Raw genomic sequence first — 71,679 nt, forward strand, 5'->3', positions numbered from 1 at the left:
TTATCACAGGAGAGAGACATCGTCATTTCACAGACATGGAAACACGACTGCTAACTGCCCTTCAAGACGATGCTTTAACACTTATTAGAGGACGTTTTGCAAACTTGAAAGTGCAGAAAACTGACGCTCAACCCCAGTGTTCAGAAATGATGTCACCAAAAACTGAGATGATCTAATATTACCTGAAACACAGTGCAGTCATTCATTTATTAATTAATTAATTCGTCTTCTGACAGATAACCATTCAAACTCACATGGCCAGAACATGCAAACTCCACACAGAAAGAAAGGCCCCAGCAGTGCAGCCAGATAAAGAGAATACTTTTGTGATCATTCAAATTAACAAATGTCAACCTCCATAACAAAACTGGTCTGGCCCAGTGATGGGTCACACAACCCACTTGCCATTGGCTCACATGCATGAATGAATTGCGGTCCTTTAGCGGCCCAAATCTGGCATCTAACATGTGGGCCACATAAGGCCCATAGTTCAGCCAAACTGTACAACCAGAGCTGGCCCTAATCTGGCCCTATGTTGGACCAAACCATCTTCAGAAGTGGTTCCTGATATCAGATCTGATATCAGGAATATATGGACCAAATACTACACTCAACAAGTGGCCCACATCTTGTCTGCCAGAGTCAAGACAGTGCCGTACCTTTGCCACATCTGGGCCATGTTCAGTTATGCCAGTGCCGACTGAACGCCACCTGTGCCAGATTCAAGCCAGATCTGGGCCACATGTCACTGCTATGAGAGGACTTAATTCAACCTTAACTCAGCCACTTAATTTATGTGCCATATTTGATCACTGCAAAATCAACAAGTACAGTATTATAGGCAAATGTTTCTTTATTTTTAAGTCAGCACACACAGTACACACAGTACACAGTCAAAACAACTGCTTCTCCGTATAACACACATTATAAAGTGTCGAAACACAAAATTCTTCCTATTTATTAATTTATTAATTTATTACTAAACTCTTATTTAATTAAAGTACACTCAAGTGCCTGTTTGTTGTGTAATTGCGGCATTAATCAAATTTAATTTTGAAGACTTACACCGGAAGTGCTACTTGTTATTGAGTCTACTCTGACATTGACTCCGCCTGCGGTACCCAAACAAGACTTTCAGTCATATCACAGTGTCCACCGGTGTTCACTTCTGTCGCTATAATATCAAAAGGCCAGGACTTGGCTGATTTGGTGAGTGTTGCGTGGCTGTGCACAAACGAAAGAAACGTCGTGTTCGTCATTTAGCTGACGAGGAGCAAAAACAATCCACACGAGCTAGCGCTTCGTTAGCCTAAGCTACGCTGTGTGGCTACCATTGCCACCAACCAGCTTTAACCCAGTCAGCACAAACGCTGAGAAATATCAGGAAACTTTAATGCAATTTTGAAAATTTACAGAGAAGCCACCCTCTTTGCCTGTGAGTTAAAGGCCGTGGTGTTTTGTGGACGTAACGGCGTACAGTAAGCTAAAGCTAGCTATGTTGCTAAGGGTGTAAACATAGTGTAACTGCTGTTATGCTTAAGAGCTAAGAGTAGTCTGCAAGTGTGGTCTTGAGGGGCAGTTACAGTATAACCTCAATGGCTTCTCTAAGGCCTTGTCTGCTTGAAAAAGTGTTGAACTTGTTTTTAATGTCACCCTGGGTTAGTCGAGACAAATACTTGCTGAATAGCCTTCGCAGTCTTGAAAAGATCTGCGACTACAGTAGGAAAAAAAGCAATGCCTCTCTGTGTAACCTTGTATAAACTTAATGACATTTGCAGTGTTGACAGTTTAACCTACCAATAACCTTTAATTCTGAAATACGTGATCAGTATGTGAGTTTTTTGTGGGTATATGTTCGCAGAAAGCACAGCCATGTGCAGCTGTGTGCGGAGCTCCAGGGCTCTGTCCCCTGTCCTGCTCCCCAGGCTGCTGCTTCCCCAGACCGGCTACAGGTTGGCCGTTAGGGGCCTCCGGACGTCCCCCCAGTGTATGGCTGTTAGCGGAGACTCCCAGCCGCCCCCACTGCCCAGCCAAGCCCGGGTTGTGATCTGTGGAGGGGGTATTGTGGGAACATCGGTGGCCTACCACCTGGCCAAACTGGGCTGGACTGATATTGTGCTCCTGGAGCAGGGCAGGTGAGATAAACATCTTTCATTTGTGGGGAATGTTGGCCTTTCAACTTAATAAACAACATTTAAGACCAAGTGCCTGAGAAAGCTCCCTCTAGTTCTCTCTTTCCTGCTGTTATCAATACAAACACTTGACATTCCTGTTGGGGGAATAGAGACAGTTTGAGCATTAAGAAGTGATAGTGAATCTGCTGCTGTTTTATTTGCTTATTCTTACCAGACTTGGTGCAGGAACAACCAGACTGTGTGCTGGCATTGTCAGTGTGGCCAAGCCTATTTCCATTGAGTGTCAAATGGCCAACTATTCCAGTAGTCTTTACCAGCAACTGGAAGAGGAGACGGGGATCAAAACAGGTCAGACACATTTTGCGTTTACTCGTATGTAATCCTGCCTGGTGTTAAAGAAAAGGACTACAGTATCATAATTAAATCTTATTATTTTTACTGCCATTATATTAACACAAATACTCCCCAGTTGCATGTGACCACAAGTTCTTTATTTTATTTATAATCTATGTTACAAAATGAGTGTAAAGCAAACATTTACAACATGTGCATGGCGCTATGAGCATATTTCAGTGCAGTAATCTTTATTGTATTGCAGCTGTAACTTTTGCATGTGGCCGACACTACCAGCCATTTTCTACTGAAGTCCAAGATATCATTTGATGTGCCTTGGGTTAAGACTGACTGTGTGGTTTTGCTAGAATGATAATGATGAATCCCCTTACTGTATTTGAGAAGGCTGAAGAAATACAATATGTGACCTGGTTTGTGTTTGGTACGTGTTGCAGGTTATGTGAAGACAGGGTCTCTGTGTCTGGCACAGAATCAAGATCGCTTTATCTCTCTTAAGCGCCTGGCATCGAGACTCAGGTAAGACAGCAAGTCAATATTTAGTAGAGATACCTACAGGCTTATGTATGTTAATTGAAGACATTTATTTATTTATTTTTTTGTGGTAGAAAATCATATCTGCACAGCTTGGGCTGAGTGTTCCTGTTGGTTGAGCAGACTGTTAAATAACCTTTCTTCCCATTTTCAGGGTTATGGGAATCACCTGTAACATAATTAAACCTAAAGAAGTGGCCAAACTTCACCCTCTTGTTAACATTCATGACCTGGTGGGGGCGCTTCACCTCCCTGCGGATGCTGTGGTGTCTCCGCCTGATGTCAACCACGCCTTAGCTGTGGCTGCTGCTGGGCAAGGTAACATGAACTCACAACTTGGCTTTGATAGATTAGATCAGTAATGGACCATTTTAGGCAAAATGTTTACCAGGGAGCCTGAACCTGTTTACCGTTGCTTATGCTCATCATCTCTGCTATCTATTTGTATTCTCCCCCTTTCCTGCTGCTCCATCTCTTTGTCTTTCTCACCGTATCCAGGGGTTCAGATCCTGGAGCGAACCAGTGTTCAGCAGGTTCTCGTGGAGAAGGGTCAGGTAGTGTCTGTGGAGACTGACCGTGGCTCCATTGAGTGTGAATACTTTGTCAACTGCGCTGGACAGGTAAATTTCCAGAGTGGGGAGAGGTATTAGATAGGGGAATTTGTGAGTGAACACCTTTGTAAACATTTAGGAATTGTCATTTTTTCTCTGTTAATTCAATATGAAACTGGGTCCGAGTGAGCAAATTGTGAGAATCTGCAGTACAGGCTATAGAGTTTCCCACAGGGAAATAGTTTTGTGTTGTTTGTCATTAGCTTAAGCAGGTGTCAGTTTAATGTTCAACATACTGAATATGTGAATTAACGCTGTCTGTGTCTGGTCTAGTGGGCTTATGAGCTGGGCCAGGCCAGCGAGATGAAGGTGTCAGTTCCTCTCCACGGCTGTGAACACTTCTACCTCCTCACCAAACCTCTTCAGGAGCCACTTTCACCCAACACACCAGGTCTCTGATATCATAACGCTTGGGAAGATTAAATTCTTTTGTACTAGGGGTTAGTGGAAAGAAAAACCTCCTTTTAATAATTGGTTTCTTGGTCATAAATAACTTATAGCACTTACTGCAAACCTCCCTCAAACTGGCTTCCAGTCTCGACCAGTCTACACCTTTTCATAGATATTAATGATATGCTGATCATGGACAATGACAGCCATATTGATATGGCCTCACTGAATGTGTGTCTTGTTTTTAGTGGTGATGGATATGGACGGCAGGATATATGCACGGCCGTGGCAGGGAGGCCTGCTGTCGGGAGGGTTCGAGAAGAACCCCAAACCCATCTTCACAGAGGGCCGCAACCAGCTGGATTTCCAGAACATGCAGGAGGACTGGGATCACTTCGGTAAAGGAGGGTGGGATGGGAAGGTGTGAGGGGAGGTTGTTAGTGAAATGTAGTTTCTGGAATTATGAACCAAACATTTGCAGTTTCATTCCTGAAGGCCAAAAAAAAAACCTTTGTTCATTTGGATAACTGCAGAAACCATGATGTAACATTATGAAGACGTGGACACAGTTAGACTGACGATCTCTATTTTTAGGCTACTCTGAAATGTTTTTGACCTTACACACCTATCTGTACACACACTCACAAACACACACAGACCCACACCTGTCTTTTAACCTTGGCCTTATGCTAGTAATGTGACATTCCTCATACAGCTTGACACACTGTCATAAACCGTAGTTTATTACCAACCAACCCTCAACTGCAGCACATGACCAAACCCCACAGTGACACCACTGTTAGTTGCAGCCCAAGCAAAGTCTCAAGTTTTTTTTATAATTTTGGATTACAAGCCATTAAATGTATTATGTTGTGCAATTTCCAAATCAGTGATTAACACGGATTGCCGTCCTCATATATCGTGTGTTATTGATACTGAGTCAGCATTTATGTTGGAATAACATGCGGGACTGTTGATGGAATAATATGGGAAAAGGGGGGCGATCCTGCCGTTCGCCAGGTGTGGTAGCTTCCAGAGTCTCTCACAGTGTTATATGATTTGTGATGGGTGGTGGTTTGGTAGTTGTTTCTGTCCTTCAGAGAGGGAAGAAGTAATAGTGAAGGGCAAGAGGACAGTCTTGTGTTCATGGCAGAAAGCCCAGGAGTTTATGGAAAATGTGCCTTTATATGTTGAGAAATATTACGGCTCACCAAATGTGTGTTAATTGCTGTATATAAAAAAAACAACAACAACAACAACAATGTACAGATGCTGTCTTTTAGAGTAGATGTTTAAAAGACTGTATACCAACCCCTTCTGTCTTCTACCTTCAGAGCCTATCCTCAGTGCCCTGCTGAGGAGGATGCCGGGTCTTGAATCTGCTGAGATCCATCAGCTGGTCAACTGTCCGGAGTCCTTCACACCTGACATGCGCTGTCTCATGGGAGAAACTCCAGGCGTCTCTGGCTACTATGTGCTGGCAGGCATGAACTCCTCTGGTCTTGCCTTTGCAGGAGGGGCTGGCAAGTAAGCAAGAGAATATGTGTGTTTACTAGACTATAGCGTACACTAGTATATGTGAGGACTAACATGAAAGAGTTCTGATAAAATTACTTAGAGAGTCGGCTGAAATATAAAAAAAATAAATAAAACAAAATCAGCCTCAAGTTATTAATTGAAGTGGTCGACACTATGATGTGCAGATGATTTGACTGTATTGCAATGAAGCACAAAGGGTCTGTGGTGTGGTTTGGTGTCCAGGTACTTGGCCGAGTGGATGACCTATGGCTACCCCACTGCCAATGTCTGGCCGCTGGACATCAAACGCTTTGGCAACCTGCAGAGCAGCCGGACCTTCCTGCGACACAGAGTGATGGAAGTCATGCGTGAGTAGCGAACTCTTTACATATTATGTGTTGTGTTTTTTAATCAGACAAATACACCCAGATAAGTAAAAGACTGCGACAAAGACGAGAATAGTTGTTGTTTGATGTATTTTAATGTTGCACCGCTATCTATTCTTCTAATGTATGTGTTCATGTGTCCAGCCCTGCTCTATGAACTGAAAGTTCCTCGGTGGGACTTCCAGACTGGACGTCAGTTGAGGACCAGTCCTCTGTATGACCGTCTGGACACGCAGGGGGCTCGGTGGATGGAGAAACACGGCTTTGAAAGGCCCAAATACTTTGTGCCTCCAGGAAAAGGTACAGATCTCTGAACATCAGCACTAAACATTTTAGCTATCTAAAGTCATCAGAGAGCCTGAAGAATCAAAATGGTTTTTAAGTACAGTAAAAGTCAGTTACTTTAGATGCAATGCTTCATGTTCTCGCAATGCTTTCTCGTGAAATTTTGTATAGTGCTGTATACCTTATATCAGTTATTTATCACCATGGCTTTAAAACAACCAACAATCAGTCTGTCTCATCTTTTTTCACCTGGTTTAATTGGTTTGTCACTTTAGATCTGCTATCTCTGGACCAGAGTAAGACTTTCTACAAGCCAGACTGGTTTGACATAGTTGGAGCGGAGGTGAAATGCTGCAAAGAGGCTGTCTGTGTCATTGACATGTCCTCCTTCACCAAGTTCGAATTGACTGTAAGTGATGATGCACTACGAACAACTCATAGTGCTGCTGAACTACCTACTAAAACTCATAAGCACGCAGCAAAAGGCTCAGGATGTGTTGTCCATCGGCCTTACTGTACCAAAAACATAGCAATGTATTGTAAATAAAATAAAATGATGCGATTTAATTATTATTTTAATCAAACTTTCTGATCTGTCCTGATGTCCCAGTCAACAGGGGACCAGGCTTTGGAGCTGCTGCAGCATCTCTGTGCCAATGACCTGGATGTTCCAGTCGGACACATCGTCCACACTGGCATGCTGAATGAGAGGGGGGGCTATGAGAACGACTGCAGTGTGGTCCGCCTCAGCAAGAACAGGTCTGAATCATCTTGTGCAGTAACGCCATAGACACTTATAAACAGAGTTTGTACTGTATATTTAAATAACTCACATTTTTGTTCGCTCTCTAGCTTCTTCATCGTCTCTCCAACAGACCAGCAGGTTCACTGTTGGTCCTGGATAAAGAAACACATGCCCAATGACCCACACCTCCACCTAGAGGACGTCAGCTGGAAGTACACAGGTAAGCACCACGGCCGAGGTTCTGATGTGATGCTGTCGTCTTGTGCACATTTAAACACATCCACGGTCCCCCTGATGTATAAATTAGACATCAGGGGGACTAAGTGGGTATATGGAGGGTGGTTAGCCAATAACGTGTTAGATTCTGTTTTTGCATGCACAGTAAAACACCAGCTGATGATTAGGAAGGTAGATGTACCTAAACAGGCTGAGCTCTATTAATCATGTTGAACCCATTGTTGATAACTCTGATCCTTTACCTTTAGCTTTAAATCTAATTGGACCTCGTGCTATGGATGTTCTGGCTGAGCTGTCATATGTTTCCATGACGCCTGACCACTTCCCCTCCATGTTCTGTAAGGTAGGAAAGGCCCCGTTATTATTAGTAGTTCCTTTTCTGTCCATCTCCTTACATTGTCAAGAGCAGTAACTGACCATGTTTGTGTGTACATGTGTGTTTACAGGAGATGAGTGTGGGCTATGCCAATGGGATCAGAGTAATGAGTATGACTCACACCGGAGAACCAGGTTTCATGCTCTACATCCCCATAGAGGTTCGACCTTCACTCACACACAGACACTAGTCACCTTCTAACAGGATGGTTATTAACGCCAGCTTTAACTACCAAATGCAATAAATAGAGTCATGAGTAACCCAGGGCTATTTTATAGGTTTATCCTTTTTTTTTTTTTTTTTACTGATAATCCACAAACTATTTGTCTTTACAATGTTTTGGAGTCACCACAACAAAAATAAATGTTTATGCAAATTTAGATGCTTCGTTAAATTACCAGTTTGACCTCATGGTGGCAGTGTTTTTGTACTTTCCTAATACCTAAACTCTGAATGATACAAAAGTGTCTCTCCCACGAATCCTAACCTGAATACTTTTATGCTATTCACGAATTAGATCATTTAAAAGCATAAATAACATGAGCCATTCATTGAATGAATGAATAATTGTCCATTTAACTTTGTTAGAGCAGCTAAGACTGATTATGGTCATAGTTTTCTCAACTGCCTCAACCTAACACAACGGGGAATATGCTGGCTGTCAGCTGCTGGAGTTATGGTTGGACAGAGGTGCTACAACTTCCCATGTCTTGTTAGTTCGGCAAGAATCAGAATCACTTCAACTGAAAGTCTCACAAAAAGAGAGCTGAGGATGATTTTGAATGCTGAATCATACTCCCAGTGGAAGGATGCCGGGTTTGTGCAATCACAAATTAACTTGCTTATCACTTTTGAGTTTGGTAGGTGAGCAGACTGCGTGCAAGGCTCCACTATAAGCATGAAATATACCAGTCTACACTGAGAGATAAAATTCTGACATCTGACATTTCGCACGAAACAAGTGTAACATCGTTGTTCCTCTGCTCCCCACAGTATGCGCTGCACGTGTACAACGAGGTGATGTCTGTGGGACAGAAGTATGGCGTTCGTAATGCAGGGTACTACGCACTCCGCAGCCTTCGCATAGAGAAGTTCTTTGCCTTCTGGGGCCAGGACCTCGACGCCTTCACCACCCCGCTGGAGTGTGGACGAGAGTTCAGGGTCAAGTTTGACAAGGTCTGTTTCCAGTTTAGCTCTGTGGTCTCATAATATCTCATCTCAGCCCTTAGAGGCTATTTATTCCTTTTCATTGTGGTGTTTCAGTCCTTTGGTGAAGGGGTGATTCAATAATGTAGTTGCATTTTATTCCACTATCTCTAGTTTAACACGATGACTTTGCCAACCTGCATCTCTTAAATCTTACACTCGACATTCTTGCTGTAAAACAGTTGAAATATGAGAGAGGAACAGAATAATTAAAGAAGTCTGCTTGGCTGAAACCTTCAGCATCTTGTGGGATCTTTAATGGGATGTGGAGGAACATTTGTCACCAGACTGCACCTGCAGGCACAACAGGTGGCTGTAAACTACCAGTTGTAAAGTTTACCATCAGTCTCATTTTGAAAACAGTGGGGCATCAGGTGTAATATGTCTCGCTCACGGCCATAATGTCAGCACAGTATTAATGAAAGAACCCCGCTGTTTAACACCGGTTTTACAGACTCTTTTCAGATGATCTTTGGGGAAAACTGTGTGAAATTAAATGGAATCGCTTTTCTGTAATTATGTCAGCAGAGCTGTGCTGTGCAGGGCCAGGCTCTGTAAGCGGTGTCCTTTTCTCAACAACCTTCTCTCTGTGACCTTCTTTAATTTCTCTCTACCCCTGACACATTATTCTCATCTCTTGTCCTCTGTCTAAACCTCCCTCCTTTCTTCCTCTCACCATCAGGACACTGATTTCCTCGGCCGCGAGGCACTGCTGCAGCAGCGTCAGGACGGCGTGTTTCGGCGGTTCGTCATGCTGGTTCTGGAGGACCACGACACAGAGCTGGACCTGTGGCCGTGGTGGGGTGAGCCCGTCTACCGTAACGGTCAGCTGGCCGGGACGACCACCAGCAGCGCCTTCAGCTACACTCTGGAGCGCCACGTCTGCCTGGGCTTTGTGTCTCCGCCTCCGGGCCCCGAGGGGCTCCCCACGCCCATCACTCCGGACTTCATCAACCGAGGGGACTACGAGGTGGACATAGCCGGCCAGCGCTACCCAGCCAAAGCCAAACTCTACCCCTTCAGCTCCCTCTTCACCCAACAGAAGCGCCGCAGGGACGACATGGAGCTCACAAACCTCCAGGGGAAGTGAATAGAAAACCTCCCTGCGTGCGAGCATCTGCGACACTCCTTCAGTTCACCAAATCCACTCCTGCTCTTACCTCGCAGTGCCAACGTTTCCTCCCTATTTTAGCTCCTAATGAGAAGGCTGTATGCACATTCACTCCTTGTCCCTTGTCCCTCTGATATTTAGATTCAGTGTTGCGTCTCCCTCCTTCAAAGTGCAATATTCAAGAGCCACCAAAAGCGTGAGCTGTATCAAATACAGAGCTCCTGTCTCATGAAATCTGCAGTTTATTTTTCCAGCCCTGCTCTGCTTCACCCTCAGACACAATCTACACAGTCTCGTGGCTGCTTTACTGAGACAGTCTGTGGTTAAGTGCCCTTTTTCAAGGCAAGACCAACACTAGTTGTTGAAGACTCTTTCACTTTGTTCACTTTAACCCATTCAGAGGGGACTTTTGGTCGACAATCTTCTCCGGCGGTTTTCCAGGTACTGTGAAGTTTCCACACTGCACAGTCTGGACGAGTGTAAAAGAAATGTTAGTGTTGATGTGTAAAGGCTTGCACAGTCAATGTAGTTGTGGACTCTTCTGTCATTTTACAAACTGTAAATTTACTGCTGTAAAGAACACGAGGGGCGTGACATAAATAGTGGTGTGGCCTAATTCAGATACTTTATATTTTCCACTACTGTCAGCCTCATTATATTATACATGACACTGAAGGAAAGTATCCTTTTCAGAGCATTAAGAAGAGCATTACGTTTTTGTTTTTAATTGAATGACAAAGCATTAGTAAACAAGTGTTTTGTGTGCCCATTACTCCTCTTCCACTCCAGTCTTCATACTTCCCAGGCCTTCCCTGAAGCTTAAAAGCAAAGCCGCTTCCCTCCCCTTAGTAATGTCTTCGTCTTCGGCTGTGAGCTGTCCTTTTGTCAGTGTTTTCTGTGGCACTGTACTTAGAGTGATATACCCCGATGTGTTATTTATGTTTTGTGGTCGTTTTTTGAGACGTTCTTGCACTTTTTCGATGCTCATCTTTAAGTTTTATTGGCGTTCTGTTGAATGTGTGGGTGAACCACAGATGAGGGAAAGTAAGGAGAGGGGAGAGGAAATCTTTTAACTGGACCTGTAATCCCAGACTTGTTGTTTGTTTTAATCCACGATATCTGGTGATTTGTCTTTTAAACCTCTGGGGTTTAGGTGTTTGTGTAAAGGAAGGACTTCACTGAGATCTAAAATAAAACGATGTATTTTTGTATAGCTAGTGTGTATAAAATCTTTATTTTCAGCACCTCCCTTTTTTTCTATAACCGTAATATCAGATACTTGGATTCTTTTTTTTTTTTAATTCTGGCAGTGTCCTTCAGACTGATCATCATTATAAATACGTGTAAATATCATCTATCAGTAATGACTGACATTTTCATACGTGTGGATTTGTAAACATCTCATAATCCTCCCTCAGAGCTCAAAGGTCAGGCAGAGCTACAGAGCAGCATGTCTGGAGCTGGTGGAGATGTAGTTTGTCACTTCAGTGTAGTGTAATGTGTTGTAAGAGGCAGTTGAAAGTTGGATTTCATCACACACGATAATGGCGTACCTGAGTGGCAGGACACTATCTGGTGGATCTGTGTGATACGATCATCTTTAATATCAGACTACATGACTACAGAGTGTATCCTTAGCTTATTTCTTTATATTTTGTCTGCAGTGTGTGTTGATGAACATTTGCTGAGTAAATCCAAGACTTATTTATTTTCCTTTTTCTGCAAATCCTTTCGAACTCAATCAGCAGCAGCACTTAAATGTATCCCCTAGAAAGACCCCTGAAAAGCACTTTCATCTTCGAGAGGTAAATGACCGCACAAAAAAACCCTCATCGAACACGTTGTAACGGGAGAGCATCTCGGCCTCGTGCGGCGCACCATGTAAGGACAGATGCGTAAAATGTTCAGCGCGCAGATGGCATTAATGAACCTTTATCAGTGGACCTTTGGGAGGAGCCAGTTTTACCAGCAGGACAATAAGCGTTCACTTCTTCTCTACATTTTACAAACAAATCCTGTGTTGTCCCACGGCGGTTATCACTCACTGAATCTCAAGCAGCAGGTTCTTGGACACTGCTAGTTAAAGGGCTAACTTTCTTTACGTGCGTCTCATGTTTGTAAAAATGTGTTTATATATCGAATGAGGCGTTCGCATGCGAGAGCCTGGATTCGGTCAGTTTGAGAGCTGTTAACTGTGGCAACTGAGCCTCACCTCTGTGCTGCAGTGCCACGTTTATGTGATGAACGTTGAAGGCCCCAAATGTAGAACAGATGCATTTTAGACATTTCTGAACGTGTGCTCGGTTTTATCATATCAGTGCTTTACCAATAAGGCCCGAATAAAACGTACAGTTCTAGTGATTCACATGTTTGGTTTAGAGAGCTACATGGCCACTAGTGGGGACAAAAGAGAAGCGGTCGCCTATGTTTGAATGAAACGGTTAACAAATATATAGTCGTTATGGAACTACATCCCCTGAAAAGGTTTAAGATGTAAATCATGACATCCTGACCGACACAAAAATGTTGGTCTGTCCGTGCAGCACTCCAGCAGAGTGACACTCCGTAAACGGGATAGTGGTCTGGTCCATGCTTGTCCTGTCTCTCGCACTAGACTTATCTGTAAGCAGCTTTCTCCTGATGTATTTACGCCGTGTTAAACAGATGTCTGCCTGTCTAAAGAGCTTCACGTAAAAAAAAAATAAATAAATAAAAGAACCAAAAAGTTGTATTTGTGTCATCTGTTCACTTCTCATATGTGATGATCAGTCCCTGCTGCCTCCAGCTCTGGATGCCTCTCTGTGTTTTGTGCAAACATCAGTCCGTTAATGAACATCAGAGTGCCTGAAGTGAGACCAACAGTTTATTTATGTGCCAACAAACAAAACACCTGTTCTCTGCTCATAAACAACCCTATCAGCAATTACTTCGGCAAAACACGTTATGCAAGGTCAGCTCAGAGCCGGGAGAGTTACACAACAAAACACTTTAATTAGCATGTTACAGCACGACAGCGTCCTCCTGTCGCGGTGACTTAGGGCACTCCGAGATCAGGTCCTTCTGGCTTTGCGTGGGCGACATCCGTTGTGTGGCACGGGGGTGTTGTCGGTGATAGACACCACCTCTAGGCCTCCCATCGTCAAGCCTTTGACTGCAGACTGCGCAAGAGAGGGAAAAACGCATTCGTTCATTAAGAGGGCTAATGCAACAGATCAAGTCAGAAATTAATTGGAGGGCTGGTTCTATACGCGGTGACAGGTTTACTGGAGCTGAACGCCCTCTCTTAGATTATTAAAAAGCAGGTCAATGGTATAACATCCCACCCCTTTAACATGCTGGCCTGTAACTGAAATATAACAAAGAACCAAGAATATGTTAAAGACGAGATGAAGACCTGAAATCATTTTCTTAATCAAAAGGTTAAGACTCAAAAAATAATTGCAGTACATCGAACAACTTTATTTGAAGGAAACACGTCGTGCAATAAAGTTGTTCCATATACTACATGTGCTGCTGGAGTCTTCAGAGCAGAGAGCGTAATCTGTTCCCAGCGGAGAGGTTCCAGACCAACTTTCCCCCTCAGATATTGTGTGTTTCTTGTAAATGGCTTCCAAGCAACTTCTTTTAATCTGTCTTTTATGCCAGTTTCCCTTAAAGGCTGAACACTACTTACCAGACGTCCAGGACCAAGACCTTTGACCATCACACGTACGAACTTAACTCCCTTCCCTGTTGCTTTCTGTTCGGAAGAGGAGACATACAGAGGATTAACGTTTACACGAACAGCCTTCGTCTGTTCAGAAAAAGCCCAATGCAGTCAAAAAAATGGATAACCATCATGGTCCTAAAAACATGAAGCCTAGCATATATGATTAGTTCAATTAAAATACAGCTAAAAAATGTTTTGATTTACAGAAGTGACGTGCAGAACAGGTCTATCTGCTGGATATTGTGTATTGTGTTTTCACTGTTTTGCTAAACACTATTAAGCTCAAAATGAACAACACAGGTACATTAGGTAAAATGAATGCATTTTAATACAACAGTCCTGCACTAAACCTGAGCTTCACGACTGTTTTAATGTCCAGTTTGTGTTAAAACAGCCTCAGAAAGGTGGTAATTCAACTGGATGATGATTTTGGAGGATGTGGTTTGCGGTGCTGTTAAACTAGATTGAATTAAACACTAAAGTGCTTTTGTTATTTAGCCTAGAATAATAATAGAAACGTGTCGATTCAACACAATACAGTTCAATAATACTACAAACCACCAAAATGAAAACACAGCTGAATCAACAGTTCTCTCAGAAAATAATCAGCAAATGAATGGAGAATGTAAAAAGCATCTGTCAAACCTATTAGTCTACAGTAGGGAAGAGGGAAATGAATTGACAAAGATGTTAACCAGAATGACTTTTGGAGGTTTTGTTCGCTTTCTACCACTAATAAGATGAGATACTCTATCTCCTTGTCTCTTGTCTTGTTAGCAGTTGAAAGGTCGTATTAAATGCCTTTACCACTTCTACATTTTCAGCAGCGAGACAAATCAGAGTCTGCTCGAGCTGTATATAGACGCCATAAACCTTCATCTCTCTCCTGTGTTCACTGCAAAGAAAAAAAGCTCTGTGACCTTAACTCTTGTAGCCGGCAGCCTGAATAAATCTCACTAATACGGGGTCTAAATGAGCTTTTTAGCACCGACTGCTCCTCTCTGTCAAAGTCCTTAGAGGAGGCTGTTATTTACAACAAACATTTAATATTCATGAATTAAGTGTTGTTGCAAAGAGTGGAGAAGCAGCAGAGGCTGTACTGATCTTACTTTAATTGCTACAACATTCTGCGGGGATAAAAGTTGTCCCAGCAGTTAGAGAGACTGTCCACCGTGACAAATCCTACGGTAAACCGTCCTTTTTTCTTGAACGCGGCACCAGCCCTGCAGTCTGAAAATAAATTACAGGCGTCAGAGTGTTGTCAGAGAACTCACGGCAGCGGCAGAGATGCCCGCAGTCTGAGCCGCGATGGGCGTCGATTTCTTGATGTTCTTGAAGCCTTCTGTGCCGCAGGACGTCCTCACCAAAGATTGTCCTCCGCTCTCTGTTACCTGAATGTGCGTACTGGAGCAGAGAAGAGCAGATAACTAGGTCGATAGCTCAAACTGATGAACATCATCAACGCTGTTACACTGACGCTCCATAGTGAGGACAAATTACATGTGATTAAGCTTCCCAGCTGACGAAAATCTGTGTCGCTCTGCATTAATTATAACAGCTTCCAACTAATCCGCTTCTCTCCAAACTTACACTCCAGCCAAATTTCTTCATTTGTAAAGAACAAAACACACCTGTCGCTTTTAGCTGCGTCTGCTTATTTTACCATGTTCAGTTTAAAGAATGATTTCCCTCATTTGTCTCAACTTGAAATCCCAGATGGAGGCTCCAATCTGCTCTCTAAACTCAAGTATGACTGATCCTTAATAAAAACCAGAACCCTGCGGCGCAAGTGTCTGAGATTAACCACAGCTGTAAAAGCAAACTGACTGGATACTGAATAAACACCGATCAGCCACAACATTAAAACTACTGACAGGAGAAGTAAATAACATTGATCATCTTGTGACAATGCAATGTTCTGCTGGGAAACCTTTGGACCTGGCATTCATGTGGATGTTACTTAGACATGTAGCACCCACCTAGACCAGACCAGGCACCCCCACCCCATAGCAATGACACTCCTTGATAGCAGCAGCCATCCCCAGCAGGATGCAGCCTGACACAGGCACACACAAAAACGGTCTAGGAACAACTCAAAAAAAAAAAACATGAAAAACAGCACAAGGTGTTGACCTGGGGGGTATTCCAGAAAGCAGGTTTAACAAACACTGAGATAAAACTTAACCTCTGGGTTGTCTGAACCTGAGGCGACTAAACCCGAGCTGTCGGTTCCAAAACACCGGTTAGCAATCAGTTCAATCAACCCCGGATTGTTTAACCCAGAGTTGTGCGCGATCACGGCGAAGTTATAAAGGCATCATCTATTGAGAGTCGAAACCATGAGTAAAAATGGCAAAGCGCAGAGCAGCCTATTTTTCTGAAGCGGAGCAGCAAGTTCTGCTCGAGGCGTACGAGGAGGAAAGAGCGATAATCACGAAAAAAAACAATACTTGCGCGTCTGCCAAGGAACGAGACCTTGCTTGGCAGAGAATTGCCGACCGCGTAAATGCGTAAGTTTAGTAGGCTATAGCACATTAATGTGTCAGAAGCACAATAATTCAGTAGATATTAGGCTACATATTAACTGCTTTGTATGAGACTTTCTTATACTATAGACTACCTTGTCATATATTGTATTATTTTTAATTAGATGTAACCCGACCGCCCTCAAGAGAACGTGGCCGCAGGTCAAAACAAAATATAAAAACATTGTCCAAGTTGGTAAGATATATCTGGGTGCATCATCTTAGACATCACTTATCCAGTATTATATTCTTGAATTGCCATATTGCAACAAGTTACATTCATTTCAAAGCCAATAGGAAGAAAGCAGAAGAGAGGAAGACCGGTTCTGGGCCAGCGGTGTCCCCCCTCACCCCTGTGGAGGAGTTGGCGATCAGTATCAATCGAGGGCGTCCGATGATGGAGGGGATTTCTGGGGGCACGTCATCGGAGCCCTCAACCTCCCAGGAGGAGCAAAATGAACAAGTGCAATGCATTTTCCCTAATAGGCCTACGCCTAAATCACTTATGTCTAATTTGTGTAGCCTTGCAAGTTCGAAAATGACCAATTTATGAACTTCTCAGTTGTAGGTGGAGGTGGAGTGGTGGAGCCCGCACGCGCGCGCAACAATTACGATGAGCGAATCCACGATGCGTAACGTTCGAAATATGGGGATGGAGAATGTTGTTTAAATATATTAAAGATTCCGCAGAAAAACAGTAGCGCTCTGGCAAAAACTCATCAGGAAAAGAAAGGATATTAAGTCGTGGTCTTATCACCCTCTCACGGTGAATAGCCCGAATGATTTGTGCTTCAATGTCAACTGGATCTTCCTCAAAAGGAAACGTCATTGTGTGACAAGTGTGGAAACAGCGGTCTGGCTGAACGTGCACTTAAATACCCGAACATAACCTGAACAAAACCTACCCCTACCAGGTTAAGTTCAGAGCCTATGTTACTATAGTTACTTACATAGCCTGATCATTTTTGAGCGTTCTGGAACCGAAATCCCAGGTTTACCGCTAACTCTGGGTTTACATACCCAGTTAAGTTCAGAGCCTATGTTTCCATAGTTACTTACATAGCCTGATCATATTTGAGCGTTCTGGAACCGAAATCCCAGGTTTACCGCTAACTCTGGGTTTACATATCCAGTTAAGCCAGTAAACCTGCTTTCTGGAATACCCCCCAGGCCTCCAAATTCACTAGATCCCAAACTGATCAAGTATCTGTGGGATGATCCACAGAGGCCCCTCCCCTCAACCCATGGGACCCAAAGGCCCCCACTAACAACAATCTGTTCCCAGACACCACAGGACACCCTCAGAAGGCCCATGTCCATTCTCTGATGAGTCACAACTGTTTTGGAGGCACAAGGGAGACCTACACAATATTAGGAAGGTGGTCATAATGTTATACCTGATCGGTGTACTATAAAAGACAGTTCCTGAGGCACGAATGTATCCAATAAACTCAAGTTTGATGAAAATAATTTAATCCCAAATGGCAAGGCTTTTGTTTTATCATCTCTAGTTTCCACTTACTTGTTGTACGTGGCTTTAATGTGAACGATGGGTAACTCTTCAAACTTCTTTCCATCCCATCTCAGTGGACTGTCCTCATCAGGCAGTGGAGGTAAATGGCTGGAGGATTAATACTAAGATTAATACCTCATCATGACACTGCAGTAAGATGTGCTTCTATGCATAGGGTCGAAGGAAATGGCACAAAAATAACATGCTGCTGTCTGACCTGAAGTCTTTCTTTGAGGTTGTCTGGGTTGCTGAGGTCTCCTGATGTCTGACAGCACTGCTACATAATGTTCTCTGCAGGCCACCGCTTCCAAATCTACACACACACATACACACAATTTCACTAGCAACATATCCATTCACTTAGCTAAACAATATTGTTTCATCTGGACATTTATTTTAGGTAGAAATACACGAAACAACAGAAAAACGTTTTCAGAACTAGCCGTTAGCTAACCAGAGAGCTAGTAAACTGTACCCTGAAACACTCACAGAGAGACTCCTTTTGTATTTAGGGAGGACGTCAGCTGTCTGCACACGGAACTTGCGGAATTAACAAATATACAGCTGAATTTATACATCTCTGAAACGTTTATAGACACATTCGCAGCGAGACGTTGAATAATTTTACACACAACAAACGTGACATTGAAGGTGCTGCCAATCCAGATCAGACCAATAACATGTTGAGGGGTGATAAGGTCATGTCAACATTATTACTACTGCGATGTATGCTATTGCGACATGGAAATTCGAGGATTTATTTTTACTTCTACTGTTATAAGATATAAATTTTCTATGTAGGGCATATAATGACAGCTGTAGTTTTATTTTGTTAAAGCCAATTAATGTAACACCCCCACACTTAAAACCAAATAGATCGTCCGCTTTTCTGCACAGCATTCTGGGTAACTGTTGGAAAACGCTGCCTTCAGGTAATACAAAAATCCTCGAAAATTAAAACCTCAGTGAACGCTCACTTGAAGTCGATAAGTAACAACCAATATTTGTCATGCTTCATATTAACGAAGACAGGACGCTTTACAAAGCACTACCCTTAACATTATTGTTTAGGATTCCATTGTCATTATTTGAATTACGTTGATCTATATCTCTCTGCCAAGCTTATTTTCTCGCCAGTGTGTAGATTTATTTATTTTTCGGCATGTACACTGAAGGTAGCAGAAGAAGATGGCTGCGCCCTGTAGAAGGATGGCAAATCGGTGTCTCTCGCAGTTTTGGTCATGTTACAGCAGGACAGTGGTCAGGAACGCGGGTTTCCGTCACTTTTCTGCCACTTCGGCTGTTTCAGCCAAAAATGTGACTGAAACAGCGAAGTCTCCGTGGACGCTGGCGGCAGCGGTGTGTCTTCAGAGGCTGCCGGTCATTTCAAGGGACTGCAATCCCATCGAGCAGCAGTTCAAAGACATGCTGCGCAAGGTACCTTGTTCTATTGTGAGATGAAAGAGGTGTAGACTGAGGTCTGATCAGTGTCCTGTTGCGTTATATTACGTGGTTAATAGCCATAATATTAGTACATAATCCAACTCACTATATAATTAAATATAGATATATAATTTATGTTTGCAGGAAAATACTGCATCGTATGAATTCTTCCTTTAGGTTTCTTGTAAATTTGTACCAAGGATAGTGTTTAATAAATTATTCATGAATGAAACATATTCAAAAATATAATATAAATGCAGATTAACCACATGAAGTCACAGAACAGTCACAGGCTACTGTGCTAAGCTAGGCAAGTTAGCCTAAACCAAGTTAGCTTAAAGATTGTATTACTTTAAGTATAGTTTATGATTGTTTTATTTATGTAATTGTAGCAACCAAGAAGACAAAACAACATTTTCAAAGGTACATGACAAAGTAAAATGTAGTAGACTAAATTGGGTTTAGCTAGTTTAGCTAGAAATTGAAGTTTACGTTTCACCACCTTTTTTGTTTACTTTTCTTTCTCTAAAACTTTAAATAATGATATGGTATAAAGGGTTATAATAAGTAATACATCTTAAAGTCAGATTCTTACATTTACTTGCAGCTCGGTTTTGTGGAGGCAATGTTGTTAGACTTATTGTGTTTGCACAGTAACCAGATGACACTCAGCAGCTGTTTCCACGGTGATATGCTGCGCTTTGAGGTATAAACCTGCTCCGAATTCATTTCAGATCGAGCTGGAGAAAAGCATGCTGTCGGACCACGAGCTCCGGCTGCTGGAGGACGCCGAGAGGATGAGACGTAAGCAGGCAGACAACTATGACTCGGACGAAGAGGGCGATGGGAGCCAGGAGATCATTTTGGCTCAGGACATGGAAGATACCTGGGAGCAGAAGCTGAAGCGCTTTCAGCCTGCCCCAAGGGTCAGAGGTCAGTTCAGGAGATAGACGAAATGTTTTTTTAAAAACTTCACTCAACAAATGTGCTTGATGAAATGGCTGTAATGTTTTGTGATATATTATAATATTCAGCTTTTTGTCTCATTCCAACCATTAGTCAAGTAAAACGGAATGAAAAAGAAAATGAGATTGTGTGGAGGAGTCTTATAGAGCTGGGTTTAAATGAAATTACCAGAGAGGGAAGAGACTTTAATGTGTTTTTTTGACTTCCAGAAAATCAATGTGCTGCAGAACTCCCAATTTGCATTTTACCTCCGGTGACATTTCAGAACTTAGTGTAAATTTCACAGACACAGACGTAGCTGACGTGCCACAGCTGATGGTCATGTTTCTCGTTTAGCTGACGTAGATGAGGACTTGACCTCAGCGGAGCGCTGCCTGGCCGACTCCTTGGTCCTTTTGGCCGAGCACCAGTTTGGTGAAGAGAAGCTGTGGCTGCTGCCTCAGACTCAGTGGCAGGAGGGAGAAACGCTGCGACAGACGGCCGAGAGAGCCCTCGCCTCCCTGCCAGGTAAGTTATTAATTCTGATACACCACTGCTGAGCACCAGATTTATTAAACGCACTAACTAACTTGGACATATTTTTAACTTCTTTCACATTTGAGGACCAGAAAAAAAAAATAATTTTGACTATCCAAAAAAGGTTCAAAAAAGGCAACTGGACTTGTAGAGTATAGTTAACTAAATAGTTGACGTTTAACTTGTACCTATATTACTTTGATGATCTAGAACAAACACAAATCAGTGCTGTCTGAAACCGGAGAATTATGAAAGCAGGAAATGCAAATAACTGTAACTACAATATGATTATTTTGTTATTAGATTAGAACACCCCTTCAGATCTATGGAGGGAATAAGTCCTCTTCCAGTCCGCCATGTTGCACCGCCATCTAGCCCAGAATGGACAAACCAGACATTAGGCCTTTTCCAGTTTTTACATATGACGTAAGATCCCCTACACATCTGGGAAGGGCATAAAAATGTTCACTCTCAGATTCAATTAAATCTTACACACTGCTCTTTTAAGGCAGACTGACTCACCATTAATGAACCGGCACGTACTCTATTCCATTAAATGAACGGATTCCAGTAAACGGTAAATCACAGTTTGTTTCCCACTTGATACTTTGTGACCTATAATGCATTATTTTTACTGCTGGTTCCTCAATAAAATTCTGACGTCACTTAGAATTAACATTAACTATAAATCTAGATAAAGATGCAATTAGTATTTGTCTCCAAAGCATTGTGAATATAAGGTAGGAGTGCTTTTTACAACCCTGGAATTCCTCCATTCCAACCATTTCTAATACCAATAATGCTTAAATGTCAGAAATGAGGGAAGCATTGTCTTTACACAGTTTCTGTCTAAAATATATTTAATGGGATATACAATATAAAGTAATCTGTCTGTATTTAGCAGTGTGTCATTTTAAGAGTGGCCTATTGGGGGCAGTGTTGTCCCTCTGTTGCAATGATTTAGCCAGACACAATGAACCAAAAGTGTGGCTGCGACAACTGGGACAAACCCATAGTCTTTGGATAGCTTTAATGTAGCTTGAGAGGCAAGGACTGGGCATAAAACAAGTATTTGAAATACTCTCCTTAACTTCTGCCATCATGGATGTTTGGCAGCTGCACAGGAGAGCGGTGTTAAAGGATAACGTGTTTCAGCTTACCTAAAAACCACTTGTTAGGGCAGGATTTAATTCATATCTTCATCATCAAGTAGTGTTAGTGTCAACACCCTCCGTTTGCTGCGTTCGTACTGTATTAATATCCTCATCGCTGTTGTTATAACATCCCACTTTTATCCTAATGATCATTAAACTTTGATGTGATCTTCTTTAAAATACCACCCTGGTACTTGGAGTACGGTGGTGTGTTATCCACAACTAGAAGGTTAAATACCCTTTCGCACCACCAACGAACGACTCATTTGCATACACGTTCATATTCCAGTAATTGGCTCTAAGCTGTCGTCTCCACTTAGACCTCCAGTGATGTCAGCTGTAGATTAGGCTCCATTTCATAGACTGGAAATAATAAGCAGATGATTGGAAGAATGTTACGGGTCACAGGTCAAAGCTGGAGATTGATTGCACAAATGTTTCCAGCGACCCACTAATGATCCCTCACGTTAAAGATATTAACTGTAAAACTGGCCGATTCTGTGCATGCAGTCGAATGAAGCGTCCCGGCTTTAAAGCGTTTAAATAAAACACCATTTACTGATGATGTTGAACCTTTTCGCAACATTGCCCATGAACTAATAATGTGCAGACTCCATAAATCACTTCCCATTAGGACTTTCCTCTTGACATTAACGTGAACCATTTGGTGAAAGGTTTTATTTTAAGTGTCCCACAGAAGCAAGAAGTGATCCATTTTTAATATAGCTGGACTCGGTGGGAACTGAATCTCTGACATGATCGTGTTTGTGACTCACTCCGCTGGGATCATGAGGATTTACATGGCATGAGATGAGATTAAAGTGCGCGTTGTTGCTGCAGAGAGTGAGAAACGGAGGATGACACTTCAGCTCGTGCAGTCAAACAGTGACGAGCTGCTTAAAAGCGACGAACGTCTGCACTTTTTGCTCACCCTTTGTCTCCCACCTGCATAAACTCACAGCCTGTCCTCTTACCTGCAGCAGCTGGTTTCAAGGCGACTTTCCTCGGCAACGCCCCCTGCGGAGTGTACAAGTACAAGCTGCCCAAAGCCATTCGGACGGAGAGCACAATCGGGACAAAAGTCTTCTTCTTCAAAGCCATTCTGGCGAACTACGCTCCGACCGCGGCCCCAGACGCTCCTCTTAAGTGGTTGAAGAAAAGCGAACTGGAGCAATACCTGAAACCAGCGTACATGATGAAGGTCGGCCGCTTCATCCCCAACCTGTGACCGCTAAACCCACACCCAGGACACTGACTTACTGAAAAATATCTATGAGGCCCAGAAATGTGTCGTCTTCTGTCATAAAACCTGAAATGTCATTCGGTGAGATATGTATGTTTCATTATGTGAATAAATCGTTTTTCCACACATACTGTGAACCAGAACTTATAGTCTGACATATCTTACATGAGCAGGTAAGAGCAAAGCAGGTGAGTGTAAAATATCTATGCTCTTTAAAGCTGTTGAATACTTTTAACGCTGACCAAGTGCAATGCCCTGCCAGGTCTCCAGACATGATACTGTATGTCACAGTAGTAATCAAACTTGATTTACCCCTGGTTATAGCTGAGACTACATTTATTTAAAGTGATTTTAACCATTTCTGCGTTCATTTCTGCGTTCATTTCCACAATCAAGGCCACAGGTGAGACTGTTTCCCCAGAGGAGACTGATTTTATTATCACGTTCACCTGTAATTATTATTCACTATCTGAATGTTAATTAAAGATACAATCACATCTCTTCTAGTATAAAATGTATTTCTGGACATCCCTAACTTTGATTATACCAGCCAAAACTACATTTGATGAATCTCCTTGAAAAGTTTAAGTGGACGTTTTAACATTTTAGAGCAAGAGTGGATGTGTGTTGCAGTTATCAGTAATTCAGTTCTTCCCAGTCACTTGACATTTGTGTGTAGCACTTAGATATATACAATTGGATTTCAGATATCCAGAATGAACCTTCTGAATGTCTGAAATGGAATTGGAGATAGGAAGAACTCTCATTTCAGTTATCTACAATTCAGTTGTTGCTGGTCATAATTTCAATCATACCCAAAATGAAAAACAATATTACAGATATCTGCAATGCAGCTGTGACAAGTGTGTTGCAGATATTTGTTGACATATATGTACTGTGTATAGAGACATATAGAATATACACCGATCAGCCAAAACATTAAAACCACAGACAGGAGAAATGACATTGACCATCTTGTAACAATTCAGTGTTCTGCTGGGAAACTTTTGGACCTGGCGTTCATGTGGATGTTACTTAGACATGTAGCACCCACCTAGACCAGACCAGGCACCCCCACCCCATAGCAATGACACTGCAGTCTGACACAGGTACACGTACAAAAACAAATTAGGAACAACTCAAAAAACATGAAGAACAGCACAAGGTGTTGACCTGGCCTCCAAATTCACTAGATCCCAAACTGATCAAGTATCTGTGGGATGATCCGCAGAGACCCCTCCCCTCAACCCATAGGACCCAAAGTCCCCCACTAACAACATTGTGTTGCCAGACACCACAGGACACCCTCAGAAGGCACATGTCCATTCTCTGATGAGTCACAACTGTTGTGGAGGTACAAGGGTGACCTACACAATATTAGGAAGGTGGTCATAATGTTATGCTTGATCATTGTATGTATATGTGTATGTGTATATAGTTTGTAAAGTGGGAAAAGAAACTATTATGAATATCCGAAGTATAACTTTAATGGTGGGTAGGGCTTTTATAGTTTTATTTTAAAATGACATCCTGTCTTTTGTCAGCAGAAATCTATAGTGACAGTTTGACTAGTTCCAACGTATTTCGGTCAGTCCAAATTACATTAGAGATATCTGGGGTTGTTTTTCATTTTGGACGTCTGACATTAAAATTAGGACTAGTAACAATTGAATTGTAGATATGAGAGTTTTTCCTATTAAGAATTCTATTACAGATCCCGGATATCAAATTGAGGATATCTGAAATTGAAAGCCCAACACACATAAAAGGAAAATGTAACGTCATTTGTCCTAGGGAGAATGATGATGTGGATGTCTGAAATGTTCATTTTGGTGAGATAGGACTGAATGACTTATATATCTACAATGCAGGTCCACTCTATAGCCATTAAATGTTAAAACGGCTTTCCATGGGCCAGGAGGCTGAAGCCGAGAGCCGCTGGAGGACAGCAGGCATCTGCTGTCTGTCGTGTGGGTGGAAAGTTGTAAACCATTGTGCCCAAGGCCTTGAGGTAAGCCCAGTCGCTCCTGGTGCATATCATATCTATGGTGCCATACTCTGAAAGCTCTAGGACACCTGCCTCTTACACTTGAAGAGCATTTCTAAAGAGTGATATCGGCTCAGACTGTGGTCTCTGTGACACTGTTACATTTTCTGTGGCGTATCTGTTGCCGTGTGGTCTCTACAGGATTCAGACGTGAGCTGTTTCATCAGTTTCCGACTTCGGAGTCAGACACATCGCCGTCTGAGCGAGGGTATCTGGGGAGACCAGATTTTTGTTCTAAAGTGTGTTGTGAAAAATCACACTTATTAAAAGTAGCCTTTAAAAATAAATAAATAAATAAGTAAACAAAAACCATAGCAAAAACTGAGCATTGACTGTTCTTGCTACAGTTTCAAGAGTACACTTGATGCTGAACAATGTGGGCCTGGCAGGAGGTTTGGAGATAAACTGTTGAGCTTCAGCAGCAGCCATGTTCTCACTGTCAACAGTAGATGGCAGTATTTGCACACCAGCTACAGCGGGGCACCGTGAGAAGCAGTATAATTAGGCCCATGTAGTGACCTCAGACTAGTGCTGCAGAGCTTTTCTGATCAGCTTGGCTTCCTCTTACACATACCAAAAATATCCATCATAGCAGAGTAATGTTCCTTTGGAATAGCGACGATAATTTGTCTTAGGTAAGAGCATTCTGATGTTCCCGACCCGTTCTCTGCCTGCAGTCAGCCTGTTCTTTCTATTTGCGTCTGCTAGGACGAGGAGTTATTAATGTTGTAGACATTGGCATTAGAGTTTTCCATCTTTCCTTTCAGGTTTTGTTGAAAGCTCAGGGCCCAGACTGTTTGTGAGACTGGCTGAGAGCAGTTCAGCCCCACTCTATCAGCCGCGTCGGTCAGAGCGAGCTAAAAATGGCCATTTCTAACTGACGGCACACAAACCAGAGCTTACTATTCTAAAGGGCTAACAACAGTCTACTGCTGCCCTCAGTCCAGCTGTGGTAGCTGGTGTCAGATCAAGGTAATCACAGGTACAAAGAGAGTAGCGGTGGCCACTTTCATCCCTAAAAGGAGTCTGATGAAAGGGCCTTTACTCGGCGTGTAGTAAAAGGCCCGGAGAGGTTAAAGAAACTGGTTTGGGAAACCTTCATGGAGTTGTTAGTGGCCAAATGAGTCTGTACCCTCCCTTGAAAAGACAATCTCAAGGTGTCCTTGAGAAAGGTGCTGAAACTCCACTTTCTCACGTGGAGCTGCTCTTATTATAACAGAATCCAAAATAACCACGGATTAAAGGGCCACTCCACAGATTTCACTTGAAAAAGTTAGGTTACTAGCCACTCAAGATGCTACAAAGGTTTTGGAAACAGTTGTCATATGTTTATGACAAATCTCAGAAAACAACCTGTAACTGTAAGAAGTAACTGTAAGATGTTAGTGAGTTGCATCATGGGAAGTGTAGGACTAAAAGTCGGAATCTCTTTCTCTGCAGCTTCAATTTTGACCTTTCTTTCTAAATTCCATCTCCAACTTTATTGAAGTATAAATCTCACGAGGTATTCCTGAGAATTTTAAAAAGTATTCTTTGCCCAATTAACATATTGTTTCGCGGGTAGTTAAACTTGTACTCTATCAATACGGTTTTGCACTTTGATCAAGCTGAGAAACAAAGGAGTAGAGGTTTTTAGTCTCTTCTATGGGTAAAGCTCTAGAAACACTATATCTACGTATATATCCCACTATATCTCATAATGCAACCCAATACACTTTTCCCTTTCTTTAGATACTTTCAAATCACTTCATATTGACTTTCTCTGCGTGGTATTTTTTCAAACTCGGTGCCACAGTTTGAAATACAGGCTCTTTGTTCTCATTTGTAATCTCAAAGCACAATCGGATAACCCCGAGGACATTACCAGGTTCCCTTTAGAAAATTCCCTCTGGACACACAGAAGACAACTGTAGTTTCCACTTCATAAGATAACAGACATGAATGGGCTGTCATATCAGATACTGCAGGTATAGACGCCAAAATCCTATCACCTGTACAGGTAGAGGCAGCCACAGACCATGACTTCATTCTGTAACAAGTTGCTATAAAATAACTGCCCAGTTTCTGTAGAAAACGTTGCATTCTGGGTAATAATTACAGTTTCCTACAAAATACTGTATTACACTGCAAATTGCATTGCATTGTGGGAGTGAAATCAGAATCAACAGAGAAAAGCCCTTACAAATGCAGAATTCTACTCCATGAGGAGACATGTGGAACAACACTGGAAGGGCACAACCTGACTTTCTATCAGCAATCATCCATTAAGATCCGACAATTTACGAGAAAATTAGATGGTAAGTTTTGACACATATTTCTTTGGTGACATCTGTTTCTTATTATCATATTTTTTACTGTGTCTGTTCAGTAGTAAATAGCTAGATTACGGTGTTTTCAGAGTAGCTACTGAGGTAAAAACGCTTGTTATTTTCTAAAACCAGCTCTGATTATTTCACATTGACTACTCTTTTTTTTTTTGCTTGTTTAGTGAAGTTGCTGCTGGAAGTTTTACTGAGGTAACCTATTTAGTGGTTTGTCTTCTCCTACCCTTTGTGCATTATTACCTGTATGATTAAAAAGAAGTTGCGACTGATTCAGTTAAATATTGAAGGTGTATTCAAAGGTATGGGTTGTGTTGTTGTCATCAACAATCATGACGTGAAGGCCGCATCACAAAGTAACAGACTGTATTCATGTCTGTCCTCTATGTTGTGCTTTTCAGGTGCTTCTTGGGGATCGATCCAAAGACCCTAACCCGGGCAGGATTATCCCAAAAAGACAAGAAAAGTTGTTCAGAAGAAGTCCTGCACTGTCAATTCCCACATCTCCTCATTTCTGAGGGAACTTACTGACGTTAAATGGCATTTCATAGGTCAGTGAGATCATCTCTACAACCACATTCATCATTTTTGTGTTAAAACTTTGTCCTATCATCATATCGTTATATTCCATTTGAATATGAGACATTTCCTGTACAATGCTGCAGAAAAACTACATTATGTAAGCAAAAATGAACTGTAAACAAAAAATGCTTTATCTTAAATAAATGTTGGTATTTGCAAGTATCTTTTCTGTCTGTTGTAGTAATCATTTAATGTAAATGTTGAAGAATGTCATCGTAAATGTGCTAAAGTAATAGTAAAAGGCACCAGTATGTAAGTAATTTTATGCAAAATATAGACCTACAGTGCGTATTTGAATATGGTTATAAAACGGTAATATACTGTAAAATAGTTTTACAGCAAACTAAAAAACTGTCATTTACTGGCAACTCTGCTGCCAGCAGCATACTGTAAAATCAGAAATTCACAGGAATTTACGGTAATTCATTGCAGGGTTTTATTACAGTATAATACTGTAAAGTTGATTACAGTAGGCGTACAGTAAATTTACAGTAAAATGCTGGCAACCCTGCCCTGCTGCCAGTAGTTTACTGTAAATTTACGGGACAGTCTGTTACAGTGAAGCTCACCTCCTCTCGATGCTAGACGCAAGCTCACAGTCCGTTTATATTTTATAATAGAAGCAGGAAAAAGATGATTAATTCCATTTGTTCATCTTGGACGTGGCTGATGGCTGCTTTTCAACCGCTACTATGGCTTTTGAAACACTTGGATGGATGTCGCTACTGCCACTACACTGTAACATTCAGACCGGCCTCGTTCTCACTGGCGATTTCAAACTGATTTTAAAGCTGCCACTGAATTTTTAACCTTATTCTTGTGAAACTTTGAAGTTCAATGCGCGGAGAGAGGCACTGCTATGCTGAGGGGTTCAGCTCCACTGGGGTGACCTGTTCTAAGAATAGTACATTCACTTGTGGCACTGTCGAGCGCTATCAGCGGGTAAAAGCCTCCACCAAATGGTACCCTGTCTCCTCTTCAGTGATACCTGCGGTGGATTGGATCCAGCGTTAGGCTCACAACAGTTCTTATTGAAATAACTGTGGAAATGCAATGCACATAAAATGTTCTTTGACAGCAGTTTGTCAGGGCAGCGAAAATGAGCTCAGAGCAAAGGAGCACACAGTCAAACCTCTGCAGTCTGACAGTATCATCTGTAGTTATGAACAGGAGACAGCAGCCATCTGTAGAAAACAGGGCAGCCCCGGAGTCAACCTGACTTAGCGAGGACAGCTCCACATCCGTTCACTTAAAAAAAAATAAATAAATGCAACCACCCCCCTTCCCTAGCCAACTGTGTTTACACACTTGCAGCCTTTTTATTTTATGCAAATCGTATAAGACTGAGTGGGATGTAAGCAGGCCAGTTGTTCACAGCAGCGTAGCAAAACATTTGATAAAGAAGCTTATTAAGACTCCTTATGTAACACACAATAAAGGCACTGAAACCTGCAGGTAAAGTAGTGAGACTCCGAGCAAGGCCTGTGGATCCGAGCCGGACCACCTTAAGCGCCTTAGCCACCACCCTCCTTGGTTTCGATCTCCCAGCATGCAGTTCTACCAGCACTGTATTTCTTACCCTTAATCATTCAGCGACAGTCCGCTAAGCACGTGCAGTTTCAACCTCATCCTGCTTTGCCATTAAACAGCTGCACGCGCCAAAACAGACATCTGCTGAGGGAGTTTTTTTTTCCCTATTTGTTAACTACCATTAAAATGCATTCACTCCCCTGCAACCTCTTACCAGACGGTGGAAAAAGTCTCTAAAGATTAAGAATAATAAACTTGGTGTAGCCAGTCCTAAGCAAGCCATTTTTTAATCTACTGAAATCTATTTGCATCAAATAAATAAATAAAATAAAATAAAATCTACAAAGTGGAAAGAAAAAAAAACTGTTAACATTTTTTAAAACTATAATAAAAATCTGCCCACTGTAGCTTGCAAAAAAACACACATGTAAGCAATGGAAATCAATAAATTCCTTGTAAAATTAATCTATTTGGTATTAAAACGGATTCTTTATAAATTTAAGCTTATAACATCTTTATTTTACACATAAAAACCTGGAAACATTAAACCAGAAACTCTGGAGTTATTTTACTTTATATTTTTTTGTGACCCACACGTTGGGGCTGTGTGGGTGTGGTCTGATTTGATTGACAGTGAATGCTGAATCCTGATTGGCAAATGGAAGTACATGACATCACCTTTTTAAATCTTGGACCCACCCACTTTAAACTTGAAAAGGAGACAAAAACACAAATACTTAGAGCTCCTCTTGGGAAGTAAGAAGAACTATTCTAATTAAGGCAATAGGCAAAGCATGTTTGTTATGTTCATGTAGGATCTCATTGCTTGTAGCAAGAACCAGATTATGAAAATATGTTTTCAGGGCCCTTGATAACGCAAACCAACCCTCGAGGTTAAGTCTTTGACAAACAGGAATACTCTGAAGTAAGATGGTTCACTAAAATGAAATTCTGACTTAAAGGGAAATTACCGTTTTTTTACAACCTGGACCTTTTTTCTGGCATAAAATATGATCATCTACTCAGCCATACAACTTTGGTGTCGTTCAGAAGATATTTAGATCCAGCGGAGTGCCGCATATATCCATATAGTGGGAGTGACTGGGGCACCGAAACGCAGCCTCTAAATAACGCATTATCTGCCGCGAAACTCGTTCATTTCACCACTATTTTGTTATGATACGCTAGTGCCATTCCCTGTTGATTTCAGAGTTACCTGTTATCATCATCCGGTGTCTGTAGATTGACCTACTAACTTCTGACAATCATTGTTGAAAGGAGGATGCGGAGGCAGAGAGAGGAACAGCTGGCCAAAGAACAACAAACCACTGCACATCCGCAAATAGACAACAGGTAACTCCGGACTCAACGGGGAATAGCACTAGCGTATCATAACAAAATATTGGTGAAATTAACAAGTTTCGCGGTAGATAATGTGTCTTCCGAACAACTCCAAATGACACAAAAGTTATATGGGTAAGTAAACGATCGTATTTTATGCCAGAAATAAGGTCCAGGTTGTAAAAAAAGGTAATTCCCCATTAAATTGGAATTCCGTCAGCGCACTACTAACCTTAGCATTAAGTAGCAGTAAGTAAGCACTGCAGAGCCTGGGTAGTAATAATAATCAGAGAATATTGAAAAGGATCATATGGACTGATGGGAGAGCAAGAGTCTGGGCTGGGGGGCTCAGCCTTTTGTTTTGACTGAGATGAACGTCATGCTACTATGTGTAAATGGCTTATAAGAAGCTTCATCGTGGTGACTGGACAACAGACATGAGCTAAGCTAAGTCTGCTATGTAGTACGGTCTCTGTCAAAAAATACAATAACCTACTACTTACAGGCACCCAGTTAAATTTTAATGCTTGTGCCACCATGGCTGGCCAGTTTCAGATTACACGTTTGGGGCACCACCTTGTCGTCGTGTCATCACTGAATTTAAAGTGTTCAAACACAGCTCAGATCTTGGACACGCTGCCTTCGCTTTAACAGCTAAGGTGAACTGAAGCGTCGCAGGCTGCCCTGCTGTGAGTTAGGGGGAAAACAGGCCCCCGAGCAGAGATTGTATAAATTTCCACATTTTAACGGCACGATTAAGAAGTATAAAACACAATACAAGAATGTGCTGACAAAATGCTAAATCAATTATTAACTGAAAGCTTATTTATCCCCAAATTTAAAACTGAATATCTACTAAACTAACAAATAGTCAAATATTTGCTCACTTGCCAGTCACTTGCTGCACAGAAGCCACCGGCGAGCACAGTATCTCAACCGCGGGAGCGCACATTTAAACGGTTATATATGTATGCAACAAATGCAGTACCTGCTGCATCGCTGAGGAACATCCAGGGTGGCAGACTGGAGGAGGAGGATGGGTAGGTGGGACGAGGTGTCGTATTCCGCGATGACTGCAATCTGTGAGTGAGCGGGAGGTGATGTGAGCCATCTGAACCTTTGGTGTACCATCCATCACACCTGACAGACAAAACATGGGCTGGCAAAATGAGATAACAAACTTTTTTTTTTTTTTTTTTTTTGCATGTAAATGTCTTTTAAATGTTTTCTTTTGTTGTTGTTTTTGTTAGGTCTGTCCTGAGATGCAATTTCTGTCTATCCACCGGTTTGGAAAATACCTTCCTTGGTAGTGATTGTTAGGCTTATCAGAAGTTTTATCTAAGAGAGTTCTTCACAATCTCGGATCTGTATTTTGCAAAAAGAAATGTAGCTTTGTCTGCTTTGTTCTTTGTAAAAAAACATTTCCATTCTGCAATAAAACGCACTTTAGATTAGTATTTAAAAGAACATGTTTTGAAAGAGGCAGAGGCTGCAGCTGCATTAGCCTTGAAAGAAGATACAACAGTGGGGACCTTTCAGAAACTGATGTATTTTAGATGTATTTAGTCGTTTCTGTCGGCTTTATGAGGTAATGGACAAAAGAGTGAAAGCGGCATAGTCGTACAGGTCACCTGAAGTCTCTGGAGTTGAATTCGTTTACAATAAAATGGCTCTGATTGGTTGTAGAACAATCCAGTTGAGGGCAGGGGTATTTTGTATCAGTTAAAACTCGGTCCATAATGAAATTCAGTGTTACCAGACTCGTATTATGGTGAGAATTGAATCAAGCTACACCAGGCCATATTTACACATAAAAATGGCAAAACGTAGCCGTGCCATTGGGAGTTGATTAGCTGGCTCGCGTCATTTTCCCCACCATGCCATATATTAAATTCCGCCCTACAGACTTTGCGCGATACATGCCCCTGTCCTCATGACTAGCAGACACAACCCAAATGGAAAGTGCTCATCATTCCCGCTTAAAATAGCATGTATATTTGGATTTTTTATTTTTTTTTTTGGGAGCGCAATGCTGTCCGTCTCTGACATCTTGACAGCAGTTAAGCTTGTTAATTCTTCAGCATTCAGGTGGCCTGCCTGACTGCGTAGAGATCAGCTGCTCAGGTTGCCGTGACAGATGGATTGAAATCACATGTAGTAGGTGGACTGTGTTCGTAGGTTAGGTTTTCAAAGATTATCTGACAATATAACATCAGAAAAACTTATAAAACCATGTAACAGGATGATTAATAAATAAGAACGGGAAAAAAATGGGAACGTCAACTCCGGGTTTCAAACTTTTACATCCTGATCACATTTTATCTACTGTTGAACATGAATATATCAGCCGTGGCTACATCAAAGCAGTCGATGCAAGAAAGAGAATCTTTGGGGGGTAAGGTCATGTTCAATGTGCCATGTAATCATTGCTCGTGCCCACCGGTGGCCACTCTTCAGCGAGACGCGTCGCACTTTAAATGCAAGGCACAGCTTCCAATGTAATCATAGATCATATAATCTCAAAGATCAGTCATAAATGAGATTTTTTTTCAGGACCACATTTCTTAACCTATAAAGTGCATACTCTTTCAAATGGGTAAGCATAATGCTGAAAAATGTAAATGTGTGAATATGAATTTATGAAAGGTGATTTATACGCCACCGAGTTAGTGCACTCTGATGCAGTGCCTTTAGTTGATGCAGTGCATTAAATCATCAAATTAAATGTTTCATATTCACTGTTGGCTGTTCCTCCTTTGTGTAAGTCCTCTCCGAGTGAGTCTGCATGTATTAGCAAAGAGTGAGAGATTGTGTGCGATGTTGTTGGGATTGAACAGTTGGAGATGGCAGACGCTCCTCCTGCTTCCTACCCCATGTCCCAGTCTCCACTCTGGAGGAGGAAGATTTAGTCCTCCACACCTCCATCTATCCTTCTTTCTCGCCCTCCTCCTTCCTATCCCTCAATCTGAAGCTGTGTCCCTGTAAGTTAGTTGCATTACGAACATTGCTTCTTATGCTGTGATTTTGTAAATGCCATATCATCGCTTTGTGTACATTTCATGTGTATGATACAACCTTATCATCCTTTTACTTTGTCTTTCTTTTTTTCTGTTATTTCTTCCTCCTTTCCATCCACAAACCCATCTTGCCCCCTCCAAAACACCACAGATCCGTTCATACTGTGTCTGGCAGGCAGACCTCCGGCCTGCAGGGCAAGTCCTCCTCCCCTCCTTTGACTGTCTGGATCTGCCACCTTCTTCGTATCGCCAAGATCCTTCCCCCTTTCCCTGGGAGCCGTCAATCCAAAACAGGCTGTTGAGTGGGTTTGGTGGTGTGGGGGCGGAGGACGGATGCATGATAAATGGGGTGTTGGGTTTGGAGGCGGGGTGAGGAAGGAGAGAGCGTGAATGGACAGCGGGAGTTTTAAGGTCACATCCTGCTGCGCCGTAAGATGGCACAGAGTCAAGGCGGATGACCCCTCCGTTGACATCGACTTCCTCCATCACCATTACCCCTCTGAGAACTCCGTCCTCCTCCTCCTCCTCTCTTCGCTTTGTCTAGCCTGCAGGCCGTCTGATTGGCTGCTGGGGTTAGCGGTTCACCACCCAACACCAGCTGGACGTGAGCGTCATCTCACCTCCAGGTCGGTGGTAGCATATGGAAGGAAGGCTGGAACAAGTTCACTGGTTCATCACTGTATTATAATGTTTAAAGGGAGAGAAAGAGGCGTCTGACTGAAGACTACAAATATAGAACACATGTCAACACAAAATCCAGTGAAGTGCAATTAGATAAGTTATATTTAGAAAATGTAAATATGAAAATGAAACCTTGCCCTCATGCACTGACATCTATGTCCATTGAAAAGTGTGAATATTTTGTAAGCAGCGACCTGTGAAGGGACGAGTCCCCTTCCAAAGACCTTTCTGATGGCGATCAATGGTCCCTGAGGGTTTTCTGAACGGCCCCACTTTGGCAGCAGCTCCTATAGCGAGTCTCTTGGGATCAGGGGGGACAACAGCTGTTGCAGCAGGACCTAACATCTGGCAGAGAAAGGTAGGAAAGTCAAAGTCTTGTCCAGAAGGTTGTTAGGAGAGAAGGTGGCACAGAGGATCATGTAAGATGGAGCTGTCACCGTTAACATAAGACTGCAAACAGCACGGCACACTACTCCCCAGACGGAGGATTTGTCTGTATCTTTCCTTCATGGTGCTGCTCAACATTTCTGCAATGATGAAAGACACAGCAGTTTTGATAGGAAGGCCTGAGGGACTATGTTAGACTGTGTTGCATAGTGCATGCACAGTGGCAGCTGGTGAACAAGATTCATTTTTAACGGCCTGTCTGCTGCACTTCAGCAGCTGCATTTCAGCTTCTTCCCCAAGAGCAATCGGTAAGAACATTTAGTTTAAATTCATGTGTTTTAACTTCAGTGAGCTGTCTGTGCCTTTAAGATCCCGCTTGAGTCAATAAGGTCACGGAAGAGTCATCAGAGTCATGAGAAGAAAGGTGTGATTTGTTGTGAATAAAACCTGCGATGGCATGAAAGGGAACTTTTATGACATACTCGACAGTCAAGAGAAACGCAATTACTGGCTGTGAGTCAGTTCCTCAAGGATTTTTTGATCAGGATGAATGTTAATTCAGTCTGTTCCTGCAATATTTGCCTGAATCTTACTGTTTCTCCAAAATACTGCAGTGTTGTTGTTGTTTTTTTTTAAATCAAATGTAAAGCAGCTGGAAAAAAACAAATGCACAAAAAAAAATAAAAATTCAAGCGAATGAAGGATTTTTGAGAACATCTACAACAGCATGAAGCTAAGAGATGCAAATACAGGGAACAGATAAAATACTGCAGGTTGTGTACAATAACACCAGTGCCAGTAGTTAAAGTAAAAGGAAAATGTTAGTTCAGGCAGGCTGTGGGGTCAAGCTCAGCTCATAAACCGAGCTGATCAGTTGATAGGTAATCTTTAAACCAGCCTATATGAGCTGACCACTGACCATTGGTCAATCTCACTCAATGAATCTATATAGGTTGCTTTATCCTGCCTTCTCTTAGTTGTTTCTTGGCAAGCCGCTTACCAACCCACCCAGCTTCACAACCTACTGTGTCGCTAACGATTGCTCTGCTCCGTAGGACTGGGATCTATGCTGGTGTTGCGATGTGGGATTGTGGAAGGGCAGGGAGGTCCTGGAGCAGAGCCATACTGGCAAAAATGATTGACTGCAAATGCAATGCGTTTCTTTGACTAAAGTGGTCCTAACTGAGCCAAAGAAATTTACATTTAATGCTAATACTCTGCAATATCTCTGTGGCAAAAATTATTGCTTGATTATGTTTTGAAAAATTGTTCTGTTTGCTGGTAAAGGTGTGGCGTTGGACTTTCTTAGCCTAAGTAGGGAGGCTTAATTTGATTTTTGTGTAATTTTACTAATCACGGCAGTTAAAAGCCAAAGTCAAAAGCCGGTGTCAAATTAAAATCAAGACAAAATGATCTTGTGGAAACGATTCAGTTTCTTCCTCTTGCCGCCAAGTGACGTATTCCACTTGACTAAATCTTGCATTAACCATAACTGCGGCTGTATGTTGAATGGTAGGAGTCCAGTCCATTAGTGCTTGTTGTCTGATATTATGAGGACGGTATTTTTCACAAAATACCTCTGTCAGAAGTTGGGGGGGTCAGGTAAGTTACTGTTAGCTTAGGATAACTTCATGTCTCTGAGGCGAAGCTACACCTCATGCAAAATATCTTCCAGCAATAACAGCCTGACTACAAAAAATTTATCCCGCCTTGGATAATGATTTCAAATACTGTTTATGGCGACGTCGATGTCTTGCAGCTTTCATCCAATTACGCCCTGTGCATTATTATATCTAGTCAATGCTCTTCCAGCCATTTTTATTTCATTTACCCATGTCAGTACTTACCCCTCTTCACTCGGATGGAGAAGTTCTACAGGAGGTTGCTGAGCATACATTCCTAACAGAATCCCTTTTCAAATTAAATTTAAATGACCCCCTCAGCTCATAAGCAGAGGCTCCACTGACAACTTAATTCATAATTCAGTGCTGAGCCAGGGCCTTGAGGGCTATAATGCCGGCCTAAATGGAGGAGAGATGCTACTAAATGGGCTGTTTGTTTGCACCTAAACCTCTTTACAGGCCACAAGTCCACAGCTCAGCACTGTGGTGGTGAGGAGGAGAAAGGATGATGTGGAGAGGGGGTGGAGGGCCGAGCAGATTTGCTGACCAGCCCCTTTCATGTCTCAGGTCAGTGTGCGCTGCTTGACCACACCGAGTTTTTGGGAGGTTCTGGGTGTTTTCAGGAGCGTGCCAACAAGAAAAGAACAGATGCAAGGATAACGCAATTCTTTCAACCTGCATCTGCTGAACCGAAGAGGAGAGCAGTGGTGGAGAATGAGAAGAACAGTGTAGTAGAAGAGAGCATGATGGTGTGTATAATAATAATAATAAAAAAAAAAACTAGAGAAGAGTTGGAGAGAGCCACTCCTGTTAGAAATTAAAAAAGAAAGAGGTGTTTGATTGAGCAGGGAGCCATGGGGTAGTGGTTAGAAAAGCTGTTTTGGGACCGTATGCATCCCCTCATGTCCATGGCTGAGGGGCCTTGAACCTAACCTGCAAACTGCTCCCTGGGCACAAGTGGCAGCCCACTGCTCCAAGTGTACACACTGCTGTGTGAACAAGTGCTTGGGTTAAATGCAGACAAAGAGGAATAAATAGAGGAAAAACATTCTTATCTTATTATCAGGATTATTTATCTTAATGACAATAGCCAATGGAATTAAAATATGTATTAAAATACTCCATGTACAAATGTGCAAGTAGAAACATACACTGATCAGGCATAACATTATGACCACTGACAGGAGAAGTAAATAACATTGACCATCTTTTGACAATACAGTGTTCTGCTGGGAAACTTTTGCACTTGGCATTCATGTGGATGTTTCTTAGACATGTAGCACCCACTTAGACCAGACAAGACACCCCAACCCCATAGCAATGACACTCCTGGTGGCAGCAGCCATCCCCAGCAGGATGCAGCCTGAGGCAGGCACACACACAAAAACACACAAGGTGTTGACCTGGCTTCCAAATTCATTAGATCCCAAACTGTGGGATCCACTGGAACAAGGCTGATCCACAGAGCCCCCTCCCCTTAACCCATACGTCCCAAAGGCCCCCACTAACAACATTCTGTTGCCAGACACAACAGGACACCCCCAGGAGACCCCTGTCCATTCTCTGATGAGTCACCACAAGGGAGACCTACACAATATTAGGAAGGCGGTCATAATGTTATGCCTGATCTGTGTTCAGTTAACCATAGCTACAATATGTGTGCTTGACATTGTGTTGGTGTGTTTCTGAAACCGTTCTAACAAAGTGCCGACTCTGGTTTTCTATTCACTAACTTATTTCCAGGTTAATTGCATGTGAAGAAATGTCTGTTTGCGATCCAACTGGAAACAATGGCGACGCGGATTTATTATCGCTACAAAACGTGTCAAACGCAGGGAAAGCTGATTTCTATTTTGCATTTGGATGTGCAGTGTTTGGAGTGTTCTTCCTATCGGTCAGATAAGCTTCCTGACATAAATCACCGGGAATAATTGGGAAGCTCACAGAGCACTAAACATGGAGGTATTAAGAGTGCTGCACATGCCACCACTCGGGCTCGCTGCTAATTTATCCCAGTGGCCACTCGCGGTTTTGCAATAAAACAAAAGTCCCCCACAGCTCATAATGCACTTCCTCCTTAGAGGCCATTAAGAGGCATCTGTAAAACTGAGAAGACACCAGAACGCTTACTCTTACACGCGTATGTTTAAGTGCATTTTAAAGGTTTAACCGTGAATGACCTTGATTTAAAAATTAAACAGAGGGACCACATTTTTAGATTTTTGGCTGCCACGTTATTATGTTAGGTTATTTGTGTGTGTGTGTGTGTGTGTGTGTCCAAAGCTTTTTGCTGTGGTTTGTGGTTTCTCTTAACTAGAGTCCTAGTAAAATAGCCACAGATGAAGCATTGTCTTCTGATCCTTCATGTGCAACACCACACACCAAAACACAACATAGTTTAACAGTGGGAGGGATACACACCGCTGTAATGGCTACCCTTGAGCTGAGTCACTTCCACTTAGAGAAGTGCTTGAAGAGACAAACAGAAGAACAGTGACATCACTTGCGCTGCTGCTTTTTTAATATGATTTCCACATGCATTCGAGAAACTATTTAAAATTACCGACCCCAAATATGTCTCTTTATTCCGGAAAGTTTGTACAGACAGCCCAGAAATGCGCACTTCCTCTAACACCACCTTGTCTGACCTGTGGTGCACGCACACATGAGCTTACTCTCCGCCAGTCCTCAGAATAAATGCAGACACTCAGCTACCTTCCCTGAAGGCCGTGCACGCCGAGGTTGTTGCCCGAGGATTGACTGAGGCGCTGACATCCTGGGGCAGTGGCAGCACTCAGCACTCGGTGAGTCGTCTCCTGTTTTACAGTTTCATTGCCCATTCTCCAAATTCATAAAAACAATAAAAATGTTAATAGAATTTGAAAGAAAGACTCAGTGCCAAAAATGATAATTCACTCTTCAAAAACTAAATACAATTCAGACAGCATATTACTTTTTATTATATTGTTTCCGAAATGTTCAATTTTGAACCTAATGTTATTTCTCTTAATGGTACTCCCTCTCTTGCTCAAACAGCAGGCAGGGAGAAGGAAGTGAATGATCTGTAGATGGAAAAGAGGAGAGATCAGATTACGGTTCAGGAAGAACATCACACCACCCTTCTCAAGAGCAGACTCGCCAACCAGGTGAGACACTCATCAAGAGATGATACGAAACCAGCACGGGGCCACCACGGTTAGTGTTGACGAGAAGAGGAATCCTTGAGTTCACAGATTCGCTCTCTGGTGAATCAGTCCTGATGGAGTCCTACCTTAAGCCAGATCACTGTGCCTTTACAAGAGACTCTGAATACCTCTGTGAACACAAAACAACTAAAAAAATACCACGAATAAATCTTGATTAAAAAGACGTAACCTGAAAAACGGACAGACCTGGTAATGAAAGAATGGAGGCAAAATGCCACGCTTTATACACAAAATACATAGTACACACTGCGTATAAAACATTCTCATCTCACAATGTACATTCAGAGAGGAGGAGATGGAGGAAGAACAAGGACACGTCCTCATGGCTGCAGAAGACGTAGACGAGGAAGTCGCCTTCGGTTACAAATACATTCAGTGACACTCGTATCAAAGACTCTAACAGCAGCTGTTCAGATTCAGGATGAATGGCGTGCTCGAGTCCTTTTGAGTTTGATTTGGGTGCTCTTCGGTCCAAGGTAGAACATCTAAGAGGCAGTGTAGAGAAGGAATTCTCTGATAGCCGAGGCACTCCTTAATTAAAATGTCTTTATTACAAAAATGACATGTCCTAACTGGACAACTTTAAAATGCCCACGCGTAGCGGCATGGGGCCTTCTTCAGGGCATAGTGAAGCAGATAGAAAACTGATCTTATAAGGGCAAAGACACACAGGTAGAAGCGGACACACAGGTGCTGACAATCAGTGTTGAAGGTCTGCAGGTAATTGCTAGGACACACCTCTCACACGGTTCTCAGCATTAAAGCTGTTGGTCACAAGCAGCGTTTGGACGCGCATATGTGAAATTTACAGAGAAAAATCAACAACTAACTTATCAAATGCATCAGCTCACACATTTCCCCACATTCTCTCTGTCCTTCTTTATCCAAATGACAAAAAATCAATATAAAACAACAAAGATTCTATGTAAAACTCTGAATGACACATCTTTATTATTCAAATAGTATTTGTGCCCAGAATTGATTTTTGCTGCCTCAAATAACAGGTTGAAAGTTACTCCACATTCTATATGTTTAATAAGAAATGCGTGGAGTGCTTTTTGAAGGGTCATTTTGTTAAACAATGGACCCAAAGTGTCTTCATGGACTGTTAATAAGTCTGGGTTCAACGAGCCTGTCTTCAAAAGGAGGACACATTGCTTTGGATTTTGTCCACACTAAAATAATTGTTGTTCTGAACATTTGGAGAATAGGCAAAGAAACTGTAAAACAGTAGGTAACTTACCAACTGCTAAGTGCTGCCGCTGCCTTGAGCACTGAAGTTTGGTGCAGTTGTTAAATGTCCTTCACTGCGTTTGTCCTGCTGCCTGTCGAGACACAGCCCCAGGATGTCAGCGCCTCAGTCGAGCCTTGGGCAACAACCTCGGCTGCACAGCCTTCAGGGAAGGTAGCTGAGTGTCTGCATTTATTCTGAGGACTGGTGGAGAGCAGGCTCACGTGTCGGATGAGGAGACTTTTGCCCGTTTGTGGCAAAAGATCTCGTATTCGGGGGTCAGTCGTTTCAAACTGCTTCTTGAATCCCCCTTTTTCGGCCGTGCATTTATATAAATTACGTTCTTCGAGGTTGAAAAAAGACAGAGCACAAGTGATGTCACTGTTCTTCTGTTTGTCTCTTCAAGTAGTTCTCTAAGTGGAAGTGACTCAGCTCAAGGGTAGCTATTACAGTGGTGGGTATCCCTCCTACTGAAAGTTGTGTTTTGGACAACAAATGAAGGATCAGAAGATAATGCAGCGTCTGTGGCTACTTTCCTGGTACTCTGGTTAAGAGATCCACAAACCACAGCAAAAAGCTTTGGACACACACACACACACGCACACACACACACACACACACACAATATTTAACAGACGTTCAGAATAAACTGGCTCTGATTTATATCCACAAATAACATAATCAACAATATAATCCATCTCCCGAAAATGCCTCTTTGGACGGTCACTGGTTTTCACTTTAACCCTTCACTTTCACCAGGTGAAGTTTCCACCAGGGTGAATAGAAATGGAAAGAAAAGAAACACTGCAGTCGATGACAGTAGAGGCACGTGGTGGACAATGGTCTGATTTTTGATTGGACACACTTTCTACCACATCAAAACTGTTATCTTTCGCCTCAAACATCTGAAGGTCAAAAGGTGTAAAGGAGCTTTTAGACAGTCGGCAAGATGTCAGTCAAACAAGTCTTACCTGTTCACACACTCTAAAACATAGTTTAGTAGTTATGTTGTGACTTAAACCACTTACAATTACTGTATATCAATATTATTATAGGATAATATTATAGGATTTCTTATTAAGTATTACTTGAGGGAGAAAAAATGGATAAGGAGAGGATGGGATGGGTCACCAAGCAGGTCCAGAGGCAGGTGCAATTCCTGTTCCCTCCCACTGAATCGGGGCATCGGGCGCTAAACAGATCAGCTGGGTCAGTTTTTTCCACAGCGGTCGATAACGCGTCGCAACACTTCCTCAGTTGCTGTTGTTGCAGTGTCCAGAGCGGGAGATCTAACCATTCATATCTCAAGTGGAGCTGTCAGAGAAAAATGATCGTACTGGTCAGTTCCCCAGTGTGAATCCTTTTGTGGGTGTGAAACAGACTAATAATGTACCTCCATCCCTGTATAGAGCAGACATTTAAGAGCAAGTTTTAGGTCATTTACCTGCATCAATTCCTAAAAATATTCATTGTACACAGTAAAATGTTCCATTGCACAAAATGATTAAATCAATCAGTTTAGCTGTGTGAGTTCTTAATATCTTTTCATAAAAAGAACAGAAGCGTATCTCGTTTTCAGGAGATTCTCTTAAATTCACAGAGTTGCATTTAAAATGTATTTAAAATGTAGGACACGTACATGACCTTCTTTTCATTATTTCCAACGCTTTGTCGACTCTCTAGTCTTTTCTGGATCAGTTCAGTTGACTATCAGGCTGCAAATTAACTCTACAAAAAAGTCAATACATTTGAAAGGACTTTCTCAAACCACATTCTCCTTCAAGCTATCATCAGAGGGATTCCTGTGCTTAGATGTGCGTGTCACAAACTCCTTCAGCTGCTAGATAAATGCAAAATGGACAAACGCGCTCTTCTATCCCATCACTAAGGGGTTGTCTCAGCTCGAAAAAAAAATCAGTACCCTACCAAATTATTTTTTTCCCAATACATCCTTGTCTGTATTAATACGTCTTTTTGATAGTCTTGATCAGTAGCTGAATGGATTCATCCAGCACAATAAACCTGCCCTTCACAAGAGATTAGTTTCCAGCGCCGAAATTCTAAAAGAGATTTAGGACTTCCAAATTCCTATCATTACATTCGGGCCAGTCACTTTAACAAGCTCCTATTCTGGGTCTAAGGCAAACTTCAAGCGTAGGCCCACTTTAGGTTCACACTGGGGTATTGTTTTCACAAAACTCTTACTATTAAGGGTTGGCTTTGGCTCAGGAGGAAAATGCAGCCAAACACCAATCCTGAATTGCTTAGCCTCCTCATCCTGTCCACAGACAGCCTTTAGCAGCTGGTCTGTCCATGGCATTGACACAGCTGATGATTTGGATAAAGATGGGCTTTCACTCCTTTTTGCGTTATTGTCCTCTCTGTTGCATCTTTCATAGTGTACTTTGGAAGCATTTTGCACATTTCACCAACTGTCCTTTCTAATTTGTCCAATCCCTTACATCAATATTGATCAAAGGCATATCAAATTATTCATTTGTGGCATGTGGGACACTCAAAATCCACCCCCCACCTCTAACCTTTAAAATCCCACGGGAGCACGACTATGGAGTTGCTATCTCATTTGGCCAGTGGTGTGACATACTGCCTAGTGTAGTCCTTATCCATGTGTACCAGGCCCGGCCTACTGTCGTACATTCTCCTAGTACTTTATTCTATCTGCACTGCACCTAGCAAAGTGAAAATCTCTTCTCCAAATTGGCTGGGTTGTTTTCTATCCGGGTCATGTGTGGAAGAAACGTCAAAAAATCTCCAGCTGACCATCTACACATGTTCTAGATATGTCAGTGGCTGAATGACCCTCAGCACAGCCATCAACTCTATTCCTCAAACAGACTTGCTTTGTCTCTCCCCTCCCCAAACTACAAATAGTATGTCCTCTAAAATACAGTGCGCCATTACTTTTACACTTCTGGCCACGGATCAGCTGGAAATTAAAAATATATATTGTAGAGAACATTTTTATATATACAGTGGCTTTTGATTCTTGCACATTTGGACAAAAGACTTTATGCCACAGTCTCAGGCTAATTCACGATAGACAATTAAAGAGTATTCACCCCCTGAAACATAAATGTTATTCAGCGATGCAAGCCGCTGACAGTTTTACATTTATACTGAAATGATTTATTGTGAGTGACAAGGGGGAGACTCTAGAGGGACAGAGTAACTTAACTAACCGAAAATAAGAGCATGCAGACACTGAAGGCTCTGTATCCGTTGTATAGCTTACTTCCCCGCTGTCTCCCCCGCTGACAATGAGTGTTCAAGATCTAATATAAGCCTAATTTTAACATATGTTGCTGTCTGACCAACGTCAGTAAGAATATATTAAAAGGAATATTGAGAATAATGAGAATCATCTCCACTTGTCAGAGACATTGCACCTGCGCTGGCTGACAAATGACCTGTTTCAACTCAGTTTATTGCGGCTGAATACTCACATTTTGGTTCTGATCAATACCCGGTTTGAAAAATAACGTGTGCAGTGTGTGCAGGTGGAGGATGTGCAATCAGTGTGGATGTAGAGAGTTTCCTTACATTTCCTATTGTCTTAAGACATTTAAAACGTCTGAAATATTGCTGACTGTCTCTTCTCCTCACTGAGATTAGTTGACTTTTTCACACTGCTTTGGCATACTTATCGTATTGATGCACACACAAATGAGTTTATAGCCTGATTTTGTTGTTGTCATGGTGAAAATGAGCTGTCCCGCATGTGTCATTGCTGCAAGAAATTGCTGATCGCTGTGGTCCAGACACAAAAATCTCTAGAAATGCTGGATAGGAAGACATTCATTTGATTCAGAGATTCGTGTAAGACACATGATATAACTTACTGGCTTTGCCGATTCTCTGACTTGCTTTTGTGTCACCACCAGATTGACATGTTTGCCTGTCAGTTCTGCTAACTATTCAATGAATTGTCCTGAAATGGTGGATACGTTCTTTGTGCCAACAGGAATGAATACTCATGATCTCCTGAAATGCATCTCCCTGGCATTTCCAGCAGGTCAGCGTGTGCACTTATCATTGAATAACTCAACATCCATCTGTTGAATTGGCACAGAATTCGGTGCAGACTTTCTGGATGCCCAGACGATGAATCCTGAATATACTAGTGTCTTTCCATGTAGTGCCATTTGTGGTTATGAATGAAATGGCAACTGTTGCTAGAAGTATTGTCACAGAACTTGATTCAGGCAGTCGTGTTCCCCTGCTGTCATCAAAGTTTTAGTTATGCCTTCATGCCGGCGACAGACGTGCCTGGAGGCACTGTGTTTTCAGGTTGTCCATCTGTTTGTGCCAAATTTAAAGAGCCAGCAACTCTCACTTGGACTCATGGATGAACTGATTCAAATTTGGTGGTCAATGCTCAGGGGTCAGTTATGATCTCACAAAACACATTTTCGGCCATACCTCAACATGTAATATGTTAAATATGACAGAATTCCTCACTGATGTCTGAAACAATACAGTGATTAAGTGAAGTTATATGCAGGGTCAGCTTCACTGTGCAAAAACACCTCCTGTAAATGACTTTAATGCCTGCTCTACATGTATGTGTCAGGACAGACATGGATGTAAACTGCAGCTTGAATGGTTGGCAGACAAATACAACTACAAGGTGGTTTTTCTCGTTTACTGAATGCTTAACTCATACTAGACAAATAACATTCTCATCAGCTTCAACTAATTAGTACTTGTTAAAACTATTACAGTGAACGTTCGACACCTCCTGCCTTTTTAGCATTGGCATGTTAGCACAGTCCTTGTGAGCTTGATATCGTGCTAACTTTGCCCTTGTTCTATGCTCTGTTTCAAAGCCGCCTTTTGACTAAATAGGGTCTGACTAATCAGGTTGCGTGACACTTGGCCTCACACAATGCACTGATGAAATTTAAGTGTGTACTCTGAGCATAGCAGTTTTAGACCTCTCTGTGTATCTCAAAGCATGGTGCGCATGTGCGTTTCCGTATGTTGAGAAAATGTGAGTTAGAATGCACATGCAACTGTCACATGCACCTTGATTTGTTTTATTTATTTTATTGAATCTTAAAATTTAAACTGCAGCGATGGGAAGTCTGTCTCTGTTCAAAGAGTATGCTCATTTGGCTCGACTCCCTTAAAAGAGCTGGCTCTTAAAGGGGAACTCCGGCGCAAAATGAACCTGGGGTTAATAACACATGTGTACCGAGTTCGACCGTTCTCTGGTATTTGTTTTCATGTATTTGTTTTGTTAGTCAAATGTGACCAGTTTTCTTGCAAACCGCTATTTAGCGTATAACGCTAGCCTTCAGGGCACACTTTCACATGAAAAGAAATCGCTATTTCTATACCACTAACAAGGCTCACAATATCACCACACTTACACGGTAGCATAACTAGGGTCTCTACATGTAAACCGAACCATTGAGAACTTTGCAAGTATACAGGCAGTTTATCAAAAAAGGAACACAGTACCGTTCGCGTCCGGCTCGCTTATCCAGGCGGGCGCAATCTTGGGGAAACTGAACTCTCTGTTGCCGGAAGAAAGCACTGAGAGCATAGAAGCACTGAACGAAGAGAGTTGAGTTTCCCCAAGATGGCGCCCGCCTGGATAAGCGAGCCGGACGCGAACGGTACTGTATTCCTTTTTTAATAAACTGCCTGTATACTTGCAAAGTTCTCAATGGTTCGGTTTACATGTAGAGACCCTAGTTATGCTACCGTGTAAGTGTGGTGATATTGTGAGCCTTGTTAGTGGTATAGAAATAGCGATTTCTTTTACTGTGTCGGTGTGCCCCGAAGGCTAGCGTTATACGCTAAATAGCGGTTTGCAAGAAAACTGGTCACATTTGACTAACAAAACAAATACATGAAAACAAATACCAGAGAACGGTCGAACTCGGTACACATGTGTTATTAACCCCAGGTTCATTTTGCGCCGGAGTTCCCCTTTAAGGCTCTTCACTTAGTTTCACTCAGCCCCCCTTTAACAAACGGTATGATCCTATTCTGTCCTCGTATGTGATTACCCGCATGGGGTGCCAATAATAATAAAGTCCCGCCCCTGCCTGCATGGATTTGCAGGAGCCGTTGAAGCTTCGGCTCTCCCCAGCGGGAATCAGCTCTTCTCGTTCGCTACAAAGAATCGGCTCTCAGATGGTTGGTTGGTTGAAAAAAGTTTATAGTGTCCTCTATAGCTGATGTGACCAATTATGAGCTCATATTGGATGAGATGAAGGAGGGGTGAGAAACCATATTAACTAGTCTGTGAAGGTTCTCAGTCGTCCAGGTCATGGTGTATCCAAAAACGGTGAAGAAAGGCAACTGGGCTTGTACAGTTTCTTGAAGACGTTTCATCCAAGTAGCTTCTTTATGGCGTGAAAAACATGGTCACAAAGGTGTGTTCCGTGATCCTCCGTCATCATCAGTTCGGGTGGTCATGAATGCTTACCGAACAATTTGAACAGATTGTGCAAAACGATTTCACAAATGCACACAGCAGCCTAAGTAAATATTATTATTTTGTGCTGATGTTTTTTAATTGCAAAATCAAAATGAATGTTCAACTTCACAAAGCTGGTTTAACAGAATAACATGCAGAGACACAACTTGATTGCCCATGTCCCTGAACAGACAGGTTCCTCCACTCATAAATATCCTAAACTGTAATCCAGATCTTTATTCCTAATTCCATATAGAACAAATTTCTATGCTTAACAGAAGCACCGTCCTTTGGTTTCCGAAAATAATTAATCAGCACTAGTATTTATGAAGCCCTTCCCCCATAAACTTTTATTGATCTGCAAAGATCACATCACTATTTGGCCTGAGTATTATAAAGTACAGTGCTTAATAATGGCTGAGGTTCCAGGTGGCGAGTCAAGATTAGAAACTGCTGCTTTCCAGTGTATTTAAAAAGTTTTATTATGAATGTGACAGCCCAAACTCCTCGGGCAGGTTGTTTGAAACCTTTGGACTAACTTTGGACCCAGCAACAGAGAACGCAACTCACATCTCTGGAGAGCTGGCGTTACCTAAGGGGGCAGTTGCTTTTAAAGAGGCTGGACCACACATGTCCTGCTGTGCCTTTACCTGCTTTAACAGCAGTGATTTGTTGGTGACTCTCACTGGCGCACTGTGATGTAGGTTTGAGAGTGGGCTCTATTAAAAAGTCATTAAAGCTGAGAGAAAGCATGGTGGGCTCAACTCTCTTGGCGAAAGGCGCCTCTGGAAATTACTCCATCCATCATAATTATACCAACCGGACACTGCCTCACAGAGGCCACGGGACACAGATCCCTCCATGACCTCACTGAACCACACCATGAGGGTGGAGGGAGGAGAGGAGGAGGAAAGAAAGAAAGGAAAGAAAAGAAAGGGATGCTGTGTAGAATGAAAACTACATGAGAAATAAACAAGAGCAGACCTGGAGTGAAATATTGGGAGGATAGAGGAAGTGAAAGGAGCAGGAGTAAAAGGAGGCAGCTTCAGGGAGAGATGGAAGAAAGAGGAAATGTGACCCTGTTTGAATGCAGTTTAACCGTGAAGAAGCACAGCCGTCATAAAACAGATGATTAAAGAAGGGACCATATTTCCTCAGTATCTGACTGTGGGCTCTGTCTCTGTGAATCAGTGAGCACACAGGGGGTGGCAAGTGAGTTTTGGTAATTTTACGGCCAGAGGCAAACAGTGCAGCCGGAAATTAGGTTGGATTTAGAGAAACACATTAGCTGTGGGTCTGGCTCCAGTCATGACCAATCAGATATGCACTTTTCCTTCCTTTGAAACTTAGGAAATTTTATGATGCAATCATCCAGAGCATCGCAAAAGCCTCTCTTGAAAGGAAACTAATGTCATTGGGAAGTGCAGAACTGCCGCAAGTGAATATATGGTACCTTAAATAAACTACTTAAGGCAGTGATTGTATTTGTGCTGTGGCCGTAGGGGAACAGTTGCCCAGTGCAGGAAATGATATCAGGAGAAAGACAATGGAAGATTCGCAACAAATCGTACTGTTTGCTCACAATATTGACAGCAGACTGCCCCTTTGAGATAATCCACACAACCTTGATGACCTGCCAGTCGTTTATGCAGCGACCACAGATAAACACATGCATATTTAAATCCAAAGGAGAATCGGTGAGCTCCCCGGAGCGTGGGGTTTGATTTGATCAAATTTTCTATCCAATCACTTAGTGAACCCCGTTAAATAAACATTTTCAACAACCTAAGTTCAAATAACGCAAATTCAATAACGTGTAATCAACTCTTACTGGTTGAAATGATGCTATTCTTCTGGGCTCTTGCCAAATTTATTCCCACTAGCTGTAGTTACAGCCTGAAATGAGAAAAAGATGGACAGCAGAAAAATCTATCTGTTCCTGATTTACAACAATGAAGCCGATCGGTCCACGGTATCGATGTAGTCAGCATGGACGTTTAACTCTGAGAGTTTTTTTTAAAAAAACTGTTTGAAACCTATCAGCCTTTTTATAAGGTAGTGATGAGAGCAGAGCGATGACTCTTTTCACAAAATCCAGACACAAGATTCCAGCGATTGCTTTATAATATTATTGTAAGTAACAGCTGAAAGTCTTTCGCTGTCATTTTAACTGATCAACACCGGTTAAAAATTATAAGCCAACCAACTTCACCTGGATCGTTTTTTACATTGCTTGTTGATATTAAAGGTCCCCTCCAGATATGTTCTATGATGTATAAAATACTCTGCTTTGAATGGTGACTTGGGCGGCACAGTGGGGTGGTAGCTAGCACTGATGCTTCACAGCAAGAAGGTTCCGGGTTCGAATCCATGGGCCGACTGGGGCCTTTCCGTGTGGAGTTTGCATGTTCTCCCTGTGTCTGTGTGGGTTCTCTACGGGTACTCCAGCTTCCTCTGACTGTCCAAAGACATGCACGTTAGGTTCATTGGTGATTCTAAATTGGCCGTAGGTGTGCATGTGAGTGTGACTGATTGCCTGTCTCCTTGTGTTAGCCCTGCGATAGACTGGCAACCTGACCAGGGTGTACCCCGCTTCTCGCCCGATGACAGCTGGGATAGGCTCCAGCCCCCCCACGGCCCTTCACGGGACAAGCGGTTAACTTGTGTTGGATGTGGCTTTCTATGTGGGAAATTCTGAGTGTATTTTCTCCTTGCGTCATAAATATAATTTACAAACTGTTCTGGGTAAAATTTGTCCTTCACAATTCGAAATGTTTCCTTTCATATGCAATGACAATAACTTGAACTCTGGAGTAGGCGCAGTGTAGTCTGTCACTACAGCGTCTCAGTTCTTGGACTTGTTGACAGACAGGCTCTAATATCATGCTCCACATGCGAGTGGCCCCGTGGAGAACAATGACTCACAAAATTCACCCGCAGCTGGTCGTGCGACTTTTTTGTCCAGCCGTGTTGTTGCTTCTTACAACCCGCTGAGCCACCAAATAAGGCACCTTCTGTGCTTTTCTGAAACGGTTGCAAGGTTAACCGTTCGCTCTTTCTGGCAACTGAATACATCGGCATTTTTGTCTAAAGAAGTCTTCTGATTTACTTGGATGCTCCAGGCGTGTTTTTCAGATGCAGCCGTAGCCATGCAACCAACTGGTTTGCCAACTAGCCAAAGGTGTGGTGGTTGGCACTGATGTCTCACAGCACTAAGGTTCTGGGTTTAAATGCATCAGCCAACTGGGGCCTGCATGGGTTCTCTCCGGGTACTCCGGGTGCTTGTTATGTTAATTGGTGATTTTAAATTGGCCGTTGGTGTGCATGTGAGTGTGAATGGTTTTCTGCCTCTCTGTGTTAGCCCTGTAATAGACTAGCGGTGTGTCCAGGGTGTACCCTGCTTCTTCCCCAATGACAGCTGGGATAGGTTTAAAGGTCCCGAATTTGAGAACCGTTGTCCTGCTTCATTGAAAAGTAAAAATGTACTGGAGATTGTCAACCTCACACTTTTTTTCCACAGTTTTCATGCTGCACAGCGATTGTCTTCCAACTAGTCCTGAAATCACCAACTCCTGTTCTTACATACAGTATATAACACTGACTGAATAATACTGCTGCAGTGAGCATCTTGGAACAAAAACAAAATAAATCTAAATCTAAATCAGTAACAGGTTCAATTTAAAAGGTGAGCCAAAGACATAATGTATGATAAAAAAAACCAACATAAAAACCTGCAGTTTGTTTTGGAGCAGAAATCCCTTACAGTAACAATTTGGCTTGTGAGACAGTAACACATAATCAAGGTTTTTGATAAAGCTTTTTTAAAGGTGATATTCTGCCAAAGAAGGAAGCCACCTCTTCCTCCGAGGCCTAATATTAGCCACTGCACCTGCTTTGAGCTCTGCCACAAATGCAGCCAGAGTTGCTGACTGTGCGGCACCCTCGTGGACAACCTTTGTAGGTCAGCATTGTCAGCATTTGCACTGGTTTGTCAGCTAGCCACTAGCTTCACCACCTGTAGGATGGCTGTATGTACGGCCCTGAAGGCACACAGAACTCTGAATGTTTTACTTTACAGTGTTACGCTTCATAAAACTGCGATATAACTTCTAAATAAACCAGTGGAGTTTTGCTTGCCCCATTTAGTCTGGTTATCAGAGGCAGAATATCATCATTCACAGCAAAAGCTGTTCTAAAATCAATAAGACATTCATAGAAGAAGAAACAAACTGAAGAAACTGTAGCGTCCTGTGTGCTGAATGTAAGATCATTATCATCATCATCTTTACTGCTTTAGTATTCTGCAAGCTCACCTGGCTTGTTGGGTTGCTCTGTGCAGCTTTGGATTTTGTTGCCTTTATGTCTGGACTGATCTAAGTCTTCCATCTCTCCGTGCACCGCAAGCTCTGAGCCTGGCAGCGCTGCCAGCAGGCTGGAGGAAACATCAGCCCAGAGACACAGAAAACGGGCAGCGAGAGGGACTGGGGTTATTAATGATGACTGCTGGAGCTTGGTAGAATGACAAAACAAGGGAACAAATAGCGTGTGAAATGCGCACCTGTCTGCTGCAGTTGAATGAGCCCTGAAAGAAGAGGTGAAGGGGAAAGGTGAATGCTATGAAGATGGACGAGGAGGTGTGGGGCACTGTAGAGAAAGAGGACAAGGAGCTGTAGAGGCCAACGGGAGAGGAGCTGCTTGCGAAGGCTGCAACAAAGGAGAGGCTTCAAAATGGAACAGGAGAACACAGAGAACACAGCGGAGACAGCGGAGATTGGAAAAGCTGAAGGAAAATGGTGTAAATGTTCGTAGAGAAGGACGGCGAGGTGTTGAAGACTATTAAGAGGAGAGGGATGTACAGAATACAGAAGAAAGAGGAGCTGTGTAACACAGCAGTAGGTGGAGGCTCTGTTCAGCTGTCTTTGAGTCTGGAATAGAGTCACGTCTGCCGGGTTTGGCAGAAAAAAGAGGAGCGGGAGAAAGGAAAGAGAGAGTGAGAGTGAGATGCTAACCCATATTTCTATGATGATGTGGTGTCAGTGGTCAGTGTGTGAGGTTTCCTGTTGCTTAGCTACTGTAGTGCAACAGCAGCATCAGTGTCTGTGTGTTTGTATGTGTCATCCTCCCAGTGGTGGGTGTCTGCACGACTCTCCCACTGCTGCCGCCATGTCTGCTGCCTTGAAAACGCTGTTAACAAGAATTGGTCTTCTGACAGACAACTTTCACCCGCAGCAGTTCCTGCATATAGGCGCCTTGACCGCCTCGCTACATGTTCTGCTCCACACTGTCACTACTGTAGAGGCAATGGCAGTGCACACCTGGTGCTACGGAGCCAACATGCTCCCTGGACTAGACATGTACATTGGCCCAGGTGCCCTGTCATAACCTCACCCATCAATCACAATTGTCTGACAGACCCAGCCATTGCTCTTGCCCTAAGGAAAAGTGAATCGCCTTTTTCCCCCCTTCAGGATGATGGATGAGGATGGCGCGCTGAGCCCTAAAGGTAGAGACTCTATGGAGTGTGAAGCTGCATGAAGGCGGAGGAGGGGAAAAGGTTCTCTGGGAAGTTCGAATAGAACAAACTGAATCTTATTGTAGGTCTTAAAAATCATATATTTTTTCCTCAAAACAAGTAAAAAGTATTTTGAGTGTGCCACTTCCCCCAGGAAACACAAACCTATTTTGATAATCTTCTTCGATCAAGTGACAAAGAAATCTCAGGTGACAGAACTGGAGAAACAAAAAGATTATTGCACAAGTCGTGTTTATTTCACCCATTTGAGTAGAAGGGGGGAAAAATGAGTGCAGGAGGAGGCTGTGTGAGATGAAACGACTTCTTCCAATGGACAGTTTTAGGATCACAAGACTGCATCGTGTCTGAGAATGTTTCTGCTGTTTGATGTCCAACAAGGTAGAAACCAGAGTGAAATTGCACCAACAACTGTGACACAATGCTCTGCTGTGTTGAACCTTTCATGTTCCAAGGACATTCCAAGTTTAACTTTCAGTAGCATAAGTGAAGTGACAAAAAACTTGTTTAACACGAAGAACAAAAAAATGGTCAAGCATTTTTTTTAATTATTGTAAATGAGTCAAAAACTACGCTGTACTGTACATGTGACTCTAGAAATTCAATTCAGTTGAATTCAATTTTATTTATATAGTGGCAATATCAATACAAATTGTCTCAAGACACTTTACAAAACCTTGTCTGAACTCCCCAGCGCAAGCACGAAGGCGACGGTGGCAAGGAACAAATGATGGAGAGAGGGGCACACAGCTGTTAATATGCTATACAGTAGTAGCACACAACTGCATGAGTAGAAATCGAGAAGAAATTAGATAAGATATTAGAGGACAGGAGCTCAGTGCCAGAGAAAGTAAATTAGAGGATAGATGCTCGGTGTGAGAGAGAAGAGAGTAGAGGAGAGGTGCTCAGTGCATCATCCCCCAGCAGCCTAGGCCTATAGCAGGATAACTAAGGGATGGTTCAGTCCTTATAAGTTTTATCAAAAAGGAAAGTCTTAAGCATAACCTTAACAGTAGAGAGGGTGTCTGCCACCCAAACCCAAATTGGGAGCTGGTTCCACAGGTGATGGGCCTGATAGCTGAAGGCTCTACCTCCCATTCTACTTTTTGAATCTCTAGGAACCACAAGTAGGAGTGCACACTGAGATTGAAGTGATCTGTTGGGATGATATGGTACAATGAGGTCTTTAAGATACAATGGAGCTAGGTCTTTAAGGGCCTTGTATGCAAGGAGTAGGATTTTAAATTCTTTCCTGGATTTTAAAGGGAGCCAATGAAAAGAAGCTGAAACTAGAGTAATACGATCTCTCTTGCTAATTCCCGTCAATGCTCTTGCTGCAGCATTTTGAATCAGTTGGAGGCTTTTTAAAGAGCTTTTTGGACGGCCAGACAGTGAGGAATTATTGAAAACTAGAACTACAAATAGAAGTATGTTCTGGCAGAGAAAAACGTCGCTGCGGTTTGTTCTAAATTGCGGCCGAGAGGGTCTCCAAAATGTTGGATAATAGTGAGTGCGCAGACAGGGCAGCGCGCAGGGATGGTGGGGGAGATGTTTCTTTTTTTGGTCATCATATCAGTTCATGGGACCACCTGCAGCGGGCAGTCAGATCCATTCTATCTCCTTCCTAACATGAGATGATGGGGTGATGGATGGTGACACAGCATCAGCACAGGCAGATAAGGAACTGTTTGAAAGGGCCGATTCTAGTATCTGAAGGTTAAAATAAAAATAAAAATATTTCGATTTTTTCTCTTTTATAAGTAAATCAGTTTTTTCCTTTTTTTCCTTTTTTGTCTGTGTCACATGGGCACCCTAAAATAGGCAGGAATTAAGGTAAAAATGGCTTGTATTGTAGCGATTCGGCTGATGCTGTGAAGCAATCAGATCATTAAAAAGAAAAAAAATGAAATCAGTAAATTCAAGCTACCAAATAAAGATGTCTGGCAAGCTAAGCTCCTAAGGTTTCTGCTAAAAGTAATTTAAAACAGTAATTTGCAGCAGTTTACACCGAAGGGAGAGCTGCAGTTCAAATAACAGTTAGTCTCTTTTATGGCTGGTGCTGCTGATTTAGTTGCGTGAATGTAAATTAAAAGTGGAGCTGAATCTGCATCTGTATGGAGGACCAGGTTTGAGTTTTTTCACACACTGACTTATTCAGTGAAGTAGCTGCTGGTCCATGTCAATGCCAGTCACACACACAGTTTAGTATCAGCTTGAAATACAAAAGATTACTAGAGTACATCCAGCAAAACAAACCAATCTTGTTTTACTGAGCCTCTGGATGATTGAGCCGACAGAAGATTGAATTCATTTAGAACTTGCAATTAACCTTTTTTTTTTTTTTTTTTTTTTAAATAAAAAAAAATAATAAAACTAAGATTAAGTAAAATTAATGATTCACTGTAGTAGGAACGTGGTACCCATTGTGTAAATGCAAGAATCACGCTCTGCAATTTAACGCGGCTGTCTCTTTGACTCTTTGTCCTGGTTTTCTGCTCATATGAATGCTGCCCAGAATGTAATGATGATCGGCTGAAATGTGCAAGTTGCTTGTGAAGAACGGCGAGCGTCTGCCACGGGCTGTTTCTCTCTGGAAAGCCAAAAGTCAAAAGGAAATTTAACTTTTAGCTCTTCAGACCAGACCTAAGCCATTCATCTGATAGCCTAATTGGCAGCAGTTTACTTGCTAAGCTAGCCAAGGGGTATTCTTGAATCTTACATGACACGGTCTAACCTAAAGCAAATGACTATTTTTGGCGGGATGCAAAACATGTGAAGTTCTTAAAATCATAGGCTGTATATAAAGATGGATGATGCGTCACCTCTTCCTCACAGCGTATAAAAACAAAAATATCACATATATGGGTGCTGCTGTCTTGTTCTGTTGATGATTCCAAGCAAAGACAGTGCAGTAGTGAGCAAAGGAGTGGGGATGGGGTATATTGGGGGTCCCAACTCCTGCATGACCCAAATGGGAGCTCTCCTTGCAATTCAGTGCTGTCAGGACTGTCTTTATATCAAGATTTTAATAACAATAATAAAAAATCATCAGTTTTTTGTTTTCACTATAACAGTAACTTAAAACGGAACTACTGTTTTTTACAACCTGGACCATATTTCTAGCATAAAATACAGTCGTTTACTCACCCATATAACTTTTGTGTTATTTGCACTCCTTCAGGAGATAATTAGACCGGCGTATATCCATGTAGCGGGAGTGACTGGGGCATCGAGACGCAGCCTCCAAATAATGCATTATCTGCCACGAAACTCGTTCATTTCGCCAATATTTTGTTATAATACGCTAATGCTGTTCCCCGTTGAGTCCAGAGTTACCTTTAAGTTGCTACTGCTATAGTTCATTCGCGCCGCTCAGAGATGACATCGTCCAGGTCAGAAGACATCATCCGGGGTCTGTAGATCAATCTACAGACCCCGGATAATGACAACCAGTAACACCGGACTCAACAGGGAATAGCATATTGGTGAACTGAACGGGTTTCGCGGCAGATAATGCGCTATTTATAGGCTGCGTCTCGATGCCCCAGTCACTCCTGCTATATGGATATACGCTGATCTAATTATCTCCTGGAGGAGTGCAAATAACACAGAAGTTATATGGGTGAGTAAACGACTGTATTTTATGCCAGAACTAAGGTCCAGGTTGTTAAAAAAAAAACAGTAGTTCCCCTTTAAGTCAACCTTTAAAACAGAAACTTGTCAAAAAGAAAAAACTGATAAAGTCCTCCAGATCCCTCAGACATGTATACAAAGCAAAATCTCTTGAAAAACTAATTTATATCATGAAATTATATGATCTATGTCCAGCCCATCCATTAACCAGATCATTTTTATTGTGAGGCAGCCTTGTCTCACCTCATCTAAAAGCAAGCCTCTACGCTACACGTTGTTTTTAACACATAACAACATATGATATCTCTGCTCTAAATGAACAGTGGCAGCTGAGAGACTCTGTCATGCTTAGAAATGTTAAAAAAAAAAAAGAAAAAAGTTGAGTAGTTGATTTTTGCTGTTCCTCTGTTAGCAGAGAAATGATGAGAGAGAAATTAGGGCCTCGTGAGCTGATGATGTTTGTGGACCAGCTGCGGCACTGCTCAGATTATGCAAATGTGTTTAATGGCTTATTCTCCAAATAAATACTTGCGCCAATGTTTTTCCAACTCATGTTGAGATGTGCTCAGATCGGCAGCGCCACTTTATCCCACGGGCCCCAGCTAACTGCGGTGAAGAGGATCTTCCCTGTAGCATGTTGAAAAATGAGAGACATTGTCCTGAACAGCGTAATGGCCATAAACGCAGGCCTACAACTGGAGTTGCTGCTGAACACATTAACCGCTCCATAAATGAGCTGACTTTATTTGGACCCTATTAGATGCGTCAGCGGCATGATTTAGATGGAAAGAAACTCTTAGCGGCGTAATGAGATCCTCATACAATGGCCTGTTTTGCATCTCTGCTGTCCTAGTCAGTGTAAAATATGGAGGACCTCATCACTGAATTAGAGATAATTGCTGTAAATTCATATGTAATATTTTAAGCTTTTATAGGAGGCATTTTCGCAGTGAGTAATATTTTGTCTAACAGACCTTAAATGTAAAAAAAAAAGAAAAAAGAGTGGTTTTAGTGCATTTAAACATTTAGTGAATTGCGAAAAATGAGGGTCAGATTGAAGCCGTAACATTATTGTGCATTTTTATCATTTTAAATGAGCTGCTGCACCACGAGCATTTGACATCAAGAGAGGAATGTCTTCCTCTGAGGTAGAATGTGAAGTAGCTAAAAGCAAGGCACAAGGCACTCATCTGATAACTGACGTTGCATCTTTGTCTGTGTGTGTGTGTGATTTACATTGTAATGCATTTAATTCTTATCGCCAGTCAAATAAATAAATAACAAAAAATGAGTATTACCAGAAGCGCACTGAGAAAAATAAAGGAGACCTTATCTTGTAATTGCATTACTATGTCATAATTATGAGGAAAGATCTTGTAATTGCGAGACCCAAATCTCGTAATTATGAGAAAAGGTTAAGAGTGTTATCAATCAATGCTAAACTTGAGAGGACGAGGTGATTCTGTTACTTGATTTGATGTAATGAATGTGAATATTTTGCAAAATGTCACTTAAAAAGTCTGCACTTGTGTGAACAGATGTAAAGTTTTACAAGAAACGGTAGCTAATGTTGCTATGGATACACTGAGTTGCACTATGGGCAGCAACATGAGCTATGCCTTTTTATGTGTTTTTCTGAAAAAGAAGAAAAAAGAAGCAGACCAAATTAGATGAAACCAGTTTCTTGTTGCTGTGCATCATTGGATGGATGGATGGATGGATGGATGGATGGATGGATGGATGGATGAATGGATGGATGGATGGCAGGCAGCTATCTCTGACTTTGATCCAGAAGAAATCTTAAAAACTGAGCTTTTCCGATTCCTGTCCTCTCAAGTAAGGCCATCATCAATAACAACCTTAGCATTTTCTCATGATTACAAGGTTGGGATCTTGTAATTCTAAGAGTTTTTCTCCTAATTTTGACATTGTAAGTCAGAGAAGGGCTCTAATTTTTATTTCTCCTGTAAATGCAGTGCACTACTGTATCAAGCATTAACGTCCAGGGTAGAAAAATGAAGACTGTGTGGTAGTGACAAAATGTGCAGTTCCTCAAAAGGCCACTCGAGGCTGCCTTCAAATTAAGCAAGTTATGGAGGGTTTATGCCTCCGTGTCAATTTGACGCCGTAGCTATGGCGACAGTCCAGACCTTACGCCGTAGCCTGACATGCACCTCCCCAGAAATGTAACTACGTGTCACTGCAATGCTAGAGCTGTGATTGGTCCGCATGATGGTAGTGTATTTCAGCTTTACTATTTCCAGCTGCTTCTCCATCTCCGCAATTTTCAGATTGATTGTTTTGGATCAATAAAGAAGGAACACATCGAGGAAAGGTTAACATTTGTACGACTTGTCTTTAGTGAAATTTCGGTGAAACTTTCAGTCGCCATTGTTGAAAGTTAGGCAGGAAGTAGAAAGTGAACCAGAAAGTAGAAACAAAAATAAACCCGACTGGCAAAAAATACACAGCGCCGACTAGCATTTGGGTTGGTGTTTTTACAGAACGAGCCAGACTGATGAGTGCACAAGTTTAAATAGCTCCCACTGCATCGACTACGTAGGTTATGGCGTCTATGTCCCGCAGAAGTGTAAACCGCAGCATCGGCTGCCTTCGTCCCCCAAAACGCAGACCTGCTGTCCCATTATACAGCAGAAAAAAAAACAGTTTTCAGCCTGACTTGAAAACATGTTTTTCGGGGCTTTCCTCAGCTCCACTCATGCTCCACCTTTCTCTCCAGTATTGGATTAGACGGGAGTTAGGTGGAGTCAAGTGCTGCCAAAATGGCAACAGCATGTGCCATCCAAACTGAGCTTTAAAGCAGCTTTTCGGGAAACCTATGGGGTCAAGGAGGGTTTTTCTTTATATATAGTGAATGATCTATACCCCTGCATTGAAAATTAACAAAATCTATTTATTATTGTAACCAGCAGTGTCTTTCTAAGCAGGTGGTCTCGCAGACATATTATTAATTGAATGCATTGATGCATTAACAGCATTAACTTAGGTTCATCGTTCAGTACATTCTCCAACTGAGAATGTATTATATGATTGAGTATATTATATATTTATATATATATATTATTATATTTATTTAACTATCCAGTGATTTCAGTAACTACTATGCTTCACAAAAATAGTTCATGTAGTTGTTTCTTCTGTAAAATTGAAGGGTGATTTATCCCTATAATGACATTTGAAAAAACTCCCAGCCCTGAACTCCCCATGATCTTACTGCGAGAGAAAGACTCCTTTTTACAAAGCTGATAGAGAGACGTGGTCTCTTGCACACACCACTGCTCGCTACAGAGAGAAGAATATGGGAAAATTGGAACTGACAAGACCTCCTTGACAGAAAGCATGCTGGATAGGATTTCATAGTGCATTGCCTTTGTGTGCCAGTTCCTCAGATTCTCAGGTGAACAGCATCGGTGTGACGTGTAAAGAGGATTCTTGGTTTTGATTTTAAGCGTGGCGCTTTAATTATATATCAACTTGAATTATTTAGGCTCACAACGCCCTGCAAGAGTGGTCTTTTTAAACTTAATTGTGCTACTGAGCGGCAGAACTATTGAAAATGCATTTAAAGCAGGGGAATGGTGAGAAAACAGTCGGCGATGATAAAGAAAAGGCATACCTCTACTCCCACACAGACGTAGGAAAGTGAAACATGCAGCTTTGAACAAAGCTTTGGATAATGTCCAACAAACTAATGTTTTACCATAAAAACTATCCTTAAAGTAAGAGGAGGTAATGCACAGGGGGCAGTTGATGTTGTTGCTAATACTGTATGTTGCTTTACCTGGGTTTGGTTTATGTTTAAAGGGCATTTGTGACAAAGCAATTAAAACGAAGTTCTGACATGCTCTCAGCACTATGTTCTTGGAAACAGTTTTGAGATCGGTCTTAATTTTGAGGGGAAAAATATGGACTTCAGGAAATAATCTAATTAAAAGTGAATGAAAGGCAGCAAGTGTGGTCACTGGCATTTATTGCTGTTGTGTGGTTCATGTACGATTGTTCTGCATATGAACAACAGCTTGATCAAGCATCTAGGCTATGTGTAGACAACAGTGTTTTCATACGTGTGATGAGAAGATGCACTGCTTTTCATTATTAAAAACTAAATTAAAATGGAGAAAAATCAGAGAGTGTGGGCACTGCCATTTGTTGCTGTTCTTTGGTTCATGTACCAACATTTACGTATATAAGATGAGAAGATGCGCAGCTGCAGCCAGACCCCTCTGTTTGGTGTGCAGCAGTGTGCACTGTCTCCCTGTGGGTAACTTGTGCTCACACTGCAAACGTACCGCTCCAGGGAGCGATTGCAATCGGGCCTAGATCACCCTCTCTAACTGAGCTTAGCTCGGTTCATTTGTTCCGCCACGGAGTGTGATTGCTGTGTTCACACCAGACCAAACAAACCGACCAGTGGGATAAAAGCTCCTGGGTTCCGTAAGAACGGCCTGTAAAAGCACCCTAAATATCCTCCACCATTAATAGCTACATGTCTGGTTCAGTTATTAGGGGTTGCTTATGTCTAGCCAATTGCAGACATGAGGCCTGTTCAGACCTTCAGCATTAAAGCAACACTAAAGAGTTTTTAGTACCTTAAAATAATGTTTCAAAAATAGTTTCAGTGATTTATCACCTCAAAACCGGGTGAAAGCCAATTCTGTATTCGCTTTGCGGCCCTCTATTAGCTGTAACCGCACTATGTAACTTTGCTTCGTCGGGTAGCGTTTTTGTAGTTCTAAAAAGACTACAAATTTGACCTGCTTTACGGCAACGCGGCTACAAAAGCCGGTAGGTTGAGGCTCAAATCAGTGAGAGAGTGAATCAGATCAGTGAGAGAACACTCAGCAGGTGTGTGGAAGATACCAGCTTCATGACAGAGCCTGCAAAGAAAAGGAGGAGTGTACTGTCCGATGAGGCGAAGAAAAGAAAACGAGAGCATGATAAAGAAAGAGCTAAAACGAGAGTGAATATCGGACCGGCTCATACTCGTTGGCGAAAGCTGAAGGAGCTGAAGGAGGCAACAAAATGCAAGACGGATGGTGACTTGGCTTTGCTGCTGCTGGACTTGTAAGTAATACCGGTAATCTTTTTTTCAAACAGTGTGCATCGGTGTTCAATACATTGTCAATTATTTTATCGGCTCATCTTAGCTAAGGCGTTAGCTATTGTGCTAATATATATGTAACTATCGCTATGGCTCATGTTAGCTAAGGTGTTCGCTATTGTATGTAACTATCGCTAAGCTAAATATCGCTGTAACTATCACTGCAAGCTAAGACAATAACTGCCAAAATAACCCCAAATGTTTGATCGTTCCCAAAGTTGTTGATTCTTAGTTCACAACGGTCTCTGAAACTTTTTTCAACAACATTCACAAGATTTTCACAGACAATGCAAATGGCTATTACATGCTAAACTGTTAGGCAATACGTTTCTTTATTTTTCATCCTTATGTAAACCTATCTGGCTATTGCTAATCTGCCGTTTCAAATTTACAGTTTCACACAGAAATAAAAATAGCAAGCAATGTCATTATTTTGTTTTACTTCATTCTAATGTTGCAATACATCATACTTTCGTAAAATCATGCAACATACTCTACCTTGTCACTGGACATCCTTCAAATCGTTGATTGTTTCCAAAGCCGGTTCTGCGTAAACAAATAACATGCCTGCGACAGTAGCATGCAGTAGGCTAACTTATTTACGACGGAAGTAATGGACAATTACACTTCCAACCAGTAGGGGGACCGAAGAGGAAAACTTCTTTAGTGCTGCTTTAAGAACCGATCTGGGCTATCCGATTGCAAGTGACCAGCTTTAGGTACATTCACACCTTGCATCTGCGTCTCCAGATCTGATCTCAGTTTCGTGCTCTGTATGCAAATAAACCCCGACATCATCTGGGACGCAGTAGAATATTTTAACAGCAGCTGTCTCTACTGGATCTCTACTGCTGCTCCAGAAGTGAGAGCAGCGCTGTTTTATGTGTGTGCGTCATGACTTTGGCTTTACACGTTAAGTTATTATTTATTGATCTCCGCCCTGACGTTAGTTAGACCTGCACAAACCTCAGATTATAACTCCAACCCTGGAAGTTTCGTTATGCTCCGTAATCTCGGTAATAAAGATGAGAAAAGACACCGGCGATTGAGGAAATACGTAGTTTAACTACACACGTCTCATACATCAGCACACACTCATGTACTCATATTAAATACTTTCATTTGATAGTTCTTACTTAAATTTATTCATTATTTGGTTAGTTACAGTAACAGTTACAAGGACAGAATATTTTTATAATGCTCCCATTGCTAATGAACAGACATCACTTACCGTGCTCTTTCCTTTTCACTTCATCATTTATAATAGCAGCTGTATGTTTTTCTCTGAATGAATGAGGCAAAACTCCACTGACACAGGAGCACCTCTGTTGAGTATAAGCGGTCTTTAATGTGACTCAGGACGCATTGCGTTCACCCAACCAAAGGAACGCAGACACACGCGACCCAGACCACCTCCAGATGTGGTCAGAGATCGGATCTCTCAAATGCGATCTCAGAGCATCCTGGGGGTACTGAAACCTGTGTTTTTGCCTGATCTGATAGCCCAGACCGGATCTTAATGCAAGGTCGGAACATGCCCAAAATTGTAACATTTTTGCGCTTGTCCTGTTAACTGTTTTACAGACTTTTTTCATTGCAATAACTTGGTAGGCTACTGGGAAAACATAGGAGCAAGGCTAAGTGCTCGGAGCTTGGGTAAGTGTAGCAGGGGTAACTGTTGAACTGCTGTTGCAGGCAAACGCCCAACATGCTAGCCAGCTAGGAACTCCAAGTGCTAATCAATCATCATCATGGTTAGTAAATGTCTCTGAGTTTTAGCTTTCTGTCAGAACTCAAGCCTGTCAGCTTGTTCCCTAACATACAAAAGACTTATATGAAACACTAGCTTCTGCCTCATTTAAAAAATTGTACTTGTTTTCGGTCAGTTTTCTAAAATATAATAATTAAATAAAAATGATTTTATATGAGCGGCACAGTGGCGAGATGGTTAGCACTGATGCCTCAAAGCAAGAAGGTCCCGGGTTCGAATCCATGGGCCTTTCTGTGTGGAGTTTGCATGTTCTCCCTGTGTCTGCGTGGGTTGTCTCCGGGTACTCTGGCTTCCTCCTACTAAATTGGCCATAGGTGTGAGTGTGAATGGTTGTCTGTCTCTCTGTGTTAGCCCTGCAATGGACTGACGACCTGTCCAGTGTGTACCCCCGCCTCTTGCCCGATGACAGCTGGGATAGGCTCCAGCAGACCCCCGTGACTCTTAACAGGAATAAGCGGGTACAGAAGATGAATGAATGAATGAATGATTTTATATGAAACTATAATGGCCTTTTTTAAATCTGTTTTGGACTCTTTGGAGCACTTTACTGAAAAGTGCGTTACGTCAAAGGTTAGCACAGTCAGGATGGTCTATTATTGGTCAAAATCTACTAAAACTTGACCCCACCAGCAAAGCCACTGCATCATTTTGCCATTTAGACCAAGTCAGACCAGATCTGACAAAGAATAATTGACTCATTTGTTGGGGCAAGACGTAGACACAAAAGCAATCAATCTGGTTCAAGAATTACTAGCATGGGTAGTTTGCCAAAAAAAAAAAAAAGTGTTGTACAAGTTGTAAAGCATATGGCTTTTGAGTTGAGTTCCAGTGACTGAGTTCAAAGTGAACCTGGCTAGACAACCCTTCTTCACCCTGAGGAAGGGGTCAGTCTGATCGTGTAAAGGATTCAGTCTTGGATTTCCTCAGTGGCTCATCCTTGAAGAAACTAAAGGTAAACCTAGATGACTTTCACACTTTTGCACAGTTTCTTTGCCAAATTTAATTTTCTTATTTATGCAGCAACTCTGTAATAAGGGATTGCAGCGCTACGGTTTGTTTGGTAGTAGAAAAATGACTCGCCTCCAACCAGGTCTTTCTTCTTCTGATTTGAACCAGACAATAGCTACTACAGCCAATTAGCAAAATAAGCTCCTAAAGTCTAAATACTGTCAGGATGAAGTTAACAAAAACAAATCAAAAGCTCTGTATGATCCAGACAAGAAAAAAAATCTAATTTGCCTTCGCTCCATGGTTTACAAAGCTGATGTTCTTAATATACTTAATGATTTTAGTTATAGACAGCATACACTAAAGCAATCAGAGAATTGTACATATTATTAAACCGTATGACTTCAAATATTCTCTGAAAGGCCTTTTGCTGTTACATCTCCATGCAGCTATGATTTTTTATTTTTTTTCATTTTGCTCCTGCCATGCAGTCTTCATTTCATCCCTTCTGTATGTGATTGATCTATGTATATACTTCCACATAGAAATCTCCTCTTCTTTCTTCACAGTGGTTTAACTTCCCATCCATCTTCAGAATTACGATTTAGGCATGTTAAGATGTACCTTTCCAGGCAAATGAAGGGTGAAAAAGGAAAAGGGGTCTTTTTATAGCTCAGGGTTACCCTGACACAAGACATGGCTGTTTGGAGAAACACTGGCTGCTGCGTGGGTCAGACCTCTGATGTTACCATTACAGCCTTTTTTATCCACTTGATCATCCTCTTGCCGATATGAAGAGATCTGTGCGCAGGGCTGACAGGACCGATTCCTTTCTAGCCGGGGCAGTAACATATTTTGGAATGTCCAACAAACTCAGACGACTCAATCGCAGCGCGCCGGCTTTGCTTCATTGCCTCATCTCATATCTCATTCCAACCAGCCTCTCCGCTGCCTTTTCCCTCCCTCAGCTAGTTTTCTCATTACATTCCTGGCACTCCCAAGGAAATCATATACAGCTTTACTATTGGTCTCCGTGGAAAAATGCATTTCCTTTCATCTAGCCCTATGCGTGCGTGTAGAATCCTCATACAGCACCTATCCTATCAAAATGTGCATGCAGCCTCCCACTTCCACTCTTCAGCCTCCTTAAATAGGCTATTTTCTCCTCTAATGTTGTTTCCCCCTTTCTCTTCTTTTGTATTGATTGGACAAGCCCGCCGGATCGATAGATTGCTGTAGATCAGAGCGATTGCTGCTCGGGCGGGCTACCATCTCCCAGCATTCAGCGCGCTCTCCCTATAAACCACTCGGAGAGGCTCTCATTTCTGCGCCAAGGTTATGAAATAAAGGGCTGATAAAAGCTGACGGTGAGGCTTGTTTGTTTTGACCGATGAATAGGTTAACCGCTCTGGCGATGTAGCAAGCCTTACGCCAGCACTCTGGGTCTCACCTCATTGTGGAGCAAATTACCTTGAATCTATGGTCTCTTTATTGCACTCACAAATCCTGAAGGTTGTTAGTGCCAAAGGGCTGAAGAACATAAGGGAAGATTGTATACTAATGGCCCAATGATGCTTGTGGTCTTCTTTTTTTATTCAGTTGATATATCAAACTATCAGTCATTGTGCTGCACTATTAAACCAGAAGTTCTTCCTCCTTATCATTTTCCTATTCTTTTACTTCACTCTTATGACATTGGGAAGTTTCATACAAGTTCCAAAACTGGCACGTCACACAGGAAACATCTCAAAATTGCATCACAGTTTTCCTAATCGATGGTAAAATTTTGTTTACCAGCGCCTAAAGTAAAAACCATGATTTTGTTCATCCACTAATTTCTTCCGCTCCTTCCCTTTCACTATCTCTCTGTCATTCGAGGAGCAGCCACTCCTACCCTGAACATCCTCTGCCTCTTCACTCACCTGTTCCCACTCATCTCATTAGTATATATGCCAGCGCTCCACTTCACTCACTTGCCTTGCTTGTCTTTGTGTGTCGCTTATCAGTTGTGTTTTCTGCCTGCCTGATTACCTGGATTGACCTCTTTGCCTGTTTCTCGAGCGCAATCTTTTCCTATACCTGTGGTTCTGTTTGCCTTGCTGTGCTACGCTGAGCTCCTTGTAGTAAAGATACATCAGAGAAGGCTGTGCTGGTTTTGTTGACTCCTATTTTTTTGTGTGTGTCAAAGTTATGTCTACTAAAAGGTTACTGGCAGGTACTACTAGCTGCTGATGCATTTGTGCAGGCTGCTGCATTTCAAAGGTTAGTTGACAAGGTTTGGTGAGGGTGCTGTGGCAAACTGTGGTAAGCTTGGCAAAGTGGTTAACACTGGGAACATAATGGGTCAAATACAAGTTATATCATTCAACTCAAAGGTTGAGGCACATTAATCTTCTTACACCCCTTCCCCTTTTCTGGAGATGGTGGGTTATTACAAACCTTTCTTTTGTTGCTGCTCCACTCAGTGGAGCAATGTTTTTGCAGCTACCAGTAATGGAACAATCGGATTCAAATGCCTTGCGTAACCTCAATTTGAACTCACAGGTCTGATCCGGCTTGATTGCATGGAAAGGCCTAAATGCTTTCGCATGCTTGAAGTAATCGTCAGGTGACATGGCGAGTTTGCAGGAGAAACAGAAACGTGGCGGCGGCAAAACAAGTTGTTCAGACAAGTGTTTGAAGGGACCAACAAAGCTGGAATCGATGTGGGCGGTGAAGTTGAAAATGTAGCTCCATCTCAGTCCATCTTTAGATCTGTGTCTGTTACACTGATGCTCAACAGTGTCAATGAGGTAAACATTTGACAGGAAATGCAGTTAGAAACGTGGTGTGAAGCTTGTTCAAAATGTACGATACTTAAACCTGCTGCATGCCGATTTAGGTCAAAGCACCAAACGGCGTCACAGTCACTAGCAAGCATACTGTTAGTTTTGTCATTGTTTAGTATTTAAAGTTGTCAAATGGATTTTGTTTTGCCCTGTGACCTGATACACTGAGGAAAAAGGGGGAGAAATTAGGTTTCTGTTGTTTGTGAAACCAACCTAATTAACCTGTGTCACAAACACTACCTGGGCGGCACAGTGGCGTGGTTGTTAGCACTGATGCCGCACAGCAAGAAGGTCCCGGGTTTGAATGGGCCGACTGGGCCTTTCTGTGTGGAGTTTGCATGTTCTCCCTGTGTCTGCGTGGGTTCTCTCCGGGTACTCCGGCTTCCTCCCGCTGTCCAAAGACATGCTTGTTAGGTTCATTGGTGATTCTAAATTGGCTGAATGTGTGCATGTGAGTGTGAATGGTTCTGTCTCTCTGTGTTAGCCCTGCGATAGACTGGCGACCTGTCCAGGGTGTACCTCTCCTCTCTCTCGCCCAATGACAGCTGGGATAGGCTCCAGCCCCCCTGCGACCCTTCACAGGAGAAGCGGTTACAGAAAAGATGAATGAATGAACAAACACTAACTGCTAGCAATAACACAAGAAATTTGAGTTTAATAGTGTTATACAATAAAATGCTGGTTATGGTTTGCACATATTGTGCTCGTGCCCCTGGAGTTTTCTAATCATCTGTAGAACAGATGATTAGAAAACTGTTAAATGAAGCAATTAATATAATCATGTAAAACTGTGGAGAAAAAAAACCCCACCTATATTTGACCTTATTATACGAACAAACTAAAATTAACAAAGGAAAAAAAAAATCTAAATGACAAGAACAATATATGTAACAATTCTAACAAAAGTTTAAGATAGTTACATCAGAATGTGAGATGGAAAAAGGCACTACATGTCTTTGGTTTTCGAAAAATAAAATGACTAAATATACACATTTTCATCAGAAAACTACAACCAAGCCAAGATTGCATGGTGAACACAGCTGAAGACCCACTGTCAACTACATCTAACCTCACTTGCTCATGATGTTTTGGATCCAATGTTTGAAGGAAACTTCCAGTTATTCCACATACCGTAGTTCTTACTGGACAAAATAGGCAACCTTGCTTTTAAAGCTCTGTAGTTCTTGTAACACAAGAAAGGACTGTTCAATTCATATCCTCCTGACTACCAGGGAAAAAATATTGGTTTTATTTTTTAAGATATCATATAACTGATGGATGACATTTTCCTTAATGAGAAAGAGAAAGGTACAAAAGCCCCACCCCTTCACATTTGGTATCATTGAAAAGCCCTAAATGTCCTCTGTAGATAGCAAAATGAGTTAATTCAGTAGTATGCAGTGGGTGGGAGATATTCAGGTTTACAAATTTGAACTACTGGTAGTCAGGGGGATATCTTTCAAACATATCTGTAGCTGTAAAAAATGCCTCTTGATCTATAACTTCAAAAAGAAATTCCTTAAGAAACAATTCATGACCCTGCTTCTTTCTCCACTGTATAACACACTTCCTCTGGCATCAGCATTTGTAAACCAGCCATGAAATACTTTGCTGTGAACACCTAAAAGCAAGTAATCCAGCCGGTTATGGCTTAGTCTTCTTTTCCGCAGCTTATTGACAAAATCATGTCCTTTTATTATAGTTATCCATACTTTTATCCTGTCTTGCTTATAATACCACTGCAGCACCCTGCACTCTGGGTTAAATCTAAGATTGCTCTCTGCTGCGTGTCTGCAAAATTGTAATAAGCTTTAAAGCACATTCCTGTTTTTAGGCTTTCTTCGGCAGATGAAAGCCTCAGAACTAACACTTGCAGTAAGAATCGAGTTCTTTTTTTGTCCTGTTTTTCTTTTCCCTTTTGCACTAAAATTCAATTTATGAACTTTTCTGAGCTTCCTTTGCTTTTTTGACTGACTTTGTATGCCACTCTAATTGCACATTAGACTGAAGGCAATCCACAATGAGAGAAAAACATTTTTTTTTTACCACCTTTAGTTGTAACTCTGAAACACGTTGGAAGGGGAATTTTTGGGACTAAGCACTTTTATTTGTATTATGACAGCAAATGATTAATTTATTGTGGTGGCCGACATTTAACAGGCGCGGTATTAATGAGGCCTCATCCATCTTTCTTGCTATGCAGCCCGCAACCACAGCATCCAGCACTCCAAAGGCGTGAACTGCAGCTCTGTCCATTTTAAATGACTGGCTTCTTCACCTGTGCTACACGCTCTGGGACATTATGCAAATGTCCCGTCCCCTCGCCGGCAGACTGCACTGCTCTCTGCCTGTAATCAGACATGATTATGCACTGTTGCCTGCAAAGGCTTCCTCAGCAAATAAATTCACAATGACCATTATCATATTCAGATCTGGCAGGACAAGGTCAGGGCAGGGGGCAGGCAGGTGTAGTTTATCAAGATGCACATTACAATATCGGTTTGGTGGTGTTTTGGCTGTGGCCGGTAAATGTCAAGTGAAGGAAATAAAGCGCACGTGTGTGTTTGAGCGCAATAAATAGTAAGAAATGTTGCCTTTTTGTAGCACAGCATGAAATTAAGGGAAACGTAGTGCAACAAAACTGTTTATGTAATCCACAAACTTAGCAAGAAGACGACCCTCGGGTGATCACACCTACAAGGAGCAGCAGCAGACTAGCTTACAACACAAAAGAAGTGAATCTCTATCTGTTGTGTGCTGCTGTCTTCATTTCACCATAGGAGAAGTAACTCTGGCCTCATTACAGGGAACAGATTCTACACCAGTGAAAGCCTGGTGGCCATGCAAAATATCTGGTTCAATATTTCAATATTTCATCATGGCCTTACGGCAGAGAGAGTAAACAGTGCTCTGCAATTCCCCAGAACTCCTATACTCAATCTCGTTTTCTTTGTCTATGCTAACATATCTGTACTTATTAAGTCCAGTCATCTTCCTTCTTTCTTTCTTTCCCTTTCTCGATTAAATAAGGTTAACCAAGCACACAATGAGTAGGTCGGAAGCTTCAAATCCACTGAGTCAGGCTGGCTGTGCCTTGTCTGACGTAGTGTGTTCATCGACTGATATCACACATTAACTAATCTGTTCCTGAATGTATCTTTTCTTCTCTGTTGCAGCAGGGAGCAAAACATTCAGTCAGGCATGCTCTCCCTCTTTTTTTCTTTTTTTTTTTTTTTAGCAGGTTCACCAGTTAAAATGACAAACATTAATTAACCTTTCATACTGTGAGTAATTATTTGTCAGGGGGGTTTGTTGTTTTTTTTGTGCTCTCTCCAGCAGGTATGCCACGGACTGCATATAAAGATTAATGGACACTTGGCCACATCACACATTGGTTTCCCCCGAGCAGTTTTGTAGCTCAGTGTGGTGGTTCTGGACACTGGCTCTGTCTAAGTCCTGTATATTTTACAAAATGGGCAAAGATGTGGACCGTGAGTGGTGCTGAGGCGGTGGTGGTGAGGACAGCTAGTGACCTGTGAAGACACTCACCTGTCTCTGGAAGGAGCCAGTTTAAAAAGGTGAGTATTACAGCTGTCACGAATGGGTAAATTGGCTGCAGAGACTAAAATTGGTTGTTAAACATATTCATTTCTCAGTGGCAGGCCGTGCATTTTCCACCTAGGCCTTCGATGACCTCCAACCTCATTCAAAACACCTCTTAATACGATCGTTACAACGGCATTGCTATAGAAACCATCAACATCATATGGACACGAAATAAAACAGGATGTTGCATCGTAGACCATCTCATATAGCGAGATGAATGCCATTACTAAAGCAAGAAACTCACTTAGAACAATTCAAAAAAATCTCTCACTCAATGCAGCCACCAGCGCCACATATGTCAAATGCAATGTCAGATGCAAATATAATTAATTTCACTCACCAGAACTTGAGAAACAATGTGGAGTTCTCCTCTGAGTCTGTCAGCCAAGGGTAGCACTCATAGCTGAAGATGTTCTCAGTTGGGTTAGGCTAGCTAGCTCCAGGACTGGGTGGACTTTCCTCACAATATCTAGCTTTTCCTTCAAAGTCCGCCATGAAAATGGCTTCCTACGAAGATCTGCAACCAAATCTATAGCGTCTCCTCCTTCCGCCATCGTGGGTTCAAAAAATAGCTATCAAAACGTTACAGAAAACGATTTGGTTGTGCAGCTCGCAACAGAAGAACATAAACCGCTAGCTTGGCTTAAATGGAGCAGCTCTCTGACCCTCCAATCAGACGACACGAAAACGCTGATGCTATGGTAGGACACAGAGAAGGCCTAAGAACACGAACTTGAAATGCAGTTGGTTAAAGGAACAGCGTCGTTTCAAGCTTCAGCTGCCTGCAGTTTTAATTGTGAAGGCCCAGGCCCATTTCTTTGACTCTGGCAACATGTGACGGCTGAAATATAATTGGATAAAAGCTCTAATG

General features: G+C 42.1%; 3 protein-coding genes across 4 annotated transcripts; 2 read left to right on the forward strand and 1 right to left on the reverse strand.

Annotated features, from left to right (window-relative positions):
• The first annotated feature begins 1,094 nt into the window (after positions 1 to 1,094).
• Positions 1,095 to 12,610, forward strand: pdpr (pyruvate dehydrogenase phosphatase regulatory subunit). The gene is made up of 18 exons (XM_084541408.1): positions 1,095 to 1,209; positions 1,862 to 2,135; positions 2,350 to 2,483; positions 2,924 to 3,005; positions 3,175 to 3,338; positions 3,519 to 3,640; positions 3,905 to 4,022; positions 4,270 to 4,419; positions 5,356 to 5,548; positions 5,783 to 5,907; positions 6,070 to 6,225; positions 6,486 to 6,619; positions 6,821 to 6,969; positions 7,063 to 7,175; positions 7,441 to 7,535; positions 7,639 to 7,728; positions 8,562 to 8,744; positions 9,457 to 12,610. The coding sequence occupies exons 2-18, from the start codon at positions 1,873 to 1,875 to the stop codon at positions 9,862 to 9,864; spliced, it is 2,679 nt and encodes an 892-aa protein (XP_084397534.1). The 5' UTR covers positions 1,095 to 1,209; positions 1,862 to 1,872; the 3' UTR covers positions 9,865 to 12,610.
• A 120-nt stretch (positions 12,611 to 12,730) lies between these two features.
• Positions 12,731 to 18,303, reverse strand: mrps11 (mitochondrial ribosomal protein S11). The gene is made up of 6 exons (XM_084541409.1): positions 18,122 to 18,303; positions 17,850 to 17,945; positions 17,642 to 17,740; positions 14,869 to 14,998; positions 13,559 to 13,624; positions 12,731 to 13,043 (listed from the first exon to the last, which is right to left on the reverse strand). Exons 1-6 carry the CDS (start codon positions 18,208 to 18,210, stop codon positions 12,936 to 12,938), a joined length of 588 nt encoding a protein of 195 aa, XP_084397535.1. The 5' UTR covers positions 18,211 to 18,303; the 3' UTR covers positions 12,731 to 12,935.
• A 437-nt stretch (positions 18,304 to 18,740) lies between these two features.
• On the forward strand, positions 18,741 to 23,097 carry mrpl46 (mitochondrial ribosomal protein L46). Of its 2 annotated transcripts, none has more exons than XM_084541812.1 (4): positions 18,741 to 19,069; positions 19,810 to 20,008; positions 20,378 to 20,548; positions 22,692 to 23,097. In XM_084541812.1, exons 1-4 carry the CDS (start codon positions 18,821 to 18,823, stop codon positions 22,937 to 22,939), a joined length of 867 nt encoding a protein of 288 aa, XP_084397938.1. In that variant the 5' UTR covers positions 18,741 to 18,820; the 3' UTR covers positions 22,940 to 23,097. The 2 variants fall into 2 exon arrangements, with proteins under 2 accessions (XP_084397938.1, XP_084397939.1); XM_084541813.1 differs by having other exon boundaries at positions 22,695 to 23,097.
• Positions 23,098 to 71,679: the final 48,582 nt, after the last annotated feature.

Source organism: Chelon labrosus (assembly GCF_963514085.1).
Source record: "Chelon labrosus genome assembly, chromosome: 3".
NCBI lineage: Eukaryota > Metazoa > Chordata > Actinopteri > Mugiliformes > Mugilidae > Chelon > Chelon labrosus.

What these genes read in the sequence shown, in the direction of transcription:
- pdpr (XM_084541408.1), top strand. Translation starts at nt 1,873, where the DNA reads ATGTGCAGCTGTGTGCGGAGCTCCAGGGCTCTGTCCCCTGTCCTGCTC. An exon ending in TCACCAAGTTCGAATTGACT is followed by an intron (nt 6,620 to 6,820) that starts GTAAGTGATGAT and finishes CTGATGTCCCAG; the next exon opens with TCAACAGGGGACCAGGCTTT. An exon ending in TCAGGGTCAAGTTTGACAAG is followed by an intron (nt 8,745 to 9,456) that starts GTCTGTTTCCAG and finishes TCTCACCATCAG; the next exon opens with GACACTGATTTCCTCGGCCG.
- mrpl46 (XM_084541812.1), top strand. Translation starts at nt 18,821, where the DNA reads ATGGCTGCGCCCTGTAGAAGGATGGCAAATCGGTGTCTCTCGCAGTTT. An exon ending in TCAAAGACATGCTGCGCAAG is followed by an intron (nt 19,070 to 19,809) that starts GTACCTTGTTCT and finishes AATTCATTTCAG; the next exon opens with ATCGAGCTGGAGAAAAGCAT. An exon ending in GCCTGCCCCAAGGGTCAGAG is followed by an intron (nt 20,009 to 20,377) that starts GTCAGTTCAGGA and finishes TTTCTCGTTTAG; the next exon opens with CTGACGTAGATGAGGACTTG.
- mrps11 (XM_084541409.1), bottom strand. Translation starts at nt 18,210, where the DNA reads ATGTATAAATTCAGCTGTATATTTGTTAATTCCGCAAGTTCCGTGTGC. An exon ending in ACCTCAAAGAAAGACTTCAG is followed by an intron (nt 17,741 to 17,849) that starts GTCAGACAGCAG and finishes TTAATCCTCCAG; the next exon opens with CCATTTACCTCCACTGCCTG. An exon ending in CGGGCATCTCTGCCGCTGCC is followed by an intron (nt 13,625 to 14,868) that starts GTGAGTTCTCTG and finishes TCTTCCGAACAG; the next exon opens with AAAGCAACAGGGAAGGGAGT.